This window comes from Capsicum annuum, chromosome 1, assembly GCF_002878395.1.
Source record: "Capsicum annuum cultivar UCD-10X-F1 chromosome 1, UCD10Xv1.1, whole genome shotgun sequence".
NCBI classification, from domain to species: Eukaryota; Viridiplantae; Streptophyta; class Magnoliopsida; order Solanales; family Solanaceae; genus Capsicum; species Capsicum annuum.
Window position 1 is genome coordinate 41,949,109 of NC_061111.1, and position 70,793 is coordinate 42,019,901.

The window sequence follows — 70,793 nt, forward strand, 5'->3', positions numbered from 1 at the left end:
ATATATATATATATATATATATATATATATTTAAACATATGTATGTATATACACACACATAACAAAAATATAAAACACTAGTTTGGTTTAGCCTGTGTTAAGCCTGGACCAAATAAGTAATTCAATTGGTTATACCGTTAGTAATTCACGTAGGGACAATAATGATCCAAATGAAAGTATTTGTAATGCTCTAAATCTAAATACAAGAGACAGCTATGAAAATATACCTTTTTACTTGACAAGTAATGGATCCTTGTGACGTATACTTAACCCCTATAGTGAGTATGGGGATTAATATGTCCTATACTTGATCGATATAAGATTAATGTGCCCTATATTTGCCCAGTGTATGAATTAATGTGCCCTATATTTGACCAATATAAAGAATATTTTCATATTTGTATCTTGAATCTAGAGTATATAAATACTTTCATCTGAATTATTATCCCCCTACTTGAATTGCTAACTGCATTATCTATGCAATCAATTCTTGTACAAACACTTGATATTTCAATTTTATGAAATAGAAACGCATATAAATTATGGTCTTTTTTTAAAGTCTCCTGATACAAATCAAATATCTAAAGAGAAATCATGTGAAAAAGAATAAACGCAAAAATAATAATAATAATAATAATAAAATATGATTCAGTTGCAATATAAATATAAGCACTGTTGCGTATTCATTAAATTAAAGGTCCTGATCTATTTTTATCGAACAATATTAAAAATTTAGTCTAACTAAACTTGATTGAGTACTCACATGTCCGCGTGAATTGCAGCCTGCTCTTGTAACACAATTTCATTATCGAAAATGCTAATTATCTTTCTTTTCTCGAAATGCAGTGAGTTCCTTTATGTACCCTAGGAGAAGTTGCTAAATTATTTTCTCACACAAAAAGGAAGACAAGAAAAGAGAAGAAGTGTTCATCAACCTATAAGCACAAAAGTTATTCATTCATGAATTAGATTATTAATCCCCATCTAAATGAATGAAAGAAAGAAGAAGGTTGAGATATGGTTATGAATGAGGGGAGGATGATACAGAACGATTTGTGAAAATGTTATGTTTAGAATTTCTTTTGTTCGTAATGAAGTGTTTGTTGTTGTAATACCATTAATGCCCTTGCCCGTATTGATAAATTTGTTAAAATTTCTAATTACCCTTTCTTAAAGGATTAAAATCATTCACTTTGATTAATTAAAGGTTAATGAGGGAAGTCAAATATTACAGGGATCAAAACCATAAAAAGACCTTGACATAGGAACTAAAACAATTATTTTTCCTAATTTATTTGTTAATCACCAAAGCGGTATAGCTAGAAATGTTTATGATTTATACAAATTCAAAATTATTTAGGGAATATTCTGTGTATATAATTATATTTATATAATTTGTTAGCCATTAAAATGATCGAATTAACATCATTAGATTAGTTATATACGTAGAATGTCTATACATGGATATGTGCATTATATTAATGCTTATAGCTTGTCAGCCACTAAAATGGATAAACTAATATGTTGAAAATATATACATATATACATGCATAAAATAACCTCATACTCCCCCGTCCCATTTTATGTGTCGTCATTTTCTTTTTGATCCGTTCCCAAAAGAATATCACATTTCCTTATTTGGTAACTCTTTAATAGCATCATTCCCATTTTATTCTTAGTGGGTCCCACTTATTAAGAAAATTCAACAAAAAAGAAAACATGAAAATACTTTTAAAAGGGGTAATTTTGTAAATTTTATAAAGTCATCACTTATTTCTTAAATTTTGTGTCCGGTCAAATGGCGATATATAAAATGGGACGGAGGTAGTATTTATTTCATGGGTGTATTCGTGTTCGTTGACTTTGTTGATTACTCAAGTTGTCAAAATAGTATATTTATAAACAAACAGTACATATATAAAGTTTGCCATTTATACATTGAAGAAAAAATAATAAACAAAGGGTGTCAACTAAAATGATCTTATGATCGTAGATTTATTAATTAAAATTTTCGACGAAATAAATTTAAATAATATGCATTTGTAATGATTCTTGGTTGTACTTATGAACATTGTGCATATAATATTTGGACGCCCAAAACTTATTATGTATCTATGATTTACATTAATAAATTTTTATTTTTCGCAACGATATATATGATTCTTTTGAGATATTATAAGATAGGGATGGGGCATGCATTATTATGTCATAAGTTGCTTATGTTGATGTAGTGAAAAATTATGTATGACCAATATAATTTGTGTTAGTGGTTTGTCATAATATGGTATGTATGATAAGCATTGTAAAAGTAATTTTTTTTATGTGCAACTAATTAAATACCACCATCAAAGGATGTGGTGTAGTGGATGAGGTTGTTCCTCCTTTAATCAGAGGTCTTGGGTTCGAGAACTGGGTATGAAAAAATCATTGGTAGGGATTGTTTCCTCCGAATGGAGCCCTACGCAGTGCGAACCAGAATTAATCAGATTTCAATGCGAGTATCGGACACCGAATGAAAAATTAAAAAAAATATATAAATATGAATAGATATCAGTGGTTTGTGGTCACTGGGCCTATGGGAGAATATTAGACATTTTTATTAGCCCAATTAATATAAAGTCCATCACTAATCTTAACTAGAGCTGTCAAAATGAGTTGGTCCAACTCAATCCAGTCCAAACCTCACGGGTCAAAAAAAATAATGGGCTAGGTCGGATTGGTCTTTCACTTTAAGGGGCCTTAAAATGTATGACCCAACCCAATCCTAAAAGGATCGTGGATTGGGGGGCGGGGGTGGGGGGCTAACCCTTCATTTTTATAGATTTTTTATTAGATTTTCTTTTTCAACCTATATTTGAACTAATAGGACAACTCATGCACACTTCTAACATGTTATTATATATAGTACATAATTTATCGATGATTTGTAGTGTTTTCAATACTAATACATCGTCAAGGACACTTGAATTCGTTAATTAAATTATTTTAATTAATATCACCTTCATCTAAATTCATATGCAAATTTAATAAGTTAAACAATATCAGAACGTAATATATCAAAAATTAATAATATTTTAAATTTACTTAAAAATATTATCGCTTTGAATTTGGGTAATGTTGTGCTATCGATTTCTAATAGTTATAACAAATGTTTGAACATTTCATGATGACTGCAATTTGTTAGAATTTTTAGTATTAGTGATTTAATGCTAAATGAGTAAAATGTTATGTAATATACTAGCTAGAATTTATTGACTAATCATTAGTTATATTTTTTATTCTTTCTGCTAGCATTTTCTTTTAGTTTTAAGTTTGAATTGGATAAAAATAATAAATGAAACATCTATACTTGGCGATTAAGATTTAACACTTAATAAGTTAAATATTATGTAGGAGCACCTCACTTTATTGAATTCAAACGTTATACTAAATAAGATACTTGTTTAGATAATAAAGATGAATACAATAATTAAATTAAGTATCTTTTGGGGAATTTATTTAATTAAACCTAAACTTTACTACAAAAAATTCTCAAAGCCGATCGGCATTCATTACCACTTGTAAATTGAAACAAAATAATATAATGATAGAGACATCAAAACAATATAATTAAATCTAATTTTTACACAAAAAAATTTCTCAAAGTTGTGTAACACTCATCTACCACCTGTAAACTATAACAAAATAATACGACATTATAGATATAAAAATAATACAACTAAACTTTATCTTTACACAAAAAGTATTCTCAAAACAGAGATATAGAAATAATACAATTAAACCTAACCTTTACCTAAAAAAAATCTCCAAAGCCGACCAACATTCATCTACCACCTGTAAATTCATCTTCGACCTGTAAACTACAACAAAATAATACAATAGTGACCACAAAACTTCAGTTTTTATGAAAATAATTCTTGTATGAGCGAAAATTTTGACACTAAAAAATGACTTGAATGAAAATAAAGAAAATATATGACACACGTTGAATTCTGTTATATTGACAAAAATAGTGAAGAAGTTGAGAGTTAGAAAATTAAGCATCCATAAATCCTAACATGCAACTGAATCAAGTTAGATGAGCATCAATCATATTTTTACAATAAGTAAACCAGTTTCTTCTTTAATTTAACATGCATCTCAATATTTATAAAAGTATTTTTGTAATAGAATCTTATTTTAGGAGTATTTTTCTATCCTATTTTAGGAGTATTTCTCTAATTGATGAGTACAAAAAAAAATATTAATTGATTCTCTTTCCATATATTTTAAGAGTCTCATATATTTTAGGAGTCTAGTTAATATAATAACAAATTGAAGAAAATACTGAGAAAAGACAGTTTTGTCTAAAAGAGGGTAGGATAAAAAGTTCAAATCACTTTTTTAAGTGACTTCACACTTTTAATATATTATAGATATGGATTATAAATATAAATTATAGATTATAGATATAAATGTATGTAATAGCATAATTTTCCGTGTTTAAACTTTCATGTCTATAGTGAGGGCTAAGTATTCATTGTTGATTGATCGTATATGTTATAGTAGTAGAAGTTATAAGTTCAAGTCTTGAAAATAATTTCGTACGCATATACATAATCAATTGCATTTTATAAACTGTTATAGTTTATTTTTCCTTCCACTCTACACATAGCAAAAATTTTAGTACAATGATTTACCTTTCAGCGATATCAATATTTGAATAAAAATTGATGGTTATCCCAAATTCAACGAAAAAAAGTAGACTAAAACTTGAAAAGAACTTCTTGTTTGAATCACTTTCACCATCACAATTTATAGGACATAACTTTTTTTAATTTATTTCAAAATAATTGCTTAAATAATTAATTTTTAAATTTATTTTAATCTTAATGAAATGATTTATAATCACAAAATATCTAAAATTTATTTTAATCATAAATTTTATTTTTTTAATAAAAAATAAATTTTATATCTAATTAAATAGTGATATAAATTGAGAGTCGAAAAAGTACATATGTCAAATAGAGAAGCATTAGCATTGAATAATGTGACCGACAATAGAGAGCGTTCCGTCGAGGTAACGTCAAAGCCAAATTCCCCCACGCTTCTTTGCTTCATTCAATACTTTGTTCTTGTAGGCTTTCCAAAATCTGTAATGGGCTAGGACAGTACTTTCTCCGTTTTATTTTAATCGTCTTAAATTTTTTAATTTATTATTTTTTTTATCAAGATAAGATAATTTTTTTTTTCATTATACTCTTAGTGTAATTGATTACTCCTTATTATTAGCATTCTTAAAAGATATTGCAAAGAGGAGTACCATTAAGAGTACACCATTAAGAATACAAATAGTGTTTTCTTAAAAAATATTGCAAAGAGGAGTACCATTAAGAGTACACCATTAAGAATACAAATGGTGCTTTGGTATTAGTCATCCATTAATATTGGAACTAACAACAAGACACAATTAAGAGGGGTAAAATGGTAAAGTTACATTACCAATCATTATTTTTTTAATAGATGTGTCATTCCAATTTGGGGTGGATAAAATGGGAAGGGGGAGTATTTGAATTCTTGAGTAGAAACAGGAAAAAAGAATTTGAAATGTTGGTTGAGAAGAAATTATTTTAAAAAATAGTTATATTTGGATAGTATAACCTTATAATTACTTACAAAAAAATTACTTTGAAATATTTGAGATTATAAATTATTAATTTACTCAACATACTTTAATCTTTTATATTTCAAATAATGTCTGATCTTAGTAAATATTGAAGGTAACTGATATGTTTAAATGCTTGAATAATGCTAAAATAAGTTTATTTAGGTTATGTTTGGATATGATTTGAAATCATACTGATTTAAAATTCAAGTTTTTTTTTTTAGAAAAAAAATAAATAAATTAACTGGTGAATTCATTAATTTAAAAGAGATCATCCAGCATAAACAAGTGTTCCCTCCAGAGTTGGAAGTTGGAACATTTGCCTAGATTTTGGCAATTAGTAGTTACATGGCTCATAGGTTGTCCATTAACAAAAACATTAGAAATACTATAAAGAAGTCAATTATGGTATGAATAATTTTTTCACATCGAGCATGTATTTATTTTTTAAATAAATTAAAATGATACATTTTTTTTTATGAAATACTCTCTTCGTCTCAAATTATGTGTCGTTATTTAACCGGACACAATATTTAAGAAACAAGTATTGACTTTGTTAAAGTTACAAAATTACCCTTCTTAAAAAAAGGAGTAATGATATATAAAATTAAGTGAGATCACTTTTAATTGTAAAGACAAATAAAAAAGGAGTAATAACATTTAAAATCAAGTGGGACTACTAAGGGTAAAATTGTAATTGTGTCTTTAAAAACTTACTAAATAAGGAAAGACGACATTCTTTTTGAGACGGATAAAAAAAAAACGACATATAATTTGGAACGGAGGGAGTATAAACTTGTGAATCAAGTTTTATATTTTAATTTTTTTTTGACATCACAATTTAAAATCCCAACTTTTTTTAAAAGAAATTAAAACTTGAGTCACATATCCAAACGAAACAAATAGTTAAATTACTTAGGATCTTCATGTAATAATTTTTTTATATTTGAAAGTTTTGATGGGGGTTGGGAGTTGGGGGAGATTTGAATATGTATAGTGCATGGCCATGTCAGTCAAGAAAGGGAGCGATGAAGAAATTAATTATTGAAAAGTCGTCTAGTTGACTATGTGGGTGTTTGGATTTCAAGTGAGTAGTAATATGTTTAGTATTCCACTAATTCAATATTACTGGTAATCATGTAAGGAACGTTCATGGTTGCCTATATTTTTGTAGCACATGATTTGGTTCTAACTTAATCATTAAAAAACTTGTTTCCATCATTACTTCGAACCTCCTATTGAACAGGATATAGCAAAAAAAAAAAAAAAAAAAAAAATTCCCTTTTCCAAATTATTAGTGCACATGCTTATGTTGTTAAATAAGATCTACAATTAAGATCTAATAAGATGGAGGGAAAATATTAGTTTGATGTATGTATTACATACTCCGTCTTCACTTTACTATAAATAGAATTTGTATAATTAATAGATTTTGGTGGTGGTTAGTGTTTTTTTTGTCCTTTTCTTTCCTTGCTTTGTGTAGAATTATTTTGCTGTATGAGTTGAACTTTAAGGGATTGAATTAGAAAGTTGTCTATAAATTTGATCGAATTCATTAAATTTAAAATCTAAATATTGTATTTTGATATTGCTATTTACCTCTATCTTTAAATGAGATTCAATCTTTTCAATTTATTCGAGACTGAAACATTATTATTGTTATTTTACTTTGTAGTACTGTTAGTATCATTGTTGTTATTTTACATACGAAGTACTGTCATCATTGTTGTCATTTTTCTTCCGTACTATAAAATTGCTGTATCTGAAATGCTCCTCTATTTCAAAATGGGATTGGGAATATTAAATTTTGTATAATTTGAATATGGAAGGACCAGTTTCTGCTGTAGTACGATTTGTCACTTGAAAATTATTGTAAATTTGAAATGATGTAGGTCAATTTTGATTTGACTGGAAAACTTTCTTTGATAAGTATGGCTGGTGAGCCCATCTCTATTTGATATATATATATATATCAACAACAACAACAAAAAATCCAGTGTATTCCCACACAGTGGGGTTTGGGAAGGGTAAGTTGTACGCAATTCATACCACTACCTCCGGAGAAGTAGAAAGGTTGTTTCCGATAGACCCCCGACTCAAGACAAGGAATAATAAACAAATCCGTAATAAAGCATGGAACGAGATGACAAGACATAAATACGCCACCCCCAAGGAAAAATAAATAAGGAATTCGTAATAAAGTCTGCAACAAGTTGACCTAACAAGAATAATACACCTACCAAGTAAATGCCCTACCCCAATGACCCAAATTGGCACTAGCCTTCTATCCTAATCCGCGTCCTCCAAATCTTCCTATCTAGGGTCATGTCCTCAGTGAGCTGTAACTGCTCCATGTCCCACCTGATTACCTCTCTCTAATATTTCTTCGGTCTACCCCTACCCCGCCTAAAACCATCCAACGCTAGCCTCTCACACCTACGAATCGGGGTATTCGTGTCTCTTCTCATCACGTGATCGAACCATCTCAATCGAATTTCCCGCATCTTGTCCTCCACCGGAGCCACTCCAAACTTTTCCCGAATAGTTTCATTCCGAACTTTATCACCACTAGTAAGCCCACACATCCAACGCAACATTCGCATTTTCGCTACCCTCAATTTTTGAATGTGAGAGTTTTTGACTGGCCAATACTCCGCTCCATACAATATGTCCGGACGGACTGCCACCCTGTAGAATTTTCCTTTAAGCTTTGGCGGCACCTTCTTATCACACAACACCCCCGAGGCGAGCTTCCATTTCATCCATCCCACCCCAATACGGTGGGAGACATCCTCGTCAATCTCACAATTCCCCTGAATCATGCCGCCAAGATACTTGACTATCCCTCTTACAAACCACCTGGAATCCAACCTAACAACCACCTCGTTTTCCTGCCTCAAGTCATCAAACTTACATTCCAAATATTCTGTCTTGCTTCTACTCAACCTGAACCCTTTAGACTCAAGGGTCTGTCTCCACACCTTTAGTTTAGCATTCACGCCTCCCCTTGTCTCATCGATCAAAACTACATCATCTGTAAAAAACATACACCAAGGCACCTTAACTTGAATACATCGCATCAACACATCTATCACTAAAGTAAACAAAAACGGGCTAAGAGTAGATCCCTGGTGCAACCCTGTCAAGACAGGAAAATGCTCAGAATCTCCTTCCGCCGTCCTCACCTAGGTCTTAGCTCCATCATACATGTCTTTGATTACTCTGATATACGTCACTGGGCCCCCACTCACCTCCAAGCATCTCCAAAGAACCTCCCTAGGAACTTTGTCGTACGCCTTCTCCAAGTCGATAAACACCATGTGCAGATCCTTCTCTTTTTCCCTATACGTTCCACCAGTCTCCATACCAGGTGAATTTCCTCCGTTGTCGAACGCCCGGGCATAAATCCAAACTGGTTCTCCGAGATAGACACTATCCTTCTCAACCTCAACACGACTACTCTCTCCCAAATCTTTATAGTGTGGCTCAATAACTTAATACCCCTATAATTGTTGCAACTCTGAATATCACCCTTGTTCTTATATAGAGAGATCACAGTACTCCATCTTTAAGTCTCGGGCATTTTTGTCGACTTGAAAATGTTGTTAAACAAATCATCCAACCATTTCAAGCCAGCCTCGCCAGAAAACTTCCAAAAATCCACAGAAATCTCATCAGGCCCCGTCGCCCGACCCCTACGCATCCTGCGAACAGCCTCTCTGACCTCCTCGACCTTAACGCGTCTACAATAACTAAAATCACGACACTCCTCTGAGTGCTCCAGCTCCCCTAACACAATAACTCGATCCCCTTCATCATTCAATAACTTATCAAAGTACGACTGTCATCTCTTCTTAATGTGATCGTCCTCCACCAACACTCTACCATCCTCCCCCTTAATGCACTTCACCTCACCTGATCGAGGCCACGATCCTTTCTCTCCCTAGTCTTAGCAAGCCTAAACAACCCTTTTTCCCCTTCTTTCTCCTCCAACTCCATAGACAAGCTCTCGAACGTTGCTGTCTTGGCCGCCGTAACTGCTAACTTAGCCTCTTTCCTAGCGGTCTTGTACTAATCCCTATTAGCCCACTTCTCATCTTTATCCTTGCTCCCAACAAACTTAGCATATGCCGCCTTCTTCATCTCTATTTTCTTCTTAACTTCTTTATTCCACCACCAATCCCCCCGACGATGACCAGTCCGACCCCTGGAAATATCCAACACCTCACTAGCAGACTCCTTGATGCATCTAGCCACCCTATCCCACATACCATCCACGTCCCCTCTAAACTCCCACACCTTCATTCCCGTCACCTTCTCCTCTATATCCCGCACAGTCACCGGCGTTAAGCCGCCCCACTTAATTCTATGTTTACCTTCCTCACATCTTCTCTTCTTATCTTTCTTAATACCTAAGTCCATTATCAAAAGCTTATGTTGGGTTGAAAGATTCTCGCTCGGAATGACTTTACAGTCTTTACACAATACCCTATCCCCTCTCCTAAGTAGCAAAAAGTCAATTTGGATTTTGGCTATCGCGCTTCGGAAGGTGATCAGGTGATCGTCCTTCTTCGGGAAGCTCGAATTCACCACTACCAACCCAAAGGACCTCACCAAATCCAACAGGGCAGCTCCCTCTTCATTTCTCTCCCTAAAACCAAAACCACCATGCACATCGCCAAAGTCTTCCGGTAACGCCCTAATGTGCAGGGTGTATATATAATATTTCAAATATTAAAACCTATTTTCTATCTGTATAACCACTTAAAATTTTTATAAATTCATTAAACTGTTCACGATTCTAACCTTTTTTAGTATGATTTCTTTTCTATACAAAAGAGTTAATTCCTCAAAATGTCATTGAACTTGTGTAAACATCCCACTAAAGTAACTTTTGTTTCTTGTAGGACAATATTGTCACTGAACTATGCACTTCTTTCCATTATAAGGTAAAATTAAGAAATTGTTAAGGATAAGTTTGGAGAACCACAAGTAAAGTGAAATTAGATATAGTTACATAGTCCAATTCTCAATTAGAAATAGAGAATTAGGTGCAATTACATGATTAATAGAGAATTAGGTGCAATTACATGATATAATTACAAAATTACATTTTAAAAAAAAATAAAATCAATATCCTATTCTTTTAAATTTCTTTTTTATTTCTATTATTTTAATTTCTTTTTTATTTTTACTTTTTTTTTTTCATTTTACATTATTTATCTTTCATCTATTTTCTTCTCATTTTTCAACCTTTACTTCTTATGATTCAATATAATTACTCCTATTTTTTTTCCTCATTTAGCGCATTATTGTATTTTTGTTCTAGTGTTTGAATTAAAATAGTATTTCATTATTGAATGAGATGACTTATGTGTTTTTTCTTTCTTTTGAATTATTTACACGTTGGAATTTTATATAAGAGTATTGTGTTTTTTTCTTGAATTTTCAACTTGTGTTTTGTTTTATGTTTCAATTTATTTATTTTAGTACTGTAGACTTGTTATTTTATATTGCATGTCACTTCAAATTGTCGAGTTAATTTTTCAAATTGCCATTGAACTTGTGCAAACATCCTACTAAAGTAACTTTTGTTAATTTTTTTTAGGAAAATATTGTCATTAAACTATGTACAAAATAAGGTGAAACTAAAAAAATAGTTAAGGATATATTTAGAAAGCCATAGAAAAATTAAAATTATATGTTATTAGACAATTTGCAATGACATGCAATATGAAATAGCATGTCTATACTACTAAAACAAATAAACCGAAACATAAATTCAAAATCCAAGAGAAAAATATAATACACTTGTATAAAATTTTGAAGAGTAAATATAATTCAGAAGAACGAAAAACACATAAGTCTATAATCTCATTCAATAATAAAATACTACTTTAATTCAAACACTAGGATAAAAATTATAAAAATGCAATAATGCGCTAAATAAAGAAAAAAAAATATGAGTAATTATATTGAATCATAAGAAGTAAAGTTGGAAAATGAGAAGAAAAGAGATGAAAGATAAATAATATAAATAAAAAAAAAGTAAAAATAAAAAAGAAATTAAAGAAATTTAAAAGAAAAAAATATTAAATTTTATTTTTTTAAACAAGAAATAAAATATTACTTTATAATTACATCACGTAATTGCACCTAAGTCTCTATTCCAAATTAAGAATTAGATTATATAATTACATCTAATTTCACTTTTCTTGTGGTTCTCCAAACATATTCTTAGAAATTTTTTAATTTTACCTTATAATGAAAAAAAATACATAATTCAATGATAATATTATCTAAAAGAAACAAAAAATACTTTAATAAAATATTTACATAAGTTGAATGAGATTTTGAGGAATTAACTCATACTAAACTTAACTTTTCAGTCACAACTTCAATTGTCTTCCAAAATTTCTTGTCCCTCCGCTTTTTTAGTTGTCTTACTTTCTTTTAGGATGTTTGAAAAGAATATATATCTTTTCATTTTTGATAAGTTGTTCATTTCAATTTTTTGTACGACGTAATTAAGATCACAAAGTTAAAAAAAAATATTAATATAATATATCATACGTATTTTTAGTTTAAGATTTTTTTTTTTTTTACTTTTTAAAAATAACCTTTTAAGTTCAGAACCAATAACGGTTTGATTCTTTAACTCTATATAGCAACATGTCTTAATGCTGTTTACCAAAAAAAGAAAATGTGTCTTAACTCTTATGTTTATTGTTATGCAATTTAATATAAAATCATTTGATTTTAAATTTTTAGGATAGCTGTCAATCTTCAAAATACTAAAAGATATTGGAAGCTATTTATGGTGGATTTTTCCTTTTTTTCATTTTTCTTTCCTTATTGGATGACAAAATTAAATTCCATTTTCCTTGAAAGGTAGTATCACTTTTTTATCCAAAAGTGCCACTAAGCAGTACAATGCCAGCTACACGTGCTATTACTAGTAGATCACCCACCACCATAAAAAGCAAATATTTCTCATGGGTCCCACCTAAACACACGTGGCAGCTTTTGCTGACACATCAGCCCTTGGTAAAATAATACTAATACTTCTTCCGTTTTTAAAAAATATTTACTTTTTCTTTTTAATAACGATGCTTTCTCATTTTATAACATTTTAATTTCAATTCTTCTTATAGCCTATAAAATTATAAAATTAAAGAATATTTTGATATATTTGAAATAATTTTAATTTTTTTTTACTTTCTTAAATTTTTTGTCGAACTAAAATACATCTTTTTCAACAGCTCGATATACTAAACTCACGATCATATCCTATACTTCAAATTTGAAAAAAATATCTAATGATAGTAAGAAGATATTTTTATGATTTGAATTCGTGATTTTTAAAATATTTTTTTGTTTAATTTTATTTGTCACAATTTGACTTGACATATTATTAAAAAAATAATTAATAATATGACTATTTTATCATAATATTTATATTTTATTTATCACAATTTTACATTGTATGTTGAAATTAATTTGAAAAAAAATTAATTAATAAAAGAGAAAAAATTATTATGACAAATAAAAATTATGAGTTCGAGCTCCTTTTCTCTTGATAAAATAAAACAATTCTTGTAATAGCAGCACTTTCAAATTTCAACGGTCTGATTCACTGTTCTGATCCTTCAATCACAACCGTTAATTTCTCAGCATGCTTTCCTTGGCCTTGCTGTATTATTATTGGAAAGAATCTAGGTGACAATAAAACAGGTCTGTTTTCTGACATTTTCTTCTTCTTATATATATATATAGAGAGAGAGATTTGGGATTACTTTGATTTTGATTTTTGAATGTAGATTTTGTTGTGTTTCTCAATGTGTTCTTGTTCTTGTCTTCTTCTGTGAAAGCCACAGTACTTTAACTAGTGACTATTTTCAAACTAGGTGCTTTGTAACAGCTACTTGTTCTACTTCCAGTTCAAAATTCTTCTCATTTTCTTACAAAATTTTGATTTGGGGGTGTTTCTTGATTTGCATTTCTTATAAAATTTTGATCAAGTTGCTATCTTTTTTACCAAAAGGAAGGTCTTTTTGATTAAAAGACCTTCAGTTTGAGAGGGGTTTGGAAGGATTTAGGATCAAGCTGTGTTTGGTTCCTTTCAGTTGAGGAAAAGGGGGCTATACTGATTGTTTCTGAGTTTTAAAGGTTGGTTCTTTAGCATTTATTTTTCATTTTCACTTGATCTTAAGATTGGATAAGCTATTTAAGTTTTCAATCTAGGTGCTGTGTAACAGGCTGACAGCTACATTTAGCTGCTGCTCTTGTTCAAAATTCTTCTCATTTTCTGTCACAAAAAACCCAAATTTCCTTTTGGAAGATGGCTAACATGTGTTTTCTTGTTTTTGGTCATCATTGAGATTTGAGCTTTGGGGGTGTTTCTTGATTTACATTTCTTACAAAAAAAATTCTGATCAAAGTATCTATCTTTTTACCAAAAGAAAGGGCTTTTTGAGAAAAAGACCTTCAGCTTGAGAGGGGTTTGGAAGGATTTTAGGATCAAGCTATCTAGTATCTTTGTTTCTGTGTCTTAAAGGTTAGTTCTTTACCTTTTTCTTCACTTGATCTTAAGATTAGACAGCTGAGAGTGTGAGAAAAAGGGGGTCTTGATTTTTTTTCAAATCATGGATAAATCTAGAGGATTAGAGAGTGATCATTATTCTTGGGATTTATTTTGCTGATTGTGATATTTGCTTATAGAAACAGTAATGCAAGTCTTTAAGTGGCTGCTAAAGCTTTGAGTGACTTGGATGACAGCCAAAAGACTAGTCAATTAGAGGTAAATGCAATGAATTTTCTTTTAATGTTATTTATTGCAGAAAATTTGGTGAACATTCTTTTAGTGGGAGCTAGGTCCCATTTCAAAAACAATGTATGTACAGCTTGGAGATTAAAAGAAAATCCTATCTTCTCTTCAAAGCTAAGAGTCTTCCTTTTCAATACAATACCAGCAATGGATATCTATACATATGGGGGATAAAGTTGGAATTAAGTTACAAAATAGAACTAGTGGACATGTCCTTTCTTGGAATTTTGGCCATTAGATTTAGATCTACTCCATGTTATGCCTTTTGTTTTGTAGTAGTTGAACTATTAATCTAGAATCAATGTCCTATTCCGTAACTGAAAGGTAAAGTTATGAAGTTCCATTTTTCTTACCAACTTGCCCCTATCTTTTCCTCAAATGCCCTTTTGATAATATCACCTGTATGTGGGGCATTTTGGTCATGGTATAAACATCAGCCGACATTTTTTTAATGGCTAGTTGTGGTGTATTTGTAGAAGAGTTCCATCATTTCACTTTCATAAGCTGTCAATGAATCTTTTAACTTTGGTTTTATTTGAGATTTGTATGGTGATTTTTCAGTCTACTTGAAAAAACTTTTGAGTGAACTCGTGTGGGGACTACTTTATTAGGTGCTTAGTAATTGTCTGTCGGCTTTCATTTTCAGCAAACCAGATTTCTGTGATCATGCAAGATACTCGAACCCTCTAATGTTTGGCCTCCCTGTCCTTTATTTATTTATTGAAGTTTTCTTTTGCTGATTCCCTATTGTTTAATGTTTTGTGATTGTAATTTGTAACTGCTCCCACAACTTTAACTTTTCTAGGAGAAAGGATGGTATTTTTTATACTTTTCTGAAACTAGCCCACCACTTTGATGGTTTTGGTTTGTCTGAAGATTACTTTTTGACACATTTTCTTCCTTAAAAATTATTTCCTGTGGATTCTCTTCTCCTTTGATACCAAACTCTCAAAATGGGTTGTTGTCAAGGAGCTTCTTGATCCATGTTTTGATCAGTTCATGTGAGAGATTGGATATTTTCCTGTAAATTTTATCAGTGTCATTGTTGCTGAGGTTCTTGGTTTTCTGAATTGCAGTTGTCCTCGGCAGTGGTGTAAAATCTGATCCTTCACCTCTACTTCATATCATGGTGGATGATAAAGGCAACTTGTCGGTTGAAGAGTGGCTCTCGCGTGCACAAGAGCTTGTACCTGTTGCACTTGAGAAGGCAAAAGAGGTTAAAGGATTCCTTGGTAGATGGAGGATGATTATTTCAAAATTGGAGCAGATCCCAAATCGACTGTCTGATTTGTCCAGCCACCCTTTCTTCTCTAAGAATGCTCTTTGTAAGGAGCAATTGCAGGCGGTATCAAAGACATTGAATGAAGTTGTTGAATTGACAGAGAAGTGCATGAAAGAGAAGTATGAGGGAAAACTTCGGATGCAAAGTGATTTAGATGCATTGTCAGGGAGATTGGATTTGAACTTGCGTGATTGTGGGCTCTTAATCAAGTCTGGAGTGCTTGGTGAGGTTACTTTGCCGTCATCTGTTGCAAGCACATCTGCAGCACCTGAGGTAGTAGTATATGGAAATTTACGAGAATTGCTTGCTCGGCTTCAGATTGGCCACTTGGAGTCTAAACATAAGGCCCTTGATAGCCTTCTTGAAGTCATGAAAGAAGATGAGAAAAATGTTTTGGCTGTTCTAGGTCGAAGCAATATTGCAGCTCTAGTCCAATTATTAACTGCTACTTCTCCTCGAATGAGGGAGAAGACAGTAACTGTAATTTGCTCGCTTGCAGAATCTGGGAGTTGTGAGAATTGGCTTGTTTCAGAAGGTGTGCTCCCTCCTCTTATACGTCTTGTTGAATCTGGTACAACTGTGAGTAAAGAGAAGGCCACCATTTCTCTCCAGAGATTGTCAATGACAGCAGAAACAGCTCGTTCTATTGTTGGACATGGTGGGATTAGGCCTCTAATCGAGATCTGCCAAACTGGTGATTCTGTTTCTCAGGCAGCTGCTGCTTGTACCCTGAAAAATATTTCTGCTGTTCCTGAAGTTCGACAGGCTCTAGCTGAAGAAGGTATCATAAAAGTTATGATAAATCTCCTAGATTGTGGAATACTGTTGGGATCTAAAGAGTACGCAGCTGAATGCTTGCAGAATCTTACTTCCGGAAATGAGGATCTCCGAAGATCAGTTGTATCAGAGGGTGGAATAAGAAGCCTGTTGGTATACTTGGATGGTCCACTGCCCCAAGAATCAGCCGTAGGGGCCTTGAGAAATTTGGTTGGATCCGTGTCAATGGACGTTTTAATCTCGCTTGGTCTCCTTCCAAGGTTGGTCCATGTTCTCAAGTCAGGATCACTTGGTGCACAACAAGCTGCAGCATCAGCAGTGTGTCGAATTTGCACCTCAACGGAGATGAAGAGACTTGTGGGTGAAGCTGGATGCATTCCTCTCCTTATTAAGATGCTGGAGGCTAAAGCGAATGGGGTGAGGGAGGTTTCTGCTCAAGCAATTGCTAGCCTAATGTCCCTTGCGCACAATTGTAGGGAAGTCAAGAGAGACGATAAAAGCGTGCCAAATTTGGTTCAGCTGCTTGATCCAGCTCCTCAGAACACTGCTAAGAAGTATGCTGTTTCTTGTCTTTCCTTGCTTTCCTCGAGCCAGAAATGCAAGAAACTGATGATTTCCTATGGAGCAATTGGCTATCTAAAGAAGCTTACCGAGATGGATATTCCAGGTGCAAAGAAGCTACTCGAACGCTTGGAGAGGGGGAAATTAAAAAGCTTGTTTAGCAGAAAATAGGTAGGCCAAAAATTCACTGTCTTGTACAATGAAATCTTACTCTTAGTCCAATCCATGATCATAATATCAAATGTAGCTCAAGGGGGGAGATTTGTGGTGTAAAACCCTGTTGGTCTATGCTGGTCAAGGGTTTAAATAAACCTCCTGACCATTTGCAATAACTTCTCTCAAGTACTATTTATCAGTTTCTTATCGACTAAAAGCAAAATGGTTATGTTGTCATTACTTCTCTTTTGTTCTGCTCATCTGTTGAATGTTTTAGGAGATCTATATACAAAATAGTGTACGATGAGAACTGGTGGTGAGAAGCTCATCGTTATCAGCTCCTTCACCGACTACTCTGCTATCGTATTTACATTTATAAGATTGGCATATGGCAGTTCTTTTGATACTAGCAAGGCGAGTCTCACCAGTTTCACCTTGCAATTATTATCCTCTTATATCTCCTTAACATATTGACTTTTTGAAGGTATAAGAAAGGACAGTGATACTGCTGTTATTCCAATTGTGCAGTTGAGGTAACCAAGTCACCTGCATCTTGTTTTGGGGAAATCCGTTTCAAATTGAAATCGAGACAAAAATGCATTACTTTTTTGTCCTGGAAGTGAAACCTCAATTCTGGACAAATTGTTCCTTTTTTGTCAATTTAAGAGATATGTTCTGTGAAGTCCTTAGAATGGAGAGGAGAGGAATTTAGTACCAGCTCCCTAATTAAGTTTGGAAAGAATAAAATGTAGCTAAAGGCCTATCATCTTGTGAAGGAAGAGGGGCAAGTAGAGACAAAACTACATTCGAACCTCTCTATAACCATATTGCTTGCCCAGATGTCGTTGATTGCTATAGCGAAATGTTGGCACAGAGAACACATATTATAACATAACATGAAAAATTGGTACCAAAGAGAACTTGGCCATTATAGTGAAATGTTGTTATAGAACGGTTGTACATGTATTCTTCAGAAGATTGGAGTTTTCTGTTGTGCCCTTCTACTATCCTTTACAAGACCCTTCAGTATATAATCAAGTAGATTTCCTGTGGGGCAATATGGTAGATTTTCTATGGTGAACTGGTTTTCTTTCCGCTAGTTTATGGATATACACACTTGATCAAAAAGCGTACTGATATACTCCATCATTAATCAGATACACCTGATCTGTAGAATTGCTTGAGCAGCATGCTAAGAATCGCCGACCGAGGCTATCGATGAAGAAATCACATGTTAGTTGCTCGCTTCAAACGTGAGTAGACTGAAGACATTCTGCGAATTAACATGAAGGTAGTTGCTCGCTTCAAACGTGACTAGATTGAAGACATTCTGCGAACTAACATGAAGGCAAATAGCCGTCACTGAACTAGGTACTTTCCGACCCACAGCCCAACTCCCAAAACGTATCTTTTCCCTTCCATATATACTCAATGGCTGTAATATTTTTGTGGAATGCATCCATAGCTGTCATGCTTTTAGGTTTGCTCTTAGAAAATAGTAGTGTTCCCAAACCTGTTGTGGTTGCTTCAGAAATACTGGAAAGTGAATCACATGAGGTCACCAGAAGATTGAGTTTGTTGTGCATCAGAATCAGCACATTGAGGGGTTGGCAAGTAGCCCCACAAACAAATTTCTTTGCTTTGACATTTAAGTAACCATCAGTGTCAAGTCATACAAGCTTTGAATCTAAGATGATCAATATCTTAAGCCCTCTAAGGAGATTTGCTATTCCCTAGATTTCATTAAGCAGCTACTTTGATTGTAGGCTACATTAAGGACTCCTGCACTCTGGTTAGAAAATATATTGGTCATAAGTTGTATAATATGGGAAGAGTAGGTTTATGTAACTACTGGTATTCAGGTATATATGATTTATATATGTCTAATCTTTTCTCCTAGGATTAGAGCATTGCAAGTTAAGTGGTGGAAGCAGGGGCTGATCTTGTTTAGTGAATAAGGTCCAAAGTTCATCCGAACCTAGTAACTTATCGCTTATATCACAATGTTAAAACTCAAAAGTTACAAAATAAATAGAAACAACAGATTTCAAATTCAGTAAATTGATATGAGATCGGATAGAATTCTGAATTTAAATTCATCAAGTTCAAATCTTGAATTCGTCGTTCAAAGTACCATTCCATTGTCGATTCTTTCACATTAAACGGAAATGAGGTACAATATGTCAATTGTCTGCCAATAAATGCTTATTTAATAAGTATTTACATAAGTAGGGTCTGGGCTGTATAACTTGGACCATCCAACCCACTTTAATCAGGGGTGGAGCCAATCTTCTGTTCGGAGATTCGATCGAACTCTCTTCGACAGAAAAATATACTATTTATATAGAATTAAAATTATTTTTTATGTGGTTATAGTAAGTGTTAAACCCCTTCGACTAAATTTTCTTTGAATATGAAACTTCCTTAGTTGAAATCCTGGTTCCGCCTCTTGAGTCTTTAATCCATCTTCCAAAAATTAAAAGGAGAATAATAATAATTCCATGGTAGACTAAAAATCAAATAGGTGAAACGTGCGTATAGGCATAGCAGATAGAGTAGGAATTCATTCATTCATTAGTTAGTTAGAATATAATTCAGGTCGTAGTTTGGAGGTGCAAATATTTTTAATTTTAATGGAATAAACACGTTTGTTTCTATCATTTGGTAAGTAATTTCTTTCTTTTGCTTTTCCTATTAAAACACATATTACATCATTTATTCATATTTGATCTCTTTTATTTTCAAAAAAAAAATTTGTTACTAGTGGAGCCCACAAAAGAAAAACAGACCGTAGCTGACGTTCTAAGCCTATCACAATAACAAGGTTATCTTTGCTGTGCACCGAAGCAGCTCACATCTTATCGCTAGCAAAGTCGTTTGTTACGAGATGTAAGTTATTTTGAAATAAGATTATTTTATTTCAAATGTAATTGGAGATATTAGTTAGTTAAGAAATTATTTATCTTATTATTTATGTTTTAGTAATGAGATAAGTTATCTCATATATATATATATATATATATATATATATATATATATATATATATGATGAAATAACTAATTCTGAAATAGTTAATTCTAAAATTAATTATTCAAGGATAACTTGTTTCCAATCAAACGACCCCTAGAGTTTAAATTCCAATAATTATATAAAAATATTTATACAATTAAATTTTTATAATTAATATTAAGTAACATGATACTGACTTATTCTTTTTATTATTTAATGTCCATGATAAGTAGCCATTTAGTCATAAAAAATTTATTTTTTTTTTTGAAAAAATTATTTCACTTTAGTGAAAAAAAGTGAAAACACACTGTGTTTGGCTATGAATTTTCCAACTCCAATTCTGAAAAATTATTTAGAAAAGTGAAAATAAATTTTACTTGCTTTCACTTTTTTCACTCATACTTCTCTCATAAAATTTTAAAAACAACTTAAATTTATATATTCACGGCCAAACACAACTCTAACTCCAACTTCATCTTCAACTCCAGAAAAAAATAATTTTCATGGCCAAACGGGGCCTTAACTCCAACTAATTGCTCTTTTATCTATTCCACATGACACCTGTAATACTTTGTTTTGTAGTAGTAGTAGTAAAAATTAAGCTTAAAACAAAGTTATTACGGAAAAAAAGAGAGGACCAAGCAAGCAAGCCTGCCTTATCAACAGGACATTGAATAATTAACTAAGATTGAACCAAACAGCTCCCCTCAGAGATAAATAAACTTTTGTTTCCTTTTAGTATTATTTTGTTAGGTGTTGTATACTTTCGAGGCAAAAGGCCGTGGCACAAATATCGGTAACCCAAATTCAAAGGTAGTAGTAATAATAATATCTCCTTATTTTGTTCAATTAACCAACCCTATCTCTTACAGGTATCAAAAATTTATGCTTTTAATGAATTCTTTTTTTTTTTTTTTTTTAAATTTGGCAATCAGAAATGATCTTTTTATTGATTTGATTTAGTCCCAATGTATGGGATTCTTGATTTGCTGAAAGTAACAAGCGTGCGTTGCCACTCCTAATACTATTCTACTGAATCTTTTAATTACCAGGTTTCAGTTTAATTGTTTTTCTGATCTTATTGATTCCTTCATTCTTGGTTTTAGTTTTATATATGTTTTTTTTTTAATTGCTGTATTGGATATTCCAGTGAATCTTTAATACTGGGTCATACTTCATTTGTTGTATTAACTTTATGTGTTTCTGTGATTCGTTTCAATTGTGTACATATATCTTGATGTTTATTAGTCCATGAACCAAAGATGTGTGCTTTTTGGTTGTTTCAATTTAACTTTCTTCTTGTGCATCTTTAATCTGAATTTGGAGTGACATCGAATGTATGATAAAATCTGTGAGGTGGAGAATTTAGAAGTGCCAAGATTTAGAAGGAGGTCAAGGATTTGGGTTGTATTTCTGAATTAAATCAGCATGTTTAATGGTTCCTGTTTCTTTTTCTTCTTTAATCTTTGGAAGTTGGAACTCTGGTTTTGTTTATGTAGCGTAGTTTAATCTATTGATGTGTATAATTATTAAAGATGTGGAAATAGGAACTTGGAGGCATATCACTTTTAGGGAAATTCGGTGAAGAGTATACGGTTGATGGCTTTTGTCAAACCAGGAATTTTTTTTGTGGTACTGAGACAAAATACTGGAGTTGTGAGGGAGGGATTATCAGTGATATATATTTAAAATAGCCCGTAAAAGCTTGGATAGATGCATAGAGCCGATTGAAACCTGATAGTTGTTAAATAGAAACAAAAAACATAAAACTTAATTGTTATAAACAAGTGCAATGTGTGGGAGTTGATAATAGAGAACCTTCGACAACTACCTCAGATCGACATTGTTTCCGCATTCCTTTGTGTCTTAAGTAATGTTTTCTGTGATGGAAGTAGGGGCTATCTTGAAAGGCTAGGCAACATACCATAAGCGCTCTCCCGTTTCTGCTAAGCTTTCCTTTCCTCTAGGGAAAAGGAAAGATGGACATACCTAAATACTTATATCCTAAGTGCTCGTTTGGTACAAGGGATGAGGGATGAGGGATAACTAATCCTGGGATTAATTTTAGGATGAGCGTATCCATGCTTGGTTGGGATAAAATGCATGAAATAACTCATCTCGAGTTTAGTTATCCCGGGGTTGTAGTGTTGTTTTTATTCCACCTTGTGGGTGGGATAACTAATCCAGGGATAACTTGTTTCCCAACCAAATGATTCCGAAGTATTGAAAACCTGGTTCAGGCACTAAAATCATGAAAGAAATGCATGAGGTCTAAACTCGAGATATGCAAAACAAAAAGACACTGTATATGGTATTCATTCAGATAGTTTAATGGAAGAACCTTAGTTTCCTTAGCTCATAGAATGTGCTTCTTCCTCTCTTACCGTATGAATATTATGAAGGAATTGAGATGTGTATCCTTTATCCTCATCAGCATTGATATTACTTCCTTGGTTATCAGAGTCATTTCAGTTTTGATATCTTGGTTTCGAACTCTTACCTGACTCTTCTTAGTTTCTTCTGTATTTAAGATGTCAAGTCAGTTTCTTGAGTTGTAACTTTTCTCCAAAAAAACTGGTGATTTTTTTTTTTTGGATGAAGTAATAAGAAATTTCATTGTGGCATCAAGAAGGTGCAGAATAGTACAAAAGTTAGGAAGATGACAAAGTTTCATTAGCTCAATTACAAAAAAATATAGTACCAGGAAGCTAACAAAGTTCAAATAGTTCTCAGGGGAATGTGCCAACTATATGGATACAAGAGACATCTTTTCCTTCCATCCGCACTCCCTTATGAAAAGGAAACTTACAAGCAAGGGACATACACATGCTCAGAGTAATCCAGACACCCAGAATAATAGGCACATTCTAGGGCTCATTGTAGTTTGTCAGGTTTCTTTGCATCAAATATAAAATGGCTGTCTATCAAGGGCTGCTTCCTATCACATATCCAGTCTCCATATTATATTAATACTAACCTTGTGCAGTTCTTATTTTGCAGTATTTGTAGAGTAAAATGAGTGCCTTGGATGCAGCCAGAGCAGAGCTTGCCCTTGCAGTCTTGTACTTAAACAAAGCAGAAGCAAGGGACAAGATATGCAGGGCAATACAGTATGGTTCAAAATTCCTGAGTAATGGAGAGCCTGGCACTGCTCAAAATGTTGACAAATCAACTAGCTTAGCAAGGAAAGTATTCCGTCTTTTCAAGGTTAGAGTACCATGCATTTTTGCATATTCATATTAAGGGCAATTCTTTGTTCAAGCAGTGGTACCAACTATAATAGCATTTATTTTCACCATTATCTATTATGTTTTTGAGTTTTGGGTCCTTTACTGCTACAGTTTATCAATGATCTCCATGGACTTATTAGTCCACCTGCCCCAGGAACCCCAATTCCGCTCATCTTGCTGGGAAAGGTAAACACCCACTCTCTCTTCTTGTGATCTCTTTCTTATTCTTGTGTTACCCGTCTAACAGTGCTGGTGATTTCAGTCAAAAAATGCATTGCTATCAACTTTCTTGTTTCTGGATCAATTTGTGTGGCTTGGAAGGACAGGGATTTACAAGGTATTAAATCTTTTGTATTATGTAGTCGTTCCGTTTTTCTAGAGATGAGACAATGAAGGGAAAACGTCCTAAGATTCTTATTTTGTTTTACACAGAACAAAGAACGCACAGAGTTACTTGGCAGGATCTCTCTCTTTTGTTGGATGGGTTCCTCGATCTGTACTACCTTAGTGGAGGTTACTTCTCACCTTACTATCTGCATGTGAAATTAGGGCTATATCATTGCTTCTAGTGTTAGCTTTTATGCCAATAGATCGACTTACACTTTGATACCCCAGATTGGGGAGCTCGGGAGACTTTCAGCATCAATGAAAAAGCTGGAGAAGGAACTCAAGAATAGCAACAAATACAAGGTTCGCCAATTCCAAGCATCATGCATTGTGGTTATTTGGTAATTTGTGGAATTCCGCTTTGAAGATAATTCTACATTTGTAATATTTGGCGAATCATTGTAGGATGAGCAATACCAGAGTAAGCTTCAGAAGTCAAATGAGAGGTCTCTAGCCCTTATTAAAGCAGGCATTGATATAGTAGTTGCTGTCGGATTGCTCCAATTGGCACCTAAGAAAGTCACTCCTCGCGTAACAGGAGCCTTTGGATTTGTTAGCTCCTTGATATCATGTTATCAGGTACATATCACTTATGTATTCATCTTCTCCTGGTCTACTTAAGCTATATGCTGATGCTTTAAGTACAGTGGAAATGATTCACAATTAAAGAAAAAAAGTTGTAAAGCATGATGAAATGAGGAGAAATTTTTGATGCACTCTTTTCAAAAGGAACAAAAGCTTATCAGGAACTTCTAGTGTCAGCGTAATGAGATGCCTTATTTTCCTTGTGCAGTTGCTCCCAGCACCGCCAAAGGCCAAGACATCGTGAAAGGCTCTGATGCCGTTGATGAATTCCCAAGATCATCACTAGAATAATTATTTATGATATGCATACTGCTTGTGAGGTCTCTGCAGTTTGTCTACATGTTACAGTATTTTAGCTTTGTTTACTGCATCTTTCATTTTGGTACAGAACTTTAATAATGACATGTCTTAGATGTACTGCATTTGATGGTATGGCATTTCAAGGCCAGCTATTGTACTGCAAGAAGATTTCTAGATCAATGTCAACAGTAAATCCAAGTGTCTTTAGTGGTAAGGACTAGGAGTGAGGAGCTATCATATAGTGCACTAGATTTGTATTTAGACACAGGATACAAGAGGCTGAATGCCACTTTCTTTCCAAGTTAAATTTGTATTACAAATAAGAAAAATATCTCCTGAGGCAAGTGTATTGGCTCCATGGATTTAGTAGAACCTAAAATAGTAGTAATCTTTCTCTAGAAGAAAGTTAAAAGCAGAGTTTAGAAATGAGGCTTAATTAGTTCATGCTTTATAAGCCAGCTTAGATCTCTTATCCATTGGTTCAATGCATGGGCTTCTCTCATGGAGGCACAAGGCAAAATGTGATCGTCTTGTTGACTGTTTGGAGGTTTTCCCTTCTCTCCCCGGTCTCATTCCATACAGAAAGAAAGTGCAAAGCCCCCATCTAACCTTGCAGATCAAGCCCGGAGTTCAGCCTGAACCAGAAAATCAAGCGAGGGAGTTGAGCCTGAACTAGAAAATCAAAGTTACTTTGGAAACATGTGTCCAATCCAGCAAGAATCGCAAACATAAGCTGCGATACTGAATCTCCATATGGATCTCTGGATTGAATTTAATCATAGTAGATGTTTTACTCCAGCAGGGATGAATTTTCAATGAGAAACAGATTATTTCTTGAAGCATCCATCATCTTGCATTCCCAACTGAACGATTAGGTTTAACTATGTCAAAGAAAGAAAAGTGCACAAGCAGGACAATTGGTCTACGAAGGTGTTTTTGCAGCTAAAAAGAACTGATGTCCATCAGCCAGAATGAAGGGGGTATTACTTGGAAAGTAATGTAGAAAACTAAAAGAACAAGACGATCACAACGTTACGTTACACTATGGGTGTTCGGAATGGAGGAATATATTTTCCCAGAAGAAACTTCACGTCTCACTATCCAATATTTCTAAAATTTTAAAACTATTTCAAATGAACTATCGGAGAACGTTCTCTTTCATATCAAACACAACACATTCCTTTATGATCCATTTAGTTGCCTTCATCAATCCACTTAATCGGTCCAACTTCTTTTACCAGATACTTCAATAAACCTGCATGTCCAAGCACTACTTCTTCGAATGTTACTGGAATTTGGATGAAACCAATTACACAAGCTCCGCAACATGGATTAGAGAACCTCTCGTCTGTACTTGAGCACAAAATCTCCAGACGGTTCAACGTTCTGTACACCAAAGGTAGGACTGAGTGGCCGTCCTCTCACTTTCACATGGCGAATGCTGCACATAGAACTGTTTTCAGATCACATTCGAAAAGGAGCAGGCACTGACATTTGATATTATATCTTAACTAATCTTCATTTCCAGTGAAAAAATGCTTTCTATAATATTAAATACTAGCAGGATAGAATAATTTCCCTTTTGCTTGATGAAGATCCAATTTTGGCTTTCCCAGTATAAATCTTAAGATTTTAACACCTTGGAGTGATGATCAGAGTACTACTACTTTTTTTTTTCCACCTAAGTCTGTTTCATGTTTCCCAATTGGAAAATGGAAAATTTTCTTAAATCTTTATTCAGTAATTGGGCTGTAAATAAACTGAGAAAGCAGTGCATATTGATTGTCATTATGGAAAACAGAAAGTTCATCCACATTCCTCCACGATGCCATTCATAAGAATGAGAGGAGATGGAAGAAGGCATAATATAACCAAAAAGGATGAGTCTTTTGTCTTAAAAAAGGAAATAGGTGAGTGGTAAACATGGAACTCAGATTAGGAACTGGAAAAAGGAACATTTCAAGTATAGATCAATTATTCATTAGTATCATTGGCAACTGAATATCCAATGAAGTGACATTCTTCTTTAGTTCATTCAAATTTTAGGCCACAGAAAAATACGGGTTTCAATTTCTTTGACAAATGAACTTAGGTTTTTCGAGCCTTATCAGTAGTACCTATCTAGACAAGACAGCTACAAAATCTTGCTGATGGATAGACCAGTAAATACGAAACAGAACTTCAAGATAGGAAAATGTTGAACACTAACCATATGTAAAACAAGTTGTCAATATCACATATCTGAGCTATGCCCAACAGTTCAATCAGCAGATATCCACCAATGCAGAGCACCGGTTCTGGTAGCTTGAACTGCTGCAAGCGGTTTTCCTGGACATAAAAGTTTGATCTGTTAATTCTTTTTTTTTTTTTTATAGAAGGTATACATAATTGTCAAAGTAAACTGAACAAGATGTGAAGCCAACCCAAAAATTTACATGTGATCCAAAAAAAGAAAGATCAACCTACTCAGATTCTATATGTAATCTAAGACATCAAAAATAGACTTATTTTCTAAAAGCTCCGATTTACACCAAAAATAGTACAAAAGTAGACAGTTCATCTTCATCTTCTGTATAGAACTTCCTTTGTCTTCAAAGCATCCGGTTCCTTTCTTGCTACACTGTCCACCAAATAAAAGTTGGGACAATTTTCCATCTCTCTTTTTGACTATATACATTCTCTTCTATACGCTAAGTGTCTAATTAATCAACCACCCTTCCTGGCATTACGCAACTGATACCCCTCAGACTGATGAAGATATTGTACAATTGGCTTGACCAAAGACAGTGGAGAAAAAGATGATCAATTGTCTCAGTATGGTCCCTACATAAGTAACATCTAGGCTAAGTTGAAAGCCCCTACTGTCTTGACTCAGAACTGCCTCTTTTGCAATCAACCAAGAAAAACATGCTACTTTGTATGGAATTTTAACTTTCCATATTATTTTCCAGGGTCAACAACTCGCCACCTTATTGTTAGTTGTACTCAGTTCTCTATAAGCTGTCTTGGCAAGAGAACTTGTCATGTCTATCCCCTTGCCACCACATGCTGTCCTCAGCTTCATAGGTCCCTTTGAACTGTGCTAACGTGTTATAGAAGTAATTCTGATCCACACCCAATCCCTCTTCAAATTTCATGGCCAACAACCACTGGTAGGGTTCCACCAGTCGAGAAGCAACTTCGTCTTTCTCCAACTCCAGTCTCCTGTTAAGACGTACTCTGCTGCCTTCCCAGAGGGTAGCTCATAGTGGAACAGAGCATCATTATCGCATACACGATTACCCCCATAGCATTCTTCCATGAGTTGCAAAGCCCATCTCCTTATGTCGTTCAAAGTCGGGGCTTCTTGTGGCATCCCCCGGAACTTTCCAACAAAACATCAGGGCTTCTTGTGGCATCCCCTGGAACTTCCCAACAAAACATCTTTCTCTGAGATAGTTGTGCCTCCTGGAGCCCTGATTCTCGCACTGCTGCAAATGATAGGTGACTTTCGTACCCACAATCGTCCATCTGTTATTACTGAAAGCTTCTTTCTACGGAGATTCCCGTTGACAGAAATTAATGTCCACCAATGCCTTCTCCTTCGCCTCAACTGTGTCATTAATGAAGTTAGAAATCATTGAGCTATAAGATTCCACCCTCCCTTAAATGCTACTTCTGGAGTAATAATCACAAATTTATTTTCCTTGTGTACTGCTCCGAAGCTGATGTATCTCCCATGTTCATTAAACTTAAAGGGTACAAAAGAACACTGCAAAGTGGTCCTTCTTGTTACATCTCTTGACTGTCAATAATTGTTCCTTCAGCGCCATATTAAATACATAAACAATCCATCAAATAAAATTCAAGCAAATAGTAACCTGCCTACCTAAGTTTTTGCTGCGTTCCACCCATTCGAACCATGTTTCAGCCCCCGAACTAGTTCTTGTGATCTCATAAGTTTTGAAACCAGCCACAAAGAACATCCTATCTTTCTCCATGTCTAAAAAGGTTAAATCTCTCTGAGCGTTGCCAGAAATATCCCCCGAGAACTTCGAAAGTTGACTGGAGAGGAGCTAACCTCGAGGAATTTTCCCTGGGACCCTTTTTAATAAAAATTATGTAAGAAAATACATTTCTGGAGCATGTTTGATATGTCAATTCCCTATCCAAATTACACTTCGACACTCCTTTGAAGGGCATGTAGATGATGTTTAACTGAGTAGAGTTTTTTTACTTATGACAAGACTTGGAAGACTTGGCCAGAAGAACACCTACAAGCGCTCCCCATCAGTTGAGAACCATTCCACCTACTTTTATTAGGCCAAATACATAAGCGGCCACTTAAAATTGTCAGAAGTTTTAATTTAGACACCTTAACTAAAGATGTGACCTACTAAACACTAGTATTTAAAATAGTGAATGGTATACCTAGCACCTCAGGCATGAACGATGCTTGTATGGAGTCTCGGTTTAATTAACCCCCCATGATTATCTGCATATGGAACATTAGAGGTCTGAATCAAACCTTCGAACAGAAGGAGCTGACACTCTTTCTGGCTAAGAATAAGGTGGATTGCTTTGGCTGTGTCGAAACTAAATTTAAGATGAGGAAGGCTAAGAAAATCCTTGATTTTGTCGCTAAAGACTGGAATTCTTGTTGTAATTACTTTCATACAGAATATAGGAGACTTTGGCTGATGTGGAAGAGACACTTAAATGTGCAAATATTATGTATTCATGAGCAGTCTATACACTGTTTTGTAGAGGATCGTGAGACTCAATTCACTTCTTAGGTGACTGTTGTATATGCTAAAAATGAACAGTGGCAGAGGGACATCCTATGGCATGATCTAAATATATTGGCGGTCAAGTACAAACAGTATGTATACTAAGTGGTGACTTCAACAATGGCCTATCCACTATGAACAGTCAAGATCTTAGTTGTCAGTATTCCAGTATTTCTAGGCGAGGGGTGGGGGTTTAATTATTAATATGCGGCCTTCTTTTGTTTCTAAAAAAATAAATTACAATTTTTAATATGGAAACGGTTTCGATCAGCCAATAATGGCAAATTTGAGCCATTTGGCTAACAACAGGGTTACGAATGAGACACTTTTCAAACAGAGGGTAAAGTTGCTCTATATCAAATACAGTAGGGGTATTATTTGATCCTTTTCCCTTTTTAGAACTATTTCTCCTACTTAGGACAAGACTTTGTGCATTGATCAGAATAAAGCTTGTTCGTGCATCCACCAGTAAACAGACAATTTAGCAAATAAGATCACCTGTGTAGGGAAAAAGTAAAGTTAATAGCTGCACCTGTCTCATAGGGAATTCTTCCGAGGTATATGTCCATAGAAACTTGTCACCGTGCCGGAGATCACTCTTATCTATTGAGGATTTAAGGTGTCCTAATCGAAATCGAACAGATTTTGCGGAGCATATTGGCTTGCCTAGATGGAAATAAACTGAATTGGAAATGTTTATATATTAGCTAAAGGGTACCAAAAGAAGCTTCGGAAATCTGATCAGAAATAGTAGAGAGCATTTATGCCCAAGGTGATGACAAGAGAAATTGAAAGAAACTGAACAATCACCTTCAAAAGGTTGTATATTGATTTCAGTGATTACACAAAGATCAGCTTTCAATTTGTAAATTAGCGTCTCCATAGCATTGGAATCACTGTGTCCTATGCTTGACCAGTATGAAGGCATATTCTGATATCTGTTTCCTGGAGTTAGAGTATTCACAATACTTTCTTCTGGATAATTGTCCGTACTTGAAGCGCTAACTGCACTACCTATGCAATCACTTAGACATGATTTTGATGTTCCAATAGCTTGAAGTAGAGAAGCATAAACATTATGGTCTCTTTTTAAAGTCTCCCAACTGGAACTGCTAGACTCATCATCTTTTCCTTCTGCAACTCTCAGATCTGGTTCTGTAATACGGGCTATTCTCAAGAGCTGCGGAAACTTTCTCAAACAAAGTTGTTTGGAAATTCCATTAGTAACCACTGCAAACAAATAATTATACCTTCAACTCATTGTTCTCCCAAATGATAGTAACCTTCAATGACCTCCATGTAGCAAAAAATGGCATCCCTAAATTCTTGAAGAAATGCTTTGTATAGCATCAATTTTCGGAATAAAAGAACTTGAAAATTTCTGAAATTTTTTTCTGAAAAAATTGATGACATATCATTAAGCCAGAAGTAGTTGATACACTTAAAATTACATGGAATGTAGTTGTCTTTCTCTCAGAACCAACATAGATTTAGCTAAGAAGAGAAAAAAATATAGTGAAGGATCCATGTAGGGATAAACATGAAATTTCTAGAATAACTAGTTGTTGATTGTGCGAACCAAAGTACTTCATTGGTAGCTGAAGGGATTGGAAAGCTACATATAAGATTTAGGATCTCTTAATGGAGTGAGGCTTTTTGGGCATAATCGTGCAGTCTTGGCCCAAAGCGGACAATATCACAATGTAAAAGTGTTATTAGGCTTGCTGAGCCAACAACTGGTATCATAGCCCAGGTTTGGTGGGATGAGTATGGTGATATGATAGAGTGATATGGTACCGGGCTCGATCTACTTACCCAAGTGAATCTCGGAAATTGACCCATGGATCGTGGTGCTAGGCCTCATGGAACTTAGTTTCGGGGGGAGATTGTTGGATGTGGGTGACACACAGTGAATCTTGGGAATTGACCTCTGGATCGTGGTGATGGGCCATGTGGAACTTAGTTCAAGGGGGAGATTGTTGGGTGTGTGAACAAAGTTCCACATTGGTAGCTTAAGGGATTGGGGAAGCTACAAAGAAGGTGTAGGATCTCTTAATGGTGTGAGGCTTTTGGGGAAAAACCATGCGAGGTTAGCCCAAAGCGGACAATATCACACCATGTGAAAGTGTCATTGGGTTGGCTGAGCCCAATACTAGTTTTAGAAACCTCTAAATTATAAGAGTTAAATTATTTTGAATTTGACGAAATAGACCAGAATAGAGTAGAATGGATACAAAGGATTCTCATAGCTGAAAGACTAATTTGGGTTAAGGCACAATTGATTGATTAAGTGCTAAACCAGCTCATTTGCAATACTGCATCTCACAACTTGGGAGTACATAAAGAAGAAGCAATACCGCATTATGACTAATTGACAGAGAAGGATATTTGTTACCCTATTGTTTTCCCCATCAGAACATTGAATTTTCGACAAGAGATTCTCATATGCAGTGTTCTTTGTCTCATACGTGAATTACTTTGCACATGGTAGTTTGAGAACAAGTCAAAGAAATTTGATTATTATTGGGTTGGCTGTATCCTTAAGAGGATTCTCCTTCCTCTTTCTGAGGCTTCACTTATTTTTACTCATTCCAGGTATATTTAGATTGCAGATTTAGTGGCATTGCTCATGGTAAATCTAGATGCAAATAAGGAAAATGTTCTACTGCAGAAAGGCTCTTTAATTTATTATTTTGATTGGTAAGGCTGTTTACTTAAGTATCTATGACGATGAAAGTATATAAACATAGAGCAACTATGAGCTTTTAACATAGGAAAAGGAATAGAAAACTCTCACAATAGAAATAAGAAAATGCAATCTATGACTTATCATTTGTGAAAATTAACATCATTAGGAGTGTACTATTATGACGAGATTAAAAAGAATAACAGTTCTCCAGTCCCAGTGCTTAAAATAAGGGTTATAGACTATAAAGAAAAAATTGAAAGCTTGAACAACTCACCAAATTGGCGCCAAAGGTGTGAAACAGCGCCAGCACAGACCACATCAACCGGATCATTCAAATGCATTAGAATGTTCAGAGACACATCATTTCCAAGCAACAGCACAAAATCAGCACGTGTCTCCGCACCAAAGCTCATTTTCTTGAAGTTCCAAACTCTGAATCATCACAATCACATAATTCATGACAAAACATATATTTTGAAGAAGAGAGAGAGGGAAGCAAGTAAATTGATAAAAAGAAATTTAAATGCTACTTTATGTTTGTGCTATTAGTGAAAGGCTCACGAGAATGGATTCTATTAAGGTGCTCTAAAAGAACGATTCTTCCTCATCAACTAAATACTCACAGGAAAAACTCATCCTTCATAACATTAACCTATTTTCCATTTCAAAAACACCAAGAAGAAAAACATGGAAAACCATCTGACCTCGGAAACGAGAAAGTAAAAAATGAGGCAAGAAAAACAAAGGATAGAAGAAACTACCAATATAGGGATATAGGAAAAGGACGGAAAATAAGCACGCAACCAAGAATAACCTACACATTTGGGGTTCACCCAAAAAATTCAACAAAAGAATGAAGACCAATTGAACAAAAAGACCCAGCAGAGAGTAGTAAAGCAACAGGCTTTGTACCTTTTGGATTGAAAAAAATGAACAAAACCTAGAGACCGAAACAATATGCATACAGGAACACAAAAATGGCCACAGTTTCCTACCTTACTTCCTATTTTTGAAGGGGCTTTGACATCACAGTGACTGCATTACCCATGTAAACTTCGGATGCCCCAAAGTTCGGTTCATTGATAAACCAATTTCTAAGTTTTTTCCTAAGCACCGAGGAATCACACTTTGCAGCAGTGGGATTAGGGCACATAGTTAACTAACGATTATGTTACTTGACAAAACTAACAGGAGAGTTAAACTATAGGGAAGCACAAGCACTAACGAGAGGAAAAGTTTTAGAACAATAGAAGTACAGATATACAATGGATTATTCCCCTAGAACTCAGTTTGCACAGAAGTGAACCATTTATTGGTTATTACATACCAACAACCTAACCAGCAGCATATATGTGGCTTAATCCCAGAAAATTGCTCAAATGTGCAGTAAACAAATCAATTTACCCAAAGGCGTGGCCTAATGTTCAATGAAGTGTTTCAGAATCATGAGGTATCATATTCAAATTCCAACTCAGATAAAAACACTAGGTAATTTCTACTCATCTGTCTGGACAGAATATTGCTGGTGGCGGTGGTTATTCCGTGGAATTAGTCGAGATGCACACAAGGACACTAGCTTATTAAAAAAATAGGAGACAACTCCACAGTAACTCGAATATGCATAATAATGTAATAGAGTAGATAGTTTTTCTAACTATAACAGGCAAAAAATCCAGATGAAGAAAGAGGAGAAAAATCTAACCTTGAAGATGCCGGGGTCTACTGCAGTCTACCCAAAAGGCAAAGAATCTGATTGTTTTATTCATCAAACTAAAGGGGTGTACCAACTGCAAAGGGTTCATGTGAAAGTCAGTCAACTCTAAGAAAACAGATGCTCCTGTTACTAAATACTTTTTGTCACAAAACGTTATACAATAAAAGCACAACTAAGAGTCTTTTGGTAGAGTAAACAAGAATAATATAAAATATTATGTATTAAAAATGTTTGTATTAGTAATTTTTGTTTGATGTATTAAAAATAACATGAATTAAATAATTTCTAAAAAAAGAATTATTTTTTTTATAAAAATATCCTCCATATATATGTTGAAAAGAGTGCGAATTTTTTTTTAGGGATAATTGTGTCTTTAACCATGTTAATGCATGCATTAGAGCTACTGCATTGCTAATATAATGGATTTTAAGGTATTAGTAATATACACCTCAATACACAATACACAGGATGAAAAAGTATACCAAACAAGGTACTAGTAGTACATATTAAATTAATGCATGTATTAACTTTTCAATACACTTTACGAAGCGATTCGAAAAGAAAATTGTAGAGAGAATTCTTGTTATTTCAAGCATATACAATAGGTCAAAATATGTTATTTAGAGGCACAGATGCATAGTTAAATAACTTGTTATAATAAGTCAAAATTTGTTATTACCATAAAACTTGTGCTGATTCAAAATTTGTTATGGACATTCACTCACTCAAAACAAGTGATTCACGACAGTTCTCATATTTTTTGTTTTCAATCTTTTTTTTTTATAAAAAACCTTAATTAAAGACTAATTTGACTAAATTATTTTTATATATCACTTTTTTCTTTTAATATTAATCTTTTTTACACTATATTTATATGTTTTGTCATATTTATGACTAAGAATAAAGATGAAAGCAAAAAATTAATTACGTCTTGATTTTCTAAAATGAAAATATAAAATAACTATTTTTAGAAAGAATGACAAAGTATTCAGAAATGAAGTCTGAGTGAGCATACATTAAAAAAATACAGTAAAATTCAAACTTTCAACGTATGTAGTAATTTTTCTCAACTCTCGCCATTTTGGATAAATACCCTACATATGTTTACTCTGTGAGGTGATTTTCCTGTTTTTTTCTTTCTATGTTTATTTTTACTTATTAATTACTAATTTTATTTTATTGGGTTTTTCTTTCTATGTTTACTTTTACTTATTAATTGATAGTTATATTTTTTCTTTTTATTTCTCACTTGGTGGAATTATATTAAATATGTTATTATTAATGTTATATTTTACTTTTTTACTCTACTCTATTTATAATGACTTACTATCTCATACCTGATTTTTTTATTTAATGATAATTATATATAAGTTAACTTTCAGATTCATATATATGATATTATGTATTGACCATTCAAACAAGCTTTTATAATCTATATCTATACTATATTAAAAGTGTGAAGGGCCTTAGAAATAATGTTTGAATTTTTTATTCTTCATTAAGAGTTTTTGCTTTAGATAAAATAGTCTTTTCACTATTTTTCCTAATATATAAGAGTTGACAATTAATTAAATATATTTATGGTAAAACCTTTTCTTATTAGAATCATCAGAATTAATGACAAGTAATTCTTTTTCCATTAGTTTAAGAATTCTAAATCAACTAAATTTGATTTTAAGAAGATTTAAGAAATTTAAAAATAAATATAAAAACGTTAGAGAAAATCTCCGCAATGGATAAAATCATTTAATTTTAAATAATCAAACGCTACACGTGTGAGACACGTGCGGCTAAACTAGTCTCATGATAAAACCAACTGACCCCTCAAGTAAAGAATTATTGATCATTAAGGACAATTTCAAAAATGGATAGGCCGGTAAGTGGTAACTTTTTTCTTGGTAATTAAGAGGCATTCCATAGATAAATAAGATGGAGTTAATAGTTTGGGAGCTCAATCAAGCTCCATTACAAAAATAAGTGGGCGATTTCCACAGTTTTGATAAGAGGGGACCTTGTGTAGGTAGCATTTCCCTTTCAAATCAGTCCAAACGTCCTGAATTACAAAGAGGGGGAGGGGAGAGGTTACAAAAACTTTACAACTTTCAAAATAATTCATCCTAGCTCCAACCTTAGCCAACGAGTCAGCTACTCTGTTTTGTTCCCTGTAACTATGGTGAACGGGAGGTCTGACCAGCCTTCTTATCAAAGACCTGCAATTATGAATAATCGGGTTATACAATAAATTCTCTTTTTCTAATCAATTTATAACCTCCCCAGAGTCCATACAGACCTCTACAGGGGACAAGTTGTGCTCCATTACGAGTTGTAGGCCTTTTCTAAGGGTCATCAGTTCCATGAGATTATTGGAGACATAGTGGAAGCTTTGCATGAAGCCTAGCACCCAACTGTCCGACCCGTTCCTCACTACCTCACCAATATCCCCTTTGCCAGGATTTCCCATACAAGACCCATCCGTATTAAGTTTATAGGCATTCTTGGGAGGGGGGGGGGGGGGGGGGAGGTATCCAGCTTAAGGAAATGGTGATTCTGGGGTTCCCATTGGAATTCCTGCTCATGTGATAGAATTTCACAGCTTTAAAGTAGGCATTCCTAAACGAGGGAGGGTAATTCCTGTTGTTGAAAGCCTTATTGCTCCTGGCTTTTCAAATTGTTCCAAAGGCAGAAGGGGAAAAGAGTGGCCCGGTCAACTTTGTTGTCAAAACTAGTGTGGTTTAGAATTCTCAAGGTGGTGTCCCAATTGGGAGGGGAGAAGCTGTGAATGGTGATGTTGGCCTTTCCCTGGTAGGAGAGCATGAGGTTTCTCCAGAGAAAATTGGCCTTGTTAGATTCAAAGAAGAGGTGTTGAATGTCTTCTTGGGGATGAGTGCAAGAGACTCTAGGATATACACGACATAACTAGGGTCGGGACAAACCCCCGCCCACACATGACTCCTGTACAATGACAAAACATAAGGGACCGACTCGGAAAGCTCCGAAGCAAACTGGAGCTCACCAACAATAGCTGTATGACCTGGCTCCTATCTATGTTGTGAGTGAGCTGAAGCACCTGTGCCTGCAGCATGAAATGCAGGTCCCCCGTGAGGGACGTCAGTACAAAATAAGTACTGAGTATGTAAAGCTGTAAATAATCATATGTGGTATAGGGGATCAAGAAAATCAGACGCAAGTGAATAAATCATAATAGAAGTGAACCACACTTCATAAACACTTTTAGGATCATGTACATTATCTTATCATTAATCTGAATTGGGTTCTTGAATTCAAACACATTTGTGGAACGGTATACATTCGTTCATTTCATTCTTTACAATTATCATTCGCCATTACCTCCTCCTCCCGAACCTCCAACCACCTAACAATAATCAATACTGTACCGTACTATGACCATTAGGCTGCCCCCAGTACATATCAACTGTAATCATATCAAATATCGGGATCGGCCCATGCTAGGCTTAAGCCCCTGAGCTACCACCCACACGTATATCAAGTAACACACATACGAGATCTTTCCAATAACTTAGTTCAAAAGCTTTTGAGATTATTACATTAGTGTTCATGCCAATATAGTACCTTTGGAATAATGATACATCAATAGGAACCAAGTAATAGACTTTCTATACAATAACAATGTAATAAAGACTCATTGGTACATCAACAATGTGTTTCGGAATCCTCAATATCACAACAATGAAATAGGAGCCTTTCGGTATATCAATGAAACATTTTGACACTTTATAGAATGGAAACAACTTCGTTGGTAATGTAGAACAATACATGTTTTTGGACAACCTCGGAATCTTACTTAATGGAACATTGGTGTTTTCATGCCAAAGAACATCGTTAGAGTATGCTTTACATACCTCGTTGTAGATTCGGATACCAATTCAACACAACTTCCCGCCTTTACAAATCACTTATCTACAATGAAATGTTTGGCATCTAGTATTAGCAACCCAACACCACAATTCTCTTCCATAATTCCATACAACCAATATTTGCAAAGCATTCCAAAAACCAACTTGAACAATCGGTTTATGTGTGTATATATATATATATAATCATCATTTATATACCACATCATCACACCAAATTTCTTCACAATTCAACATAATCCAACTATGCACAAGAATAATCCAACATCATTTCCAATCATCTTTCAACAACAATCAAATAACATACTTCTTATGCTCACATGCATATATATATATATACATATCCATATAAATAACACCAATATAATTTACATCCTTACCATAAAATGACCCTTTTGATTTTGAAGTCCTGTTGGCACAAATAAGGGGTACTTCTCGAAGCCCTCGAGACGGTGAACACAACTACGGAATCAATTTGGATTTTCTACGGTTGAATCACAAGATAATTGGAGTTGAACTTAGGTTAGGGTTTCTTATTCTTCAATAATTTGGATGATAAATGATGGATATGAGGCTAAGTATATGTATATAATGACCAATTTTCGTCCATGAGGTGATGGAAAATGACCATATTGCCCTTAAAATTTAAGTAAATCTGAATCTGTCCATGGTGGACTGTTTTGATAGGCTAAAGTAAATCGACCATAACTCTTTGCTCCGATATCGAATTTGGGTGAAATTGGTATCGTTGGAAAGATAATTCAAAGAGATTTCATATAATATAAAGTAGGCCACCCATTTCGTCCTGTACAAGGAGTTATGATCGTTTGAAGTTAACCCTAAAAATCTGTTTTAAGAGGCTGAAGTAAAACGAGTATAACTCATTACTCAGATGTCGGATTTGGATGAAACCAATTGCATTAGAAAGAAGACTCTCAGGGATTCTCATCGATATATAGAAGCTCACACAGTTCATTTTTTATAAGGAGTTATGATCGTTTAAAGTCGACCCAAAAATCTGTTTAGCTGCAGTACTTTTGTGTGCAGAAAATTTCTGCACATTTACTGTTCATTGCGTCCACCGTTTTCAAGTTTCGAACATGCTCGCTTCTATCCGATACTCATCTGTTTTCAGAAATCTTTATATCGTTGGAAAGCTAACTCGATAAACTTCGTATAGAAACTTCGACGAGCAAATTCCGGTATAAATAAAGTCGATTCCTATACACATATAATCAAACTATACACTTGAAACCATCTTAAAATAATCAATACTCATACTTAAACTCATATATACCTAACTTATGATCAATACATATACTCTAACACATATAACCATGACTAATACATGTAATTAAGTACGGGGTGTTACAGGCTGGGGATGCCGTAGTCCTCCCACTCATCCACCTTATTACCATTGTGGATGGACCAGCAAGTAGTATCTCTACAGATGATCCAGTCTCTTTGAATGTTCCTCTAGGTTCTGAAGGTACTGGAGGGGCTGCATTTTAATTCAGGTTATATTTATGAATCAGGATACTAGCGCAAAGGCTTGTGGGGTTAGAGTTCAGTCTTCAAGCAAGACTACTAAGGAGGGTGTCATTTTTTAGGTAAGCTTTTTGTAACCCCAATCCCCTTTCCTTCTTTGGTCTAGTCAGAGTCTCTCATTTAACCATGTGCATCTTTCTTCTAGAGTCCAAGGAGCCCCATATGAAGTTCCTTTAGGACCTATCAATGAGCTTATGGATTTTTCTAAGCAGAAGGATGAATTGCATGATATAATTGGGCATGCTACCAAGGCAAGATTTAGCTATAGTGGTTCTGCCAGCCATGTTGAGAAAATTGGTTTTCCAACTTGCCAGTTTGGAATTCATATTGTCCAGGAGGAAATAGAAATCAGAATTAACAGGCTTCTTAGTGAAGGTGGGGAAGCCCAAGTATTTCTTAAAGGTATTGCTGGGTTTGATGCCTAGGATGGAGAAGAGGTTTTGCTTAGAAGCTTCACTACAGTACCTGGAAAACAGCACCTTAGATTTATTACTATTGACCCTTTGACCTGAGTGCTTGCTGAAGTTGTCTAGAGTACCAATGATGGTATGACAGTTTTGTACATTGTCTTTGGCAAAAAGAGTCAGGTCACCATCAAAGAAGAGGTGTGAAATTTTGGGGCCCCTATTTCTTATGGCAATAGGGAACCATTGTAGGATGTCCACCTCATGATTGATTCTCTTGAAGAGTAATTCCATGCAAAAGATGAAGAGATAGGGTGACATGGGGTCCCCTTGTCTTATCCCTCTGATAGGTTGAAAGGGGAGAGTTATATTCTCATTCACCAGGACAGAGATAGAAGAAGAGAAGATGCAAGAGAGAATGAGCTGAGAGAGGCCAACCATTCAAGTTTGTCAAAGGCTTTTTCTAGATTAATTTTAGGATCATGTTGGGATTAGAGCCCTTTATTTTCCTGAAGTAATCAAGTATTCCTGGATAATGAAGACATTGTCACGGGCTCTCCTTTTAGGCATAAACTGGTTTGGTTATATCCAATGATGGTGCGAAAGAGGGGTATTAGTTTATTGGTAATGATTTTGGTGATGATTTTATACTGAGTATTGCACAGCCCAATGGGACTGAAGTTTTTTTAAGGAGGTTGTATTTTTGCACTTGGGAATGAGGCAAAGGTAGGTGGTGTTGACTGCAGGGTTTATTTTTCATGAGGTGTGGATCAAGGGGGCCATGTTGTCCCAGTATCTTTGGTACATGAAGAGATACATCCCATCGGTCCAGGAGCTTTGGTAGGGCCAAAGGAGAAAATAATTTTTTTGATCTTATCAAGGTTAGGAATTGAATCATAAAAAATTGAAAGAAAGATTGCGGGAACCCTGGTTGTAGAGATTTGTTTAAAATCTAAGGGGAGAGCAGGTGTGCTCAGAGGAATAGAGAGTTTTGTAGAAAGAATTGATGGCATTGGAGATCTCAGAGGGTTCAAATATCCAACATCCATTGTCTTGGATAGAGTTGTTTCTATTCCTTCTTCTCATGTTTAGAGTGGAAGTGTGAAAGGATCTTGTATTCCTATCCCCCTCAATGAGCCAGCTGATCCTGGATTTGAGTTTCCAGAACTCATTCTCCTGGTCAAGCAAGTAATTAAAATCCTTGGTAAGGAAGGCTTCTAGGTTTTGGAGAAAGGGGCTGGTGGGGTAGTGAATGGATTTTTGAATACCTGCTAACTTGGCAAGTACCTATTTTTTGGTTTTGAAGATGTTACCAAAGGTTTTCTTATTCCAGGTTCTTGCTATGTCAGCAAATAGGAAGGTTGCATTAGTGAGGTCAGCTCCCCTAGAGAGGGATTTGAGGATGAGATTGTTGAAATCGGGGTGGTTTCACCACATGAATTCCATCCTAAAGGGTCTAGGAAGGAATTGAGGAGTTCTACCGAGGCTTAGGAAGAGAAAGGAGTGGTCAGAGTGGATTCTAGGGAGTTGGGTGACAGAGGCCTCGGGATACAGGTAGACCCAATGGTCATTGGCTAAACATCTGTCTAGTCTTTCCAAGATGAGGCCTTGTCTGTTTCTATATCTCATATTGGACTAGGTAAATTTGTTGCCTAGGTCAATGAGGTTGTACTTGTTGATGCAATCCTAGAAAAGGGAGGACCTATTAATGTTTATGGGGTTGCCCCTAGATTTTTCACTAACCCTTAAGATCTCATTAAGATCCCCCCTACTACCCAGCTATTGGTGCCTATGTAGTTAATGAGCCAGCAAGAGAGATAAGTTGGTCCCACAGAATTTTTCTATTATTAAAATCAATACTAGTATAGACAATGCTAAGGATCCAGCTAGAGTTTTGAAAGTTTACCTTAACAGAGGCATGGATAGCCTGAGGGAATATGGAGAGGCTGGTGATGGGTATATTGTCCTCTTTCCACATAATTACTATGCCCCCTGAGTTGCCACTAGCACTGGACTCAATGTAGTTGTGGTAACCAAGGCCATTAGAGAGATTTTTATGGTCCACCATCTTGGTTTCAAGAAGGGCCAAGATGCAGAGGTGGTGGATGCTAATCATGGATTTGAATTGCTTCATGAATTCTACCCCATTGGCTCTCCTAGCATTCTATATCAGGCAGCTCTTCATCATGGTTTTGTGGAGTTGGTGAGAGCCTGTCAGTACCTCCTTAGCTTCCCCTTTCTTATACATATCTAGGCTCTTCCTTTTATTCGATAGGAGAGACACTTTTGCAGTGAAATGTTCCCCTATCATAGGGTTTAGCACGTTTAGCTTTAGGCCCAATTTTGTCAGTGGCTAAGGCAAGAGAAAGATGACCATATCGTGTATGAGGTCTGTGAACGCTACATTTATAGGTCTTTCTAGCGTGAAGACATCCGTTTTGGGGATTTTCAGTTGTGCTAAAAGGCCATCTAGTTCCCTGTTACTTTCCCTCAGGGCTTCTATGGTTTTTACTCTTTCTAGCCTCTCCAGTGCCATGGGAGTTAAGGGTGGGGGTGGGGGGTCATTATTGAGACTAAGAGAGGTTGGCTTCCCTTAGGTAAGCTCACAAAAGTTGGGCCCTGTGCCAATGGAGGGGATTTGAGAGTAGGAAGAAGGGAAGGGTGACACTTATCTGATTCATCATGGATAGTAGGTTTTCTGGGGTCAGTTCCGCTTGAAAGGTTGACCCTATTGCATGGAATAGGGTTACCATCCAAACATGTTGTCCGTAGTTGGACACCCTATGACGTAGGTATTCCATGGCAGGAGCGCTAGGTATTTGGGATCCTAGATGAGTAGAGTGACCTACCTCCCCTCCCATTGCATGTGTAGTGGTACAGTTTATCCCGTGAGGCATACCTCCATCCAAAAAATTGGGAGGTGGTCTATTGGAAGCGTTTTCATGATCAGTGTGATCATCATAGCTTTGTGGTGGATTCATGACTATCCTCTTTTGAAGAATGAGAGGTATCCATGTTGCTGGCTTAAGATATAGCAAGAGGGGGAGGTAAAGAGGCCTCAGCGTTGGTATTGGCATTAGCATTAAATGCAATGTTTGCGTGATGGACAGAGTCCATCAAATTACCCTAAGAATTGGAAAGGTTTTCAATGGAAGAGGGGGGATTTTTAGCTGCAGGCTCATAATTGTCTGAGCTGAGCTAGCTCTGGTGAGCCCCATAGATCTTTTTTTTTTTTTTTTTAATTCAACTAAGGAATGTGTACTGTTTAAATTAGAAAAAGAATAAGAGGGCCCCTGTTTCCCTGAAGTGGGCTTGTTTGGGTTGCTAGGGGTATTGGGCCTCGAAATGAGGGAGGCCTTAAGTTCTTCATCAAACTTGGCCTACTCCATGGGCGTATCCGCTTGGTAATTGGATACCAAGTTTGAGCCTGGCCTAATTTATGCTAGAGATGGGGCGGTCTGGCAGCTGGCCAAATTTTGCTTTGCCTTAGGAGGGCCCAGGAATATTAAGCTGCCCTAACCTTTCGCCCCCGTCATAGTGTCAGAAAGTCAAAAACTTACCTGCCACTGCTTCTCCATACTTACCAATCTTATCAGAGTTTTGGTTTGGAGCTGGGTCGTCGGATGGATCCTGGTTCCTCTATTTGTTTTTCTTGAAGGACACTGTGTGCCAATCCCCTTTCGATGTCGATATTTTTTTCGGTGATGGGATTTCTTAGGTGGGTGGGTTTTGTTGGTGGTGGAAACTAGTGGCTGTGTGACCTAATCGACCACACGAAGTGCAGATGATCCCCACTACTTTGTATACTATCTCCTGATAATGTCTTATATTGATTAAGGTCAATACGGGTATGCCTAATTGGATTTGGATGCATAATCGGGCATAACGACCTCGTAGGGTAGTCGATGTATATGCATTGATCTTTATCAGCCTCGAAATCTTCCTTCCCACCCTTTTTAGAACTTAGTGATGAGTCGTGGTAGGCGTAGCCAGATCGCAGTTGATTCGATCTGTGCACAGCTCGGCATAAAATTCGGCTCCTATTTCCTTACTGAAATGAACATTCCAGTGATAAATCACGGTCCTCCTTGGAAGAATTCTACTTGACTCTCTGGGTTTTCAAATTTTACAGTGTAGAAGCCCGATCACAAATCAATGAGGCATAGGGGGTGTGAAGCTTCCACAGAGCCTCTAATTTGATTTTGAGTTACTGGTGAGAAAAATTCTTCCGCAACGGTTTGATGATTATGGAGAATTTCCAAGTATCGTAGATGTGAGCCCTCTCTTTCATTGAGAGGTTGATTAGATCTAATTCCATGGGGTCATCATCCCCTTTAAAATTTACAGAATTGCTAGGGGAGGGTAGTTGATTGGTGATGACGTCCTTGTAGGTTGGGTTATTTTCCAGCATTGGGACATCGTTGGTAGGAGAGTTGGGTATCTATAACGCCCCGAATTTGGTACCCAAAATGTTACACGGTGCTCATAACCCCGAAGGACCACAAGCTAGCCCATGGCTGATATCTGTATCTGAGAATTGTATAATATACTGTAAATATGCAGAATATAAGTTGTAAGGCCATAAGGTTCAAAAAATGAACTAATACTAAATATAAAACAATGTCTGTAATGGGGTATAACAATACCCAAAACTGAAATAAGTTGTCTGAAATATGCTGTAGTCTGAAAACACTATAGTCTGTAAGCCTCTAATTTGTCTGAAATCTGTGGAGTTGATGGGACATGTCCCCAGCTAACTCCGAACTATTGAAATAAACTAAGTAATTAAATAATCATGCTATCCTTGAATGATGAGGACTCACTGCTAGTCTGGCTATTGAACGTCTGATCTACTAAGGATGTTCGGGAGCTCGTGCTTCTAAACCTATGGTATAAAACACCATAGCAAAAATGCGTCAGTATGTTGAATATACTGGTATGCAAGTGAGGTAGGCTAAATGGAAAGGTTCATATGCATGGACAATAATAACTGACTGTATAACATGAACGTGAGAATAAATACTTGAATACGTAACTGTAACTGAGATCATGATAACGCTGACTCATGAATTCTGATAGTGTGGATTTACTAATATCTGAGTACTAATACTGGGATACTGGATAAATAAGTCTATAGAGTATTGAGGAACAGATGTCATATTACTAATAAAGGAATGATTGTTTCTGACAGTTCTGGTTATGAAGAACTGGTTTGATTGACTGTATCTGTCAATCCTGAAACTGAATACTAATAACATGAGTTTTCGTATAATTAATATACTATTAATTGAGTTCGTGATAACATGATTACTGAGTCTGAATACTGATAACATGAGTGACTGTATCTGACAGTCCTGATACTGATAGAACTAGCTAGGTTTTGCACTATACTGATTTGACTGTATCTGATAGTCATGGATTTCTATAGAACTGAACTGAGTTCTATTACTGAAATTGGATCTGAAACTGAGATGGTGTGAGGTAATTATATAACTGACATGCATCAAAACTGAACTGGTGGGGTCTAACCTGTAACCCCAGATAGAAGGGTGTCAGTACCGTGCTACGGGTAAAGACAAACTGTGAGTAAACCCTCTCTAACAGGGAGATCTTCCGTCAACCCCTCCTAGTATGAAACTCAAATTAGATGTATAAATCACTAAATGCGTAGGGTGCATCTCAACCTACGCTGGCTACGTAGTTCTGGAACACAAGGACTGTTTCTAAGGATCACACCCTCCACTGAATAACAGGTGAGTCCCCATCTTTGGGTTCACTCGGTGCTGAATCGTACTCCCAACTGAATAGACACTAAACTAAATGAACTGAACTGATACTAATGGTATTATTTAGCGGAGCTAAACTGAGTTCACTGAGTTTCATTGACTGACAGAATGCTACTGAGATCTGAGGACTGATGGAGAGTACTGATGTTACTAAGATTTCTGGGAATATTGAGGTTACCGAGATTACTGAGTACTGATGTTACTGAGACCACTGAGGTCACTAAGATTACTAAGTAGGACTAGACTGATACTAAATTTACTGAGTTTTCCTGAGTCATGAGACTGACTGAATTCTAAGGATTATAGCTTGACTTGGCTCTAGGCACACAGCTACATTATCGGGTACAAGTACTCCTAGGACTCGATAGCATGAAATTGATAGGACATAACACTTCTTGAACACATGACCAATATCAATAATTCATAATACATTAATTTGGGAATTTCATGAAGCACATGATTATCATAGTCTTGTACATGAATGGAGTTTCATATAAACATGTCATACTATAATGCATAGTTTCTATTCCCTTAGGCATTTTATCAAACACCTAGGCTGCATGACTTGGGGCATAGGCATGACCATCAAATTAATACAATAAAACTCTATATTTCAACTCAATTTCACATGTTTCAGACCACATACTAGCATAGGTTCATGAACAACACATAAAGATTCCAACTTGGGAATCATACAACCATAATGACATGAACATAATCAACCCACAACAAAATATTCACAATACAAGATTTAAAACTTAATTGTTAGGCTTCATGGATGAAAGGAATCCACTAATGAACACTGTGCATACCTTAGTTTTTGATTCTACGAAGATTGACGAAGAGATTCTTGAATTTGAGTCTTGGATTTGAATTTTCGATTGAAAACCCTAGCTTTTTCTTGAGAGAAACTTGAGAGAAACAATATATTTTGGGTGAATTATGGCTGAATCACGTGTTATTGGGTTTATATAGGGGTGAAAAATTGACCCTTTTTAACCCTTGGATGTGTATTTTAATTCTGTGAAAATTTCTCGACCTAGGTCCCTAACGCGATGCGGCGCTATCGCGTCGTGTCGTTGGAATTTGACAACTCTGAATTAGAGCCTTGGACCAACGTGCCATAATCTAGGAGGATCACTGAATTTTGATGATTGCCATTTTGGCTGGCTCCGCGACGCGTTGATGACTCATGTGGCATACTGTCTTACTAAAATGACTCTAATTCTTCGCTCGGGTGTCAGATTTGGCCAAATTTAGTATCGATAGAAAGCTTATTCAATTTTTCACATGATAGAAAGTGAAAATCTTGAAAATACCATATGTATAAAAGTGGATTCATCTTGAAACAAGTCTTTAACATTTCTGGGACGATTTTAAGCTAGGTAGAAGTACGGGGTATTACAATATCTCCCCCTTGGGAACATTCGTCCTCGAATGAAACTGATTTACATGGGAGAATCAATAAGCTGAAGTATCTACTGAACAACATGAACATCTGACATATGACTACCTGACTGAAATTACTGAGATTTATACTGAGCATGCATATCTGATGCATGATTTTATGACTGAGCTAATACATGAATGCATGACTGAGAGTACTGATAAGCTGTTCACGCATATTTGATACGTGAATACATGACTGAACCGACTTATGAACATGCGACTGAACATGTAAGGGTAAAGATACCAAGTTTGAAATAAAAACTAAGCATGGAACTGAATACCATATTTGTAACTGAAACCTGAACATGAAACTGGATAGGCTTGATAAAAGCTATTACCTTGGGCTAAGTTTGAGCTTAATTACTAAATATGCATGACCGAAAAGATGAGAACGTAACTGGGTCTGGAATGTCATACATGAGATGAATATCTTGATCTGAACTGAGTACCTTGAAAACATGGCATACAACCGAGATTGGAGCTAGAGGGTCAACCTATGTGTCCCACTACTCCAAACTGAATTCATTACGTGAAGAGAAAACTGGGGACACGATAGCTCGGGAGTTATAGAGCATCTCCCCCTTGGGACACTATGTCCCTAGAAGAATACTAACTTGACTGTGATACCGAGGAAAACTGGGATGATGCACAGACACCTACGAACTGGTTAGTCCATCTTAGAATGATCATATTCATGAGACTTCGGATAGTGCGACTGGATGGAAAGATGGGGAAACCACACCATCTGAACTTGTACGTCTGACTGCTAAACTGAAGTACTGGCCTTGCGGACTAACTCATGCTGACAACTTGACTGGAGTGTCTTTATGACATTCTTTCTATAGAGTTTTAGTGACTGTAGTGAGAAAGTGAATCTTGGCCTAGTCTGAGTAGGACATCTGAATGGTAGATCTCTACATGGCTGGGGTTCTTGTATTAGGAGGCAAGGCCTATGAAACATCATCTAAGATAAAGTGACCAAACATTATGCACTGTAACTAAGACTGCTGAAAAGGTTCACATGGTGTTGAGCACGAATGCATAAATATACTAACTGATTTGATTAACTGAATAACTTATAGATGAATGCTCGCATATAAGACCGAACTGTACTTAGTTTGAACGACTAGCCTGAGGATGCAGAGTATTATGCATGGAGAGACTGCATCGGGGTCGATAGGTCAATAGGAATAGAAGCAAGTTAGTGAGAAGCAGGACACTTTCTCTCTAACCCATCTCTTTAATACAATACTTCGGTAAGTGGTAATTAATATAACGTCTCATTAGCAATATGAAAATCTGCATTACCAACCTAGCTAATTTATTGATACCTAGTACATATGGTGATGGTTTGCTATTATAGAAATCTGAATAAATACCATAGCGTTTGATCACCATATTAGTTTTTGTACATCTATATTTACCTATTCATTTAATGAGGTTTTTAAATATTTAAGAAGAATAATTTAAAATAATTAAAAGGAAAATAGTGAAAAGTAGCCTACAATTTATGTTCTTAAAATTCTTTTTTCATAAAGAGTTATATCGTACTCCAACAATTCACTTAATATGAAATGAAGGGAGCATTATTTTTGGAAGATTCAACATGCAGCATCGATATATTTTCTTTTAAGAAATCAAACACCATATATAGGGTTAAAGTCAAGACTAATGAAGAAGAGGCATTAATATCAAGCCCAAAAGTTGAACAAGAACTAGAAAATTACACAGAATAATGACACAGTTCAAGAGAACTTGTTTATAAAAAGAAAAAATCAAGATGACAAGAAGAAAGGAACCAAAAACTGCTTTAAAGAACAACAACCAAAAACCAGTGTATTCCCACATAGTGGGGTCTGGGGAGGGTAAAATGTATGCAGTCCATACCACTACCTCCGAAGAAGTAGAAAGGTTGTTTCAGATAGACCTCGGCTTAAGACAAAGGACAGTACACAAAGTCGTAATAAAAACATAAAGCAAGATGGAATAAAAATAAGAAATAAGACACCCACAAAGTAATACCATAGCACTAACAAACCAACATATCAAAAACGCCCACCACACCCAAACTCTCCTAACTGGCAGCTCCAACCTATGGACACAACCCTAGACTACTAGCCTGACTACACCAAAGCTCTCCTAACAACCGGCTATGACTCACCCACATGCACTAATCTTCTAACCTAATTCGTGTCGTCCAAACCTTTCTGTCTAGGGTTATGTCCTCAGTAAAGCAGCAATATTATGAAATGTGTTCCTTTCTTATTATTTGGTGTTAAATTTGGTACTATATTGAAGAAGGGAATGTCAAGCCTGAAGATTGAAATTTCTCCAATGTTATGTCATCAATTGCTTTTGCCATATCCTTGGTCAAATAATTCTTCCAATCGCCAATTTCTCCTTTCCGAAAAAATATACTGTTATGAAGTCCCTGAGTTTCTGGCCTATGCAAGCCGATTTTGTTCACCTCTAAATTGCTCAAACTTTTGAAATTACAGCGTGCTATGATTTCTTCAGGCACACCTTGTGTTTCTTCCTCCATAGAGAAAGGCCTTTCCATGAAGTCCGCCAATTTCTTCACATAGTACAATGTGTCCTTCAACAAATCTTCATACTTTAAGAACAATACTTTATCATGTCTCTCTACATCATGACTTGCTTCCCAATACCCCAACACGTGATTCCAGTAAGGTCCATAAAACAATTTGCCTTCACAAAACCACTTGACTTGGTGTTCAAGTGTAAGAATATTTGCTACTGATTCATCTTGGTCAAATACCTTTTGACTGAATCTCCACAAAGAAATTAAGGTATCTTTGGGTTCTCTGCATATGTAAATGATCTTGCAATTGGATTCTAGTATGGATGGTGGTAAGTGACTGTAAGGAACATGTGTGGATAATAATGGCAACTCTGTGTCTACAAATTTAGGGTTGGAGATAAAATCAACTTCCAAAAAAGGTAGGCAATCATGGGGTACCTTATTGAGTAAAGGGTTATTTTTAGAGTCGTCATCATGAAAAATATGTCTAGTCATAACGGAAAAGGTTAAAGCTTTAAGCCAAGTGGTGCCTGTTTTCATAGCACTGCAAAGGAAACTATCAGAGGGTCGAGCCTTGAAGTTTTCTTGCATATATAAAATTACTTGTAAGAACTGTATAGGGTACCAAAATCCTTGATATTGGTAACATTCATAACCAGGATAGGAAGGCTCTAGTTTGGGGAGGGTTGATATTATATCTTTGTATTTTTCACACATATTCTTGAAATTTTCTGATCCATAGCTTGCAGATAAACGACTAGCGTTGCAAGGGAAATTAGAGGGACTCATTTTTTGAAGATTGGGAAAGTGAGGATTAAAAAAAGAAAATACTAAGAAACAACTTCTTTATTGATAAAGAACAGAAGTTTGGTAGTATATTGCCAATAAGTCCTTTACTCATCCATGATCCTACACTATATCATCATATCTCTACCACTCTATCTACACCACAGATTCATATACCCTTTGTTATGATAGGTTGCTTTCATTGACAACAAGGAAACAAGACTCACAAACCATAAGTATGAATTATTGATATGTAGGACGATTTCAATAATGGAAAGGACCTGACCGACAACAGGTCGATGACCAATATAACATATCATTAGCAATATGAAATTCTGCATTACCAACCTAGCTAATTTATGTATTCCTAATATATTGGTTGGTTTAATGTTATTCAACTCTCAATACCTACAGGCGAAAAGGACACTCTGTAGCACTTTTTAAAACAAATAGTGTAAGTTTGATATTTTTCCAAAAAGTTATCAGTCGGTATATTATTTCCACTTTATAATTGTTTCATAATTTGGGTAATTTTGGCTCATGTAGTTAAGATACAATACATATACGATACTGATACAGTACATATACAATATTGATATAATTTTCAACTTGACCATTCGGTCCTTTTAAAAATATTTTAATTTTTTTTGCTATAAATTTTTTAACTGAAAAATATTCTATTTTTTTATTATTTAGAAATAATAATTAAATATAATTATAAGAAAATGATATAATTGTTATGTAGAATATGTATCTATATAAGATATATGTATAAAAATTGTATAGTTTCATGAAATATGTATATGTATAATATATATATATATATATATATATATATATATATATATATATATATATATATATATATAAAGTGTATAAAAATTATATAATGTTGTATAAAATGTGTAAAAAAAAGTACAATTATTGTGTAGATTGTGTATCGAAACTGTATAATTTATGTATAAAATATTTATATTTATAAGATATGTATAGAAACTGTATAGAAAGTGTATAAAAATGATATAGAACAAGCCAGCAAATTAAAATGGCTAGAAAGTGGAATTTAAATTCCATGACCATTTTGGTGAAAATAGTTTAATTTGAAGTGTTGTATCTGTCCTTTCCCCTCACTAATGGAGCTTTTGGATCACCACATTAGATTTTGCATTTCTATGTCAAAAAAATATACAAGCAAGATAGATTCATGTATGCAAATGAGTTTATGCAGCTCTAAAACTTAAAAAAGAACTGCTTCCAAAGACCATCAGAAAGAATGGAGGGCTTTACTTGGAAAGTAATGTAGAGAACTAAAATGAGAAAAAACCGTAAGGACCGTTGTACGGAGCGGCCCATGAGCTAGCCCAATTCATATTGTTCAAGTCCCACGGGCCACGGACTTATTCGGACCGGTTAAAAGGCTTTGTTCTTAAATGAGTTGCAAAAACTGCCTATTTATCAAATTATTGGTCGGATCGAATTCGCCCATCGGGCTTGGCCCATATTGATGATATTGATTGCTCTACTAAAAACAAATGGATTTATGGCACTTTTCATATTTTAGTTTGCAATTTATTTTAAAAAAAAACATTAATTAGAGATTAATTTAACTAACTTATCTTTATTTATCACTCCTTCTTTAATATTAATCATTTACACTATATTATATGTTTTGTCATAGTTATGACTAAGACTAAAGATGATAAAAAACAAGTAATTATGTCTTGATTTTCTAAAATGACAAGTACAGAGTAACTATTTTTAGTAAGAATGACAAGTATTCAGAAATGAATGAGTACCGTATGTATTAAAATAAATATAATAAAACTCAAATTTTTACTGTATATCGTAATTTCTTTAGACCCTCGTCGTTTTGGATAAATAGCGGACATATATTTACTTTGTGAGGTAATTTTCCTATTTTTTGTTTCTATGATTATTTGTACTTATTAATTACTAATTTTATTTTATTAGTTTTTTTTCTATGTTTACTTTTACTTATTAATTGATAATTATATTTTATCTTTTTATTCTTTCATTTGGTGGAATTATATAGATTATGTTGTTGTTAATGTTATGTTTTGTCTTTTTACTCTACTCTTTTCATAATGACTATTCCATATCTGTTTGTTTTTTAATGATATAATAAGTTAAATTTTCAGATTCATATATATGATCTTTATTGAGATTGGGTTGGTGTTCAGTGTACCCTATTGTATTCGTCTCTTCTCCTTCTTGTCCTCTTGTACTTCCGTCCTTCTTATTCTTCGAAATAGTAGAAGTCTGACCTTCCCATCTTACTAGTTATCCGTGGTTTGTGCGAAGTCCGAGCTCAAATTCTAAATATAAAAATAATAATATTTTAATTTAAACTTTTAATTTATATTATATTCTTTTAATGCATAATTAATAAAACTTAATGACATGTTAAAATAAATTATTCATAATTTTTCAGTATTACTAAATTTTACCAAAAGTTATAGTAAAAAAAATTATAAAGAGTAGTCTAATTGGTTTTTTTATTCATAGTTATAGTATTTTTAGTTTTGATATACTCCTTATAAAATTATTTTCATCTATAAATAAAAGTAATCTTCATTACTCTACCTTAATAAAAGTACCAATTTAATATAAAGTTTTGGTTATGTACAAATTCAGCTGTCTTAAATTTGATTTTAAAATTTGCTACTCCATCTCAATTTAAATATCTTACATTTTTTTTATATGTTCCAAAAAGAGAGGCTTTTTTCATAATTAGTATTAGTACCTGCGCGATGCACGGTCGATATTAAATCAAATTAATTAAATGGATTAAATGGAGTGAGCAAAATAATAATATTATGGAACTTAAAAAAGGATCAAATAAAAGAAATAGAGATCAAAGTAGATCTTTATGTCTATAATTGGATATTTAATGTTGCAATTAAAACATTTTATGTGTTCAACTTAGGTGTTGGACACGTATTGTACTTTTGTGGGAAGATTGGACATGTTTATAGTGAAACAGAGAATGCATGGATGAGAAATTTTCTAAGTCTACTACACGTATTTATTAAAAGTTAATTGGATGATATGAGATAAGCTCAAGTAAAAGTACCATTTACATAGCTCGATGACAGATCTTCACAATATTATACTTTTAATATAAAGATCAACAAGCAAAGAGAAATTAAAGATAAATTATGGTATAAATATAGAAGGTGATTCCAACCCAAGTTCGTGAGTACAACCAAAAAATGTCCATCCTCACTTATATTAAATTTAAGTAGTATAGTAATAATGTTAGGACCATTCAAACAAGCTTCTATAATCTCAGATAAAACCAAATGACCCCAAGTAATGAATTATTGATCATTAAGGACAATTTCAGAAATGGATAGGCCAAACAAACCAAAGTAATGAATTATTAATTAACCATTCTTAATTAAAAGACACAACTCAAAACCCCAAATTTAATATTCAGAAACCAAAAAAATAAAACCCCTCCTCACAAGGTGAAACCAAAAAAAAATAAAAAGAAATTATCCTTCTCCTAGCTTTTATCTTGTCCCAACGTGAAACCAAAAAATTATTAAATAAAATTAAAAAAAGTTTCCTCCCCCAAGCTGACGCATTTTGTCAAATAAAAGAAAGAATTTCCATCTCCCATGGATTTTAACATCACCTTTTCATGTAAAATAGGAATAAGAAAATTCAAAAATTCTTTCACTTTTTCTGTATTGTTGATTGCTGCTTGTTCATTAACGATGTAAACACAATATTAATTGTTATGTCAATAATTTAGCATATATTCTTAATTGATCTAATTTGTGTTATTAGTTGATTTAATGTTATTAATTGATTAATTTGAATTTCTTGTTGGATCTATTAATAACTGTCGTTCTTCCTTGGTTAAATATACTAAAACAACTTACATATTCAGGTATAGTTTACTCAACTCGTCACTTTTTCTTTAACGATTTAAACACAATATTAATTGTTATGCCAACAATTTAACTTATATTCTTAATCGATCTAATTTGTGTTATTAGTTGGTTTAATGTTATTAATTGATTAATTTGAATTTCTTGTTGGATCTATTAATAATTGTCATTCTTCCTCGGTTAAATATACTAAAACAACTTACATATTTAGGTATAGTTTACTCAACTCATCTATTTTTCTTCATTCTACATCATGCACTAATGCTATTCTAACTCTTTTTTTAGAAACAAATTCAATTATAGAAGTTGTTGTAATTAGTACATTGAAGTCATGTCCATAATAAAAATTCCTGATCATAGAGAGTGATCCAACTAAAGAATATAATAAATTCTAACTCCCTTTTTAGAAACAAATATAATTATCGAAGTTGTTGCAATTAGTGCATTGAAGACATGTCAATAATAACAATTCCTGATCATAGAGAGTGATCCAACAAAAGAATATAATAAAGCAACAACGGATATTCGAAAGCTTCTAAAGTTAGTTGATGAAGAGGTCAGAATTTTTTTAATTCGTCTTTAATTTTTTTTTATTATATATTTTTACATTCATTAAAATTAATACCTCCACAATATTTTAGTGCACAAAACTTGATGCTATACTTTTCAATGATAAAATCTAAAATAGAGAACATTATCAAAACAAGGCAATTTTTGTTATATCATAAACAATATTTAATTTTAAATAATCAAACTTTACACATGCAAGACACGTGTAGTTATACTAGTTATATACAAATGCTCTTGCAATAATATATTTATTTATTTATCGAACACTAAAAAATAAATAATAAATCACACTATTATTTCGGACCAAGACATGCATAGAATTATTCACTGAAGAACTGGTGCTTAACCATATTTCAAAAAAGCAAAAAAATGTTACTTTCAAACAACGAATTAATCAAGCTAAGAGTGTAATACGGGCAGAAGCTGAGTCAGGGTTTCAACTAAGGGGGTTTAATATTCAAAGAAAACTTAGTCGAAGGAGGTTCAACACCTACTATAACCACATAAAAAATAATTTTAATCATGTAAATAATAAATTTTTCCGTCGAAGAAGGTTCGGCCGAACCCCCTAAAGAAGGCGAGCTCCGCCTCTATATACGGGTGCAGGTGATGATCCAAATATATGAGGAAAAGTAATGTATTATTGTAACACCTCGATTTTCTGAACCGAAATGCTACACGGAGCTCATGACCCCGAGGGACCACAAGCTAACCTATGACTGATATCTGTACCTGTACACTGCATAATATATATAATGCGGAACAAAGGCTGATAGGCCATGATGTTCAAACTGAATATCAAACATCTGGTGGGGTATAAATACCCAAAACAACCTGAAATACTATCTGAAAACATGATAGTCTAAAAAACCTCTAACTGTCAGAAAAGAGAGTTGATGGGATATGTCCCCAACTAACTCCGATAACTAAATAAAACCGAGTACTGCAACGATGAAACAGAATAATATGTCCTCGGATGATGAGGGATCACCATTGACGCTGAAAGCTGAAACTGATCAACTACTGCTGCTATGGATCTCGTGTCTCGAAACCTATAGTGTAACATAAAAGAAAGCACCATAGCGCAAATGCGTCAGTACAACTAAGAGTACTGAGTATACGAGTGAGGTAGGCTATATGCTATGGGTTACATGCATAAACAATGCTAAATAACTGACTAATATGAATGTGAGAGTACATGCAAAATTATGAGACCGAGACTGATATCGTGATACATGAATACTGAATCTGATCTGACATGGTACTGATAACTGATAACTGATATAACATGGACGAATGTGTCCGACAGTCCCGATTCTGATGAAACTAGCTGAGTTCCGTATTGTATCTGTATTGACAGTATCTATCATTCCTAAAGTCTGAAGAACTATCTGAGTTCTTTTACTGATGCTGAGACTAAAACTGTGGGAAGTAGTAGCTTAACCGACATGCCCCATGTATGCTAATATAGCTGAACTGGGGTCTAATCTTTACCCTGATTGGAAGGGTGTCAATACCGTGCCACGGGTAAAGACAAGCTGTGAGTGACCCTCAAATTTGGAAGTGTCCCTAAAAGAGAATGGCGGATGTCCTCCTCATCAACCCTCAAGCTGGCAGTGTTGATGTCTCAACCTATGCTGTCTTCATAGTTCTGGAACACAAGGATTGATTCTAGAAATCACACCCTCATCTGAAGCAGGTGAGTTCCCATCCTTGGGTTCACTTGGTGCTAACTTCTATCTGAAGAGACTGAACATGATTGACTAAACTGTACATGAGCTGAGTTTCCTGGATTCCGTTGACTGACGGAATGCTACTGATATCTGACACTGACTGAGATCATGAGATTTCTGAGACTTCCTGAGTCACATAACTGACTGAATTCTATGGAACATGGTTGGACTGAAGATATCGTCACAACATGACATGGCTCTAGGCACACAACTATATTTTTCGGGTACAAGTACCCCCAGGACTCGATGGAAGGAAACTGACACACATAACTGACTTGTTCATAGGAATAAAGTCCACAATTCACAATATCATAAGTAGGGGATTCAATACTACACATGGTTCTCAACATTTCATACGTGGGAGGGGATATATTCAACGTGGAAGTACTTTCTTAACTTCAACATCATGTTCACTACATATCACAACCACAATACATATCAATAATGTGGATTTCATGTAGAATCATAAAACATAGGGCATGTACTTGTTACTTGGTACTCTTAAGTCATGAAAACATGATTATTATTATTTTAGGCATTTCATCGAACACCTTGCATTCACAATTTAGGCATAGGTGAAACCATAAGATTTTACATCATGAACAACCAAGTTTTACATGTTTTCAACTCACATGGTGTCATAGATTCATAATAACACATAAAGATTCTAACTTGGGAATCATTCAACGTCAACAACTTGATTATCAACATCCAACAATATAGATATCATAAACAACTAATTTCATAGATTTCAACTTACATACTAACATAGCTTCATGAAAATACATAAAGATCCCAACTTGAAACCATACAACATGAACATAATCATACCACATCAAAATATTCACAATACATGATTTAAAACTTGATTCTTGAGCTCCATGGATGAACACTACACATACCTTAGATGGAAGATTCTTGATGATTAACGGTGAAATCCTTTGAACTTGGGTCTTCAAATTGAAGCCCTTTCTCTTGTTCTTGAGAGAAAATGATGAAAAGGGATATATTTTGGTCCAAATGAGCCTTAATACTGTGTTTGTGTATATATGTAGGGTGGGAAAAAATACTAAAATACCCCTAAGGAAAGGGAGAAAGACGCAGCTGTCCCTCTGTTGACAGTTTTGATATGCTGAAGTAAATTGATCATAAATTTTTACTCCGACGTTGGATTTGGATGAAACTAATTGCATAGAAAAGAAGATTCAAATATATTTCCATTTATATATAGCAGCCCTCGCAGTTCATTATATACAGGGAGTTATGGTCGTTTGAAGTTGACCCTAAAATTTTGGCCTGAAATGCGCCCGGAATGCGGGAGCATTTCAAACCAGTGAGTTCAGCCACTGAAATGCGCCCAAAATGCATTCTAAATATGACCAAGACATACTAGGGTCTTTCCCCATCACAACGCAACTTGAAAATTAAAAAACGGAGGTCGGGAAGGTCGCCAAATAAATCCCCGAAGTTCGGAGGCTTGAAATGTGACTAGTGTTGAACACTTAGCAAAAATTCTTCTAAGTATTGGATTTTCTTATCAAGCCTTAAGGAGTTGAGTTAGACTTAAAATTTTATGGGGTCTTACAATTATTAAGTGCAGCCAATGCATTAAAACTTTCTTTATACAATACATGAGGTTTGGGGGAAGGGGCGAACCACATGAATTTATTGTACTGGCTATCCCATATTTCTACAAGAAGTTATTTCTACGGTTTGAATCCATGACCTCCAAGTCACATGGAAACAACTGTAAAAGTAACGTATTTCCCTCCGTCCCATATGTGGCACATTTCGCTTTTCAAGAGTCAAGCAATATAACTTTGCCATGAAGTTGAGCATTAAATCTTCAATTTTTTTTGAAATAAAATTTATATATTTGAAAACTACATAAAAAACACTAAAAGTGGCAACAATTGATAATTCAAAATATTTAAACATATATGAAAAAATTACGATAAAAAATAGACATGTTGAAACTCGAAATCTTAAACTTGCCACAGAAATTGAAATGCATGGAGTATTATTGAAGCTATTTTACTTTTTCAAATATTAAACCATAGAGGAAAATTGAAAGCGCGGAACCAACAGCAGTGCTCTTTCTAACTAAAACTTATGTTATTTAGTAGCCGTTTGATTATGAAAATTATTTCCTTTTTTCCGAAAAGTTATTTCACTTTAGTGAAAAAAGTGAAAATAAGATGTGTTTGGTCGTGAAAATTTCAAATACAATTCCGGAATGTATTTGGATTCACTTTTTTCGCTCACACTTCTCTAGCTACAACTTCAACTTCAATTCCAACTCCGAAAAATTATGATTTTCATGGCGAAACGGGGCCGTATTATCTGGATGAATCTTTTCAAGGTTCTCATCACTAGCTTCAACCATTTTCAACACCTATTGACTAACCTGTCTTTTATCCTCAAATTGCTCGACTCTATTTTGCGGCTACTATAAGGAGTGTACAAACTAGTACTTCTATCATTCTTTTCACCATCTCACTTCTTCCAATCACCATCCCAATCTCTACCTAATCTTTATACCCTGACAGGTTGTAGTTGTTGTCCTTATAATAATTCTGACCTTGATTCGCTTGACCTTAGCGCCAAGTATCTTCATTAGAACCTTGGACTCTGGCCTAGAAACCCGCCACCAGATCATCCAAGTAGTTTGCCTCTTCATCAAAATCAAAATCATTGTCTTGGATCCATTATATTCCTTGCGAACCGGCTGCATTTACGTTTTTAGTCGTAGCTCCCATGTAATGCTTACCGATAAGACTTATTTCAGTACTCATTTCAGCTATTGCTTGATCTCACAATCCTCTTCTATCCTACACTGCTCCACGAATATACCTATAGTATAAGTGCTAGTGGAAACTTCAGACTCTCGTGTGTTGGCATGCCCTATTTATCTTGGTGACCCCTAACAAGGAGTATCACTGCTTCTGTTATAAGTGTGACTCGTAAATGCTCCTCCAGTGACTCTATTAGCAATCACGTTGGTATTGGCATTTAAGGACCTATGAGAGATCTCCAACAAAGTATCATCAGGTGTCCTAGGGGTGCAAAAATTTACTTAATATGAAATGGAGGGAGCATTATTTTTGGAGGATTCAACATGCGGCATCAATATTTTCTTTTAAGAAATCGAAAACCGTAGGGTTAAACTCAAGACTAATGAAGAAGAGGCACTAATTATCAAGCCCAAAAGTTGAACAAGAATAAGAAAATTACACAAAACAATGAATAGTACAGGAGAACTTGTTTGTAAAAAAAAGTACTATATATCAAGATGACAAAAGAAGAAAGGAACCAAAAACTGCATTAAACAATTGTTCCATTTTTATTATTTGGTGTTAATCTGGTACTATATTGAAGAAGGGAATGTTAAGCCTCAAGATTGAAATTTCTCCATCGTTATGTCATCAATTTCTTTTGCCATATCCTTGGTCAAATAATTCTTCCAATCGCCAATTTCTCCTTTCCGAAAAAATATACTATTCTGAACTCGCTGAGTTTCTGGCCGATGCAAGCCGGTTTTGTTCACCTCTAAATTGCTCAAACTTTTGAAATTACAGCGTGCTATGATTTCTTCAGGCACACCTCGTGTTTCTTCCTCCATAGAGAAAGGTCTCTCCATGAATTCCGCCAATTTCTTCACATAGTATAATGTGTCCTTCAACAAATCTTCATACTTCAAGAACAATACTTTATCATGTCTCTCTACATCATGACTTGCTTCCCAATACCCCAACACGTGATTCCAATAAGGTCCATAAAACGATTTGCCTTCACAAAACCACTTGACTTGGTGTTCAAGTGTAAGAATATTTGCTACTGATACATCTTGGTCAAATACCTTTTGACTGAATTTCCACAAAGAAACTAAGGTATCTTTGGGTTCTCTGCATATGTAAATGATCTTGCAATTGGATTCTAGTATGGATGGTGGTAAGTGACTGTAAGGAACATGTGTGGATAATAATGGCAACTCTGCATCTACAAATTTAGGGTTGGAGATAAAATCAACTTCCAAAAAGGGTAGGCAATCATGGGGTACCTTATTGAGTAAAGGGTTATTTGTAGAGTCGTCATCATGAAAAATATGCCTAGTCATAATGGAAAAGGTTAAAGCTTTAAGCCAAGTGGTGCCTGTTTTCATAGCACTGCAAAGGAAAATATCAGAGGGTCGAGCCCTGAAGTTTTCTTGCATATATAAAATTACTTGTAAGAACTGTATAGGGTACCAAAATCCTTGATATTGGTAAGATTCATAACCAGGATAGGAAGGCTCTAGTTTGGGGAGGGTTGATATTATATCTTTGTATTTTTCACACATATTCTTGAAATTTTCTGATCCATAGCTTGCAGATAAACGACTAGCGTTGCAAGGGAAATTAGAGGAACTCATTTTTTGAAGACTGGGAAAGTGACGATTAAAAAAAGAAAATACTAAGAAACAACTTCTTTATTGATAAAGAAGAGAAGTTTGGTAGTATATTTTAAGTCCTTTACTCATCCATGGTCCTACACTATATCATCCTATCTCTAACACTCTATCTACACCACAGATTCACATACCCTTTGTTATGTTAGGTTGCTTTCATTGCCAACAAGGAAGCAACACTCACATGCCATAAGTATTGAATTATTGATATGTAGGACGATTTCAATAATGGAAAGGACCTGACCGACAGGTCAGCAACCAATATAACATCCCATTAGCAATATGAAATTCTGCATTACCAACCTAGCTAATTTATGTATTCCTAATATATTGGTTGGTTTAATGTTATACAACTCCTAATAACTACCGGGGCTTTTAGATCACTGCATTAGATTCTGCATCTCTATGTAAGAAAGAAAAACACATAAGCAGGACAGACTCTTCTATGAAAATGAGTTTATGCAGCACTGCTGCCAAAGACCATCAGATAGAATGGAGGGCTTTACTTGGAAAGTAATGTAGAGAACTAAAGGGGTTCTATATTTAAAGAAAACTTAAGATTTCAACTAAAGGGGTTTCATATTAAAAAAAAATTAGTCGAAATGGCTTCAACACCTGCAATAACCACATAAAAAATAATTTTAATCATGTATAAATCGTATATTTTTCCGTCGAAAGAAATTCGGCCGAACCCCGAACAGAAGGCTGGCTCCCCCCTGCCAAGCGATTCCTAAGAGAATTAGAAAAGATATTTGTAGAGAGAATTCTTGTTATTTCAAGTATATACAATAGGTCAAAATATGTTATTTAGAGGAAGAGATACATAGTTAAATACTTGTTATAATAAGTCAAACTTTGTTATTACCTGCTGATTCAAAATTTGTTATGGACATTCACTCACTCAAAACAAGCGATTCATGACACTTTTCATATTTTTTGTTTGCAATCATTTTAAAAAAAAAAAAACCTTAATTAGAGACTAATTTGACTAAATTATCTTTATTTATCACTTTTTTCTTTTAATATTAATCTTTTTAACACTATATTTATATGTTTTGTCATATTTATGACTAAGAATAATAATGAAAGCAAAAAATTAATTACGTCTTGATTTTCTAAAATGAAAATATAGAATAACTATTTTTAGAAACGATGACAAGTATTCAGAAATGGAGTGAGTATGTATTAAAAAAATACAATAAAATTCAAACTTTCGATGTATGTAGTAGTAATTTTTCTCAACTCTCGTCATTTTGGATAAATACCCTACATATATTTACTCTGTTAGGTGATTTTCCTGTTTTTTCTTTCTATGTTTATTTTTACTTATTAATTACTAATTTTATTTTATTGGTTTTTTTTTTCTATGTTTATTTTTACTTATTAACTAGTGAATAGGTTCGCGCTTTGCGTAATGTGTAAGACGTTGTTGAATTTATATAAAAAAAATTATAATAATAAATTTTTGGTGAGCTATTTTATCGAATGAAGATAAATTATTGAAAAGAAAGATGCTTAACACGTAAGAACTTCAACTTTTCATTCATACTTAAATATTTTTTCATAAATATTACTCAAGTATTATAAATGATAATAATATTTAGTAGAAATCATAATTGAAAGTAAATCATATACTTAATTCGAGCTTGTCTTACCTAATTTTATTTATTTGTTGTTTTATACATAACGGGTTAATTATGTAAATAAGAATATTTATAGTTATTGTAGTGATAAGTAAAAGTTATACATAATCAAAGATTTTTTTGTATTACATAAGTCCTCTCTTCTACTATTAATTAGGGGAGAAGGACAAAAATAGCCCTTCTCCTAAAGCTTATTCCACAAAAATAGCCCCTGTTTTTAATTCCCACTTAATAGCCATTAAAATAATACCATATTTTAGCCATCTTCTAATCACCACTAAGAAGCCGCAACAATAGCATAATATATTTCTTTCCTTTTCAATTGAAACTCACACTTTCCTTCCCCAGTTTTACCTTAGGATTCCTTTCCATTAAAATCTCACAAATCCTCTTTTAAATACACCATATTACCTTAAAATACCTTCATAAATTGTATATAAATATACAATATCCTCCGTCAATTAGCTTCAAAAAAAAATTTTCATTCACAATTAGCTTCAGTTGATACGAAATTATGGCTTCAAGTTCGATTTTAGTTCCAATTATGCTACAATACGGAGGAGAGTTGTAGGTGATGTACAGTTTGAAAAGTTTACAATCAATGGAGTACTTTTGAATTTGAATTGCAGGTACGAATATTTTGTTGATGAATTGTATAACCAGTTGAATCTAGAGCGAAATTCTTGTTTAATGACAATAAAATACATTGTAAAGAGTGGATCTATGACTATTTACAATGAATTTCCATTGTGTATAACACTACAAAACACATTTGAAAATGGAGAATCCTCAAATGGAAATTTGATCGAAACATCTCCGACTGTTATTCAAGTTTATCCGATACCTATTTCTAATTATACAATTGAAGGTGAAGAAATGAAAGAATAGGTCGAATCGATAATTAAGGATCCACTTCATAGAGATGTTGAAGAAGGGCAGCTGTACTGGGATAAAAATACAATATCAAGTGTGATGAAACATTATGCATTCCGTGAGAGATTTCAATTTAAGGTGAAAAGATCATCATCATCAAGGTATAAACTATATAACTACTTTATACAACAATGTGTAAGTTTTATATTTTATTGGAATATTAGTTTTAAATTTGCATAAATACTGCATATAAACTGCATATGACCTGTATACAGACTGTGTAACTACTATATATGACCTGTATATATACTGCATATGAAGTATGTAATTTCTATATAGCACCTGCATATATATTGGATATGAACAGTGCACTGCATATACATTTATTGTATATAAATGTATCTCGATACTATCTTAAGTGTATCAATCAGAGATGCAATTGGACTTTTAGATCTTCAAGTCAACAAAATTCAGAAGTTTTCATGGTGACCAAATTTGTCGATGATCACTCTTGTCCAATTGAGGACAGAATATTTTCACAATGGAATGCTACTTCTTTAACCATCGCTAAAATTGTGAAGCACAATTTTCTAAATTTAAAGTCAACATACACTCCAACAGAGATCATGGAAGAAATGAAAAACTTGTATGGAATTAGGATAAACTACAAAAAGCATATAGAGCCAAAGAAAAAACACTTGAACTGGTCAGAGGTTCCTTGCGTGAATCTTATGCTAAATTGCCAGCTTACCTATACATGGTAAACACAATAAATCCTGAATCATTCACAAGACTACACAAAACGGAGGACAATCACTTTTTATATGCTTTTGTCGCGTTGAGCACATCAATTAGGGGCTGGAGATATTGTATGCCTACCATTGTTGTTGATGGAACTTTTCTGAAATCTCCATAGAAGGGAACAATGTTATCTGCAAGTGTGCTGGATGCAGCAGGTGAGTTTTATGAAATTTTTTTAGACAAAATTATGCATATGCTGGCATGAACTGATAGACACTTTCCCACTTGTTTAATCAAGACATATTTTGCCACTAGCATATGCTGTTGTTGATTCTGAAAATGATGCTTCATGGGAATGGTTTTTCCACATGTTTAACACTGCGTTTGGTGAAATAAAAGGCATTTGCATAGTATCTGATAGGCATGACAGCATATTAAAAGCTGCTGCACTTGTATATCCAAATGTGGCTCACTGTATATGCATCTACCATCTATGGAACAACATCAAGGGTAGATCTAAGAAGAATCAAAAGCAATTAACGGAGATCTTCTTTACAATGGCCAGAACATACCTAAAGGCAGACTTTGATCGACTTATGGATGACATAAACAAAATCGATAATAGGGTGAAGCAGTATCTGTTTGATATAGGCTATGAAAAATGGTCTATAGCTCATGCCCATATCAACAGGTCGATGTTCATGACTTCAAACATAGCTGAAATCCCTAAATTCAGCAAATAGAGATGTAAGAGACCTGCCAATTAAAAAATTCCTACAATTTATGATAGATCTGGTCATGAGATGGAATAATGAATATAGACAACATTCAGAAGCAACATTTACAGAACTGGGAAACAAATACAATATAATAATGAGGGAAAATCTCATTCTATCAAATAAAATGAAGGTATTACTTCTAATTTCTACTTCACAGACACTTACATATTGTAATGTGTACACTATATACTGATATATTTGTACATTGCAGGTGATGGGTTCTACTCATTATTCTTATGTAGTCATTGATGAAACTGAAAAATGAAACATTGTTTGCATGCGTGAAAAAAAATATTCTTGCCTACAATTTCAAGTAGATGGCATACCTTGTCCACATGCTATGGAGGTCCTAACTTACACGCATATGGACTTACAAAACTATTGTGCTACATATTACACAAGAGAAAACTTCTTGAAAGCATATGAACTTCCAGTTATGCCACTTCCTGATGAAATAGCTTGGCACATTCCAGCAGAGATATCAGCTAATATAGTACTGCCACCAATCTGGAAACCAAAACCAGGAAGACCAAAAAAGAACAATCGAGGAAAGGGCATTATGGAATACTTTAAGCAACAAATTTCATGTGGGCGCTGTGGAAAAACAGGACACAATCGAAGAACATGTGAAAATGCTCCAACAAGAATCTAATAGGATGCTGCAAGAACACTTTTATCTTTCTCATTTTTTTCCTTGAAAAAAGACTATTCTTTTCATAGCAATGTAATAGTAACAATATTATCTTACTTCAAATGCATTCTACTCTTAAAGAAATCTGTGCATTATGGTGTTTCATTTGGCCACATTCTTTGGTGAGGTGCACTAATCAACTCATCTGAGCTGAGGGGGTGTAATTTTTCTGCTACAAGTCTTAATAAAACTGCTTATCATCTGTGTCAATCTTGTATAATACCTATATACAGTTTGAATATATATAAGTACTAGTATTTGTCTTTTGAACTAATTAGCAAATACATAGCACCTCTATATTTTGAATATAACTACTTTTATAAACTATATAAATACTTTATTACAACAATATATAAGTTCTATATCTAGTTAGGATAAATGTATAAAATTGTAGAAATAGTATGCTTAAACTGTGTAACAACTGTACAGGGACTGAATAAATATTGCATATATACTGAATATTGGTATAAATTTGCATAAATACTTCACATAAATTGTAACTATTGTATAGAACTTGTATATGAACTGCATATGACCTGTGTACAGACTGTGTAACTACTATATAGGACCTGTATATATACTGCACATAAAGTACTGCATATGAACTGTGTAATTTCTGTATAGCACCTGCATATATATTGGATATTAGACTATATAACTACTTTATATGACTTGTGTCAACATTATGTAACTTTGATATTTGTTGGTATAAATTTGCATAAAAATTGCATATAAACTGCATATAACCTGTGTACATACTGTGTAACAACTATATAGAACCTGTATATATACTGCATATAAAGTACTACATATGAATTGTGTAATTTCTGTATAGCACCTGTATATAATATTGGATATTAAATTATGTAGGAACTGAATAAATGTTACATATATACTGAATATCAACTTTGATCAACATAAACTAACATTTCAGTATCAATTGTACAGAATTGTATCAATCACCAAAACATATAGTATTCGGCATAACATTTCATAATAATAACCTTCGAGTGTATCAACACAATACAGAAATAACCCTAAGCATTTCAACACTAAAACATATCTAACATCAATGCTTCAAAGACATTTCTAACTAAATTTGTTGCACACCATCCTTTTTCTTCAACAATCGACTAGGAGATTCATCTTTACTAACTGCATATTGACTTTGTTTCTTCTTTTCATAATCCCACAGCAACACACCATATCGAGTACGAATAACATCAATATCATCTAGATAATTAGAAATTTCAAGACTATCAAGCAAATACTCAGCAAAGGCAGCACAAAAGACACCACAGTTCCTGTAAACATAATACATCATCAGTATAATTGACAAAAAAAGTATGTAAAAATGAGAAATTGAATGTGCATTCAATATATTACGTGTTATCTTGCGTTGGCAGTCCCTCAACAATATGAATATCAAAAGAATTAGCCACTGGAAGTCCACCGCTCCTACTTTCCCAAAATCCAATACAAGAAAGAAAGTGTGGAATTAATTTGAATATACTGCAACTGATTTCTGAACATAAACAGCATGCCTTGTACCATGCATTGAATCATACACACATATGCATTGATCTTTAAAAGATAGTCTCGCTAAAATCCAGTGAAACTCCTCAGCAAGATTAATTGGGAAAAGAACATTGTCAACGCTATTCTGCGGAACGTTGCATCTCATAAAAAATCCAAGCATGTACTCAACGATTTGATGTTCTTGAGTGATAAGTGTTACATCTCTATTATTCTCCACAAAATGCTTATATAAAGTCTGAATCAAGCCGTTAAACCAACAATCTGTGGTTGTAAATTTAACTGAATCACAAACAGGCTCGTATTTTGACTTCTTTAACAAATAGTAAAAGATAACATCAATATGTAGAAAATACGAACAACAAAATCATGTTAAAATGCTAAAAATGAATACAAAACACTAATTTAAATCATATAAATACAAGCTATTTATATAACATGCATCATATCAACTATTGCATACAAATTCTATATCTACTGTGTAGGACCTGTATATATATACTGAATAGCAACTACTGCATTTAAATTGCGTACATACTGTGTAAACACAGCATAGAACCTGTATATACATTGCATATTAAGTGTTGCATATAAACTGCGCATAAAGTACTGCATAAATAAAGCATAGAACTTATATAACGTTCATCATATACAAAATTTCAGTATTCCAATTAGATTATCACTATCAAGTACAGAAATAAAAGATATATAAACTACATAACTAACAAATTCATTACTTACTGAATCGGTTAATGGTACTCCTGGATATGCCAATGTGAAGAACCACTCTTTTATTTTAACAATATCTACTCCATAGTCAAAATATTTTCGGAGAGCATTGACAGAATAGAAATAAATAGGACTAGAAAAAAATGTTACAAAAATTGTAATATATGATAAAATAAAGTTAAACAAAAAGAAATTATAAACAGAAACTTACATCTGTTTAACGCGCAACGATCTCGCAACAAACCTGTTAAACTTTAATTTCACTTTCATATCATCAATTCACTCCATAATACTCTTCACAAAAAGATGCTTTATAGAAAAGACATGTTTTCTTGACTGAGCATTCTTTACACACTTAGATGATTGGCCTTCAACTTTGCCACAACCAGAATCAAATTTTGACAAAAATGAAGATTTATATACTACCGTTGGCTTACATAATTGGCGAGGAATAGCAGGTGTTTCATCCAACATAACAGGCGCAGACTCCATGTTTTCCTCAATCCCTTTAACATTATCACTTGTAGTTGCATCAAATTTTCTAACATTATCACATACTAAATTAGTCGTATCAGTTGTTGCAACACTCTTATCGGGTTGAGTGAACTTAGAAATTTCAGCATCTGTAATTTCTGTCTAGTCAAGCTCATTCTGGCTAACCACTACCACATCACCTTATTTTTGTGTCTTTTGATCACAAAAGATTGAGTATATTTAGACACTTCAGAATCAGTAATATTATAACAATCACTATCAACCCGACTATTTCTACCCTCCCCTATATCCTTATTTTCACCTGAGCTTTGTGTGAATTTCAAAAAATCAAAATCTGGAAAATTCTTCCAAGCACCATCCCTTAAAGTTTCATCCCCAAAATCAACATCGACATGACCACCTTCACAATTACCTACAAAATTAACTTTCTATCCAACGGTATCCACCAAAGACTCAATTACGTCACTACCTACACAATCTGTTGCTTTCCCTACATCATCCATCAAATTGTCACTTATATGATCCACTTCCAGTGCAACATCATTTTGTTGTCCCACATTAGGTGGATCATTAACTTGATCATCACCTGTACTACCAACATTAGGTGTCTCATCGTCTTTTTTATTTGAGTTGTCACCATTGTTATCACCAATTGATGTACCAACCTTTAAAATTTTTTTATAAAATAAGTACAATAGTGTTTATAAGATTTGTTAAAAAAAATAGGAGAAATTCAGGAAAAGAATACCTTAGTCTCATTCTTTATATCTAGAGCTCAAAAAATCAATTCAAATGAGGATTTCATAAACTTCTCCATCGAGGAAACCTTTTCCGTTAACTAAACATAAAAGGAAAAAGTCAACACATCAATTAACAAAAAAATATAAATATTAATAAAAAACTTCGACATACCATTTTAACATCACTTCGCAAAAGTGTCAATTCATTATCTGAGCTCGACTGACTACATTCTTATTTACTGGTGCTAGGCAAATCAACAGAGTGCACAACCGTATCCACAGGTTTGAAATCAGGTAATTGAAGGATTGTTTTTTCAAGAACTGTCGGTTTAATGTTACGCAACACAACCTGCACATAAGAAACAACGCTGACATTTAAGAAGCACATTATAATTTAACAAAGCATATATAAATTACAATTTAAAACAACGATATACCTGCTCTTGCCAAATATCAAAAAATGCAAACTCGACCTCCTTGTATGTTGGTCTATACTTTACAAACCAATTCAATATATGTGGCACACCATCGCTCACTCAATCAGCAAGATAGCCATCGGCATAAGGACAACACTCATAAAACCAACATTGAAATGCAAGAGGAAAACCAGCACAACGATATATAGTTTTTCGCTGATAAACCTTAGACTTCATTGACTCCAATATCAGACGAAAATATAATTTTTCCCAAGGAAATATTTCATAGTTCCCAGATTCAACCAATAAGAAATCATTCTTAGTTATAACATAACTATACGTGACAGAAAAATAAAGGAATAAATGAAGAACAAAACAGAAATTTGTAAAGCATCTTCATCACATCGCCACTTTTTTCCCATAAAACACTCTTCCAAATCAAGCTTTGTGACCTTGGACTTTCCTGAAAAATATAACTCCATCAGCTTACTTTCTTCACTAACAACAAACTCATTATTGTAATTTCCGGCACATTTTAAGCCGCTAATTATAGCAAACTCTTGTAAGCTGAAACGTAACTTAGTGTTATTCACTTTAATCCATATTTCATCATCTCTCTCACAAACAAGTTCCCTAAGCAACATTCCATGGATAAGTTGATTTTGAGGAAAAACATTTGGTAAAGATGAGAAATACCCAAAGAAACTATTCTTAAACAAATCAAGTTGCTTCTTGTCCAACTTAGATTTCAACGCAGTCACAATAGCACAGTTTGTGTGCACACTGAGTTGACACTTGTAATGATCAGATGGACCAAGAAACAAATCCCAAACCTGCAACACGTAAGTGTGCTTTAGGTATAAATATTTCAAAAAGCTACATATATTACTCATACAGTGTTGCTAATTGTACACCGTTACAATATAAATAGTTAAACTATACAAGTTCTTATACAATCCTGATACACATATAGTTATACAGTAAATGTACATTAATTTTACTAATATAGTAATCATTACAACCGTGTTGCTAATTTTACACAGTTACAATATAAATATTCAAACTATACACAGTTCTTATTCAATCATGATACACAAATAGTTGTACTGTCAATGTACACTAATTGTACGCATATAGTATA

General features: G+C 34.3%; 4 protein-coding genes and 1 long non-coding RNA gene across 18 annotated transcripts; 2 read left to right on the forward strand and 3 right to left on the reverse strand.

Annotated features, from left to right (window-relative positions):
• The first annotated feature begins 13,227 nt into the window (after positions 1–13,227).
• On the forward strand, positions 13,228–17,484 carry LOC107872888 (vacuolar protein 8). 10 transcript variants are annotated; one of them, XM_047395910.1, is made up of 3 exons: positions 13,372–14,201; positions 14,366–14,444; positions 15,548–17,484. In XM_047395910.1, the coding sequence occupies exon 3, from the start codon at positions 15,598–15,600 to the stop codon at positions 17,260–17,262; it is 1,665 nt and encodes a 554-aa protein (XP_047251866.1). In that variant the 5' UTR covers positions 13,372–14,201; positions 14,366–14,444; positions 15,548–15,597; the 3' UTR covers positions 17,263–17,484. The 10 variants fall into 10 exon arrangements, with proteins under 10 accessions (XP_047251878.1, XP_047251866.1, XP_016575048.1 ...); XM_016719557.2 differs by having other exon boundaries at positions 13,420–13,813; XM_047395922.1 differs by lacking the exon at positions 14,366–14,444 and having other exon boundaries at positions 13,228–13,378.
• Positions 17,485–20,835: 3,351 nt separating this feature from the next.
• LOC107872923 (peroxisomal membrane protein 11D) lies at positions 20,836–25,103 on the forward strand. Of its 4 annotated transcripts, none has more exons than XM_016719596.2 (8): positions 20,836–21,070; positions 23,258–23,464; positions 23,599–23,673; positions 23,750–23,824; positions 23,920–24,000; positions 24,103–24,177; positions 24,280–24,453; positions 24,668–25,103. In XM_016719596.2, the coding sequence occupies exons 2-8, from the start codon at positions 23,273–23,275 to the stop codon at positions 24,701–24,703; spliced, it is 708 nt and encodes a 235-aa protein (XP_016575082.1). In that variant the 5' UTR covers positions 20,836–21,070; positions 23,258–23,272; the 3' UTR covers positions 24,704–25,103. The 4 variants fall into 4 exon arrangements, with proteins under 4 accessions (XP_016575082.1, XP_047251900.1, XP_016575090.1 ...); XM_047395944.1 differs by having other exon boundaries at positions 20,862–21,073; XM_016719604.2 differs by having other exon boundaries at positions 20,899–21,129.
• Positions 25,104–25,742: 639 nt separating this feature from the next.
• LOC107872917 (F-box protein At4g00755) lies at positions 25,743–34,230 on the reverse strand. Of its 2 annotated transcripts, none has more exons than XM_016719588.2 (6): positions 33,920–34,230; positions 32,492–32,649; positions 30,339–30,758; positions 30,061–30,209; positions 26,969–27,087; positions 25,743–26,200 (listed from the first exon to the last, which is right to left on the reverse strand). In XM_016719588.2, the coding sequence occupies exons 2-6, from the start codon at positions 32,628–32,630 to the stop codon at positions 26,092–26,094; spliced, it is 936 nt and encodes a 311-aa protein (XP_016575074.2). In that variant the 5' UTR covers positions 32,631–32,649; positions 33,920–34,230; the 3' UTR covers positions 25,743–26,091. The 2 variants fall into 2 exon arrangements, with proteins under 2 accessions (XP_016575074.2, XP_047251885.1); XM_047395929.1 differs by lacking the exon at positions 33,920–34,230 and adding an exon at positions 33,545–33,823.
• A 21,220-nt stretch (positions 34,231–55,450) lies between these two features.
• LOC124886974 lies at positions 55,451–58,240 on the reverse strand. Its single transcript, XR_007044365.1, has 2 exons — positions 57,465–58,240; positions 55,451–55,881 (listed from the first exon to the last, which is right to left on the reverse strand). It is a non-coding gene; the product is annotated as an uncharacterized LOC124886974 (long non-coding RNA).
• A 1,500-nt stretch (positions 58,241–59,740) lies between these two features.
• Positions 59,741–61,134, reverse strand: LOC107873473 (flavonol sulfotransferase-like). Its single transcript, XM_016720333.2, has one exon. It carries the CDS (start codon positions 60,971–60,973, stop codon positions 59,957–59,959), a length of 1,017 nt encoding a protein of 338 aa, XP_016575819.1. The 5' UTR covers positions 60,974–61,134; the 3' UTR covers positions 59,741–59,956.
• Between the last annotated feature and the right edge of the window lie 9,659 nt (positions 61,135–70,793).

What these genes read in the sequence shown, in the direction of transcription:
- LOC107872888 (XM_047395922.1), top strand. Translation starts at nt 15,598, where the DNA reads ATGGTGGATGATAAAGGCAACTTGTCGGTTGAAGAGTGGCTCTCGCGT.
- LOC107872923 (XM_016719596.2), top strand. Translation starts at nt 23,273, where the DNA reads ATGAGTGCCTTGGATGCAGCCAGAGCAGAGCTTGCCCTTGCAGTCTTG. An exon ending in GAAGGACAGGGATTTACAAG is followed by an intron (nt 23,825 to 23,919) that starts GTATTAAATCTT and finishes TGTTTTACACAG; the next exon opens with AACAAAGAACGCACAGAGTT. An exon ending in AGAATAGCAACAAATACAAG is followed by an intron (nt 24,178 to 24,279) that starts GTTCGCCAATTC and finishes GAATCATTGTAG; the next exon opens with GATGAGCAATACCAGAGTAA.
- LOC107872917 (XM_016719588.2), bottom strand. Translation starts at nt 32,630, where the DNA reads ATGAGCTTTGGTGCGGAGACACGTGCTGATTTTGTGCTGTTGCTTGGA. An exon ending in ACACCTTTGGCGCCAATTTG is followed by an intron (nt 30,759 to 32,491) that starts GTGAGTTGTTCA and finishes ATTTGTTTGCAG; the next exon opens with TGGTTACTAATGGAATTTCC. An exon ending in AAGAATTCCCTATGAGACAG is followed by an intron (nt 27,088 to 30,060) that starts GTGCAGCTATTA and finishes TTTTATGTCCAG; the next exon opens with GAAAACCGCTTGCAGCAGTT.
- LOC107873473 (XM_016720333.2), bottom strand. Translation starts at nt 60,973, where the DNA reads ATGAGTTCCTCTAATTTCCCTTGCAACGCTAGTCGTTTATCTGCAAGC.